Source organism: Acipenser ruthenus, chromosome 5 (genome assembly GCF_902713425.1).
Source record: "Acipenser ruthenus chromosome 5, fAciRut3.2 maternal haplotype, whole genome shotgun sequence".
Classification (NCBI taxonomy): domain Eukaryota; kingdom Metazoa; phylum Chordata; class Actinopteri; order Acipenseriformes; family Acipenseridae; genus Acipenser; species Acipenser ruthenus.
The window spans coordinates 34,356,696-34,428,784 of NC_081193.1; the positions used below are offsets into that span (position 1 = coordinate 34,356,696).

Here is a 72,089-nt window from a genome sequence, read left to right on the forward strand (position 1 = left end):
CATATGGAAGGAAACGTAAATGGATGGAGACACATATGGATCACATTAGTTTACTGTAAAGCTACGTCTTAGTTGGTGCTTATCTTGGCGAGAGCCGAGTTCAATCAGCATGAAGTTTTAACATCTACTCTCGTGTAATGGAAATCTTAACAATCCTATGATCCAAAAAGAACCTGGTATCACTTAGAATGATAAGCCTGTGAATTGTCTATTTGTTATATAAAGCCTACTTTTTAAACAGGGGCTCCTCTTTAGGTGTGGCATGGCAATCCTTCATCCCTGAATAATAAAGGTTTAGTTAATTGTGGTATACTGCAATATAAAGACTCAATTTCATGAATCTTTAATAGTTTCCCTTTAAATTTAATTCATACTAAGAATAAACAGTGCCACTGTTTAAGACATTAAAATATGCCACTTGGCATTAACTTAAGACAAATATGCACCAAAGAAACCCTGCCCTGCTAGAGGTACTGTATTGCTTTTAGTTATATAATTGGCAAAAGTAATTAAATCTGCATTGTACATGCTGCATCAAATGAATAGACTGAATTTTATAAGTGCAATATAAATTGGTTTCCAGCCATCTGAAATGCAGTATGATGATCAAAAGCAGACAAATACTAGATATAGGTCACTGCTTAAGAAAGTGTTTTCAGAAAGCTATGTTTTAGCAGCTTGTTTCCAGTGTACTGTTTTCAATTCCTCTTTCACTGGTATATCACCTCCCACAAACCAGCAGTACAGTGATTCCTAACTGCTATCAATACATGCAAGTTGCATTCTGTGCAGCAAAGGAGCATGGATAAAACATGCAGCTCAACATGCAGCTAGGCAGCATTTATGTTTATTATTATTATTATTATTATTATTATTATTATTATTATTATTATTATTATTATTACTTATGAGACTGGTATCCTAACAATCAACCCACAAAGCAGGGTCAGCACATGTTGCTACACAATCCTGTAAAATGTGAGGGGATAGTTTTACTTGAGCCTAGTGAGAAGAAGTACATGTGAAACAATAACAAAGAAAGCAACTTGTTTCATTGATTCAAGCTTCCCATTAAACAGCTTTCTCCTCCTGTTAGAATTCGGTCTCTACACAATCAAAAGAATAACTGCATCCCCCATTACTAAAAAACTATCTAGCTCTGGTGTTCTTACTAAATTAATCCATTGAGGTTTAAGTTCACAAGCCTATAGGTTTCCAGGGGTAATACATGGATTAATTAACCCATTGTGCCACCTTACCCTGTTTGGACTGTTTGGATGTGGCTGTGTTACCATCCACCACGTTACTTACTAATAACCACATGCAGTTCTCAATCTACAGTGATTGCTTATCATAACCTGTGGTCCTGTTAAAGTATATTTTACTAGGAAACTTGCAGGTAATAACATTTTCTTTTCCTCTTTTGATGTACTATTCAATCTTTAGACCTGTGCAGGTGTCATTTGGCACTCGCTGTGGTTTCCAATGAGAATATAGATCCCAGTCTATTTGCTATCTCCATGTGCTGGCAGGCAGAAGGATCAATAGCTTCTTAATAGGTACAAAGATCATTTTTCTCACTTCCATTACTGCGGAAGGAACATATTGGACTGGTAGATTTGATTGAATGGTTTTACTTGAACAAAAGACTGAAGGTGCCTATGTCTCACACGAGTATGCTGCTAGGATGATACAGCTGTCCATGGGAATGTCTTAAAAAGAGAAATATATGTCAGGATGTTAGCATCCATTTCCATTTTTGGTATTTCTGAGGAAAGTTCCTGTGCACATTAATTTAATTCTAGAATGTTTTGTTACAGATAAGAACCAAAGCTATGTACATTTGCAACCAAACTATGAAAAATAGATTCAGCCTATTATGCTGTAAGGTGTATTTGAAATTTGAGTTTGAATTTGAGCGCCTCGTTCTCAAGTTGGTGAAAAATATTTTGTTTTTGCATTTTAAAAGATTATGTAAGTCTTCTTAAACTCATAGCACACACTTCTTACAACAATCGTAATTACTACAATAAACGTGTCTTCTATATAAATTCTTGTATAATCAGTTTCACATTGTTCTCTGAGAGTGGGTATTATACCTGTATGTGTGAGTTGTTTCAACAAATCTCTATGATTAGGTTTATTTTTTTAACTTTTTAAAAATGTTAGTCAATCTGGAGGTACCACCAAAAGTTCAATGAACTGCCTTCCTTGGTTTTCTGGCTCTAACTGCTTCTACACTATACCACAAAGCAGAGTTGAACAGTGGCAGCAGTGACTGCATGACCCGCCGTGAACTCCTGGCTGTGGTGCAGGCCTTATGCCATTTCCGTCTGTACCTTCACGGCCGGAGAGTCCATCTGCGCATGGACCATGCCTCCCTGCAGTGGTTACTCAATTTCTGCGAGTCTGAAGGACAAGTGGCCGCTGGACTGAGGCCCTGCAGGGGTACGACTACTCCGTCCAACACCGAGCCGGCCACTTGCATATCAATGCGCTTCAATGGTTCACTCTATGTTCAGTCCACATGGTAAGAGAGTTAATGACTAGCGTTATTTTCTGACATTTGTTATATTTTTTAATAATATGGCATCTCTAAACAAAGGAAAATTTTTGTGCATTGCTGAAATGTTGGAAGTTTTTTTTATTATTTAGAATCAGCTAAAAAATAAGAACGTCTCGTTGTATATACACATAGGTTACTATAAAGCAGACATAGCTTGCGATTAAATTTTTTTCCACATTGACTTGGAATTTTTTTTTTTTTTTTAAGATTTTGTACCGAGCAGACTGGAATGGAATTGGTGAAAATATTAACATTGTGTTCCAACAGATTTCTTGTCAGTAGACTTCACGTTCCCCAGTCTTCCCAATACTAGGCAGATGGCTTTTTTCACTTTAAATTGTTCTGTATGATTTTGCACCTAACTGTCGTTTACGTTTAGTACAATTTGTGTTTGTATATTTGGACTACTGCACTAAAGTAAAGGACCTCTGAGACACACTTCAAACAGGTAGGCCAGGTATCTCTTTTTAACAATTGAATGTAAAGCATGTGTGAATATGTTGCGTTATTTAGTAATACCATATACAATGAACTGTAGAAGAAGGCAAACATTATATTAATTACTTAATATATTACTTGATGTTGTGTTAGCTTGGCATTTAAAAATAGGACTTGTGGCAATGTTTGGGAGGTTTATGTCAGAGTTGTAATGACTCGAGTCAGACTCGAGTCGCAATTTTCGGTGACTCAACTCGACTCATTGTCATCAAATGAGTAGACTCAACACGAGCCCCTGCAAGAAAAAACTCGACGACTCAGATCCCTGCTCAAAAGACTCGACTCAACTCTAGTCCCGCCACAAAAGTCTCCACTCGACTCGTCATAATCTTTATGGTAAAATAAATTACTTGATCAGTTTTGGACAACAAAGAGACAGGGAGAAGAGCGTCAGCAGCATGGAAGGTACCTGTGTTCGTCGTTCATGTTTAATAACTATGTGGAGTAGACAGGGAGAGAAATAAGCAGTCTGCATCCTGCCAGCACTGAGAAATTCTAAACTAGATAAACAAGGTGTCTAGAATAACTGAAATCGTTTTTGGTCTTTTTTATTATTTCTTACCAGTGTCAATAAGAAATTACTTATTGGTGGATCAATCGATTATGTAAGTGAACTTAAAACTTAAAAACAATAGAAAAAATAGGAGTTGAAGTGTTTGTTGTCTGGTTTAATGTATATTGATCTAAGGTTCTACTATGTTTTTTTTTTTTTTAAATGTTTTAGAACTGGCAAAAAAGCCATATTTTGCTAAGTGTTAGTTGTTTTTAAAATCCAAACTACCACTTGCAAATCCAAACTCATGTACAAGCTTACAAACTTTTTTTTCATGCACACACGCGTTTTATTGTAATAAGACATTGTACAAGAAATGAACAAACAACCCCCTGGAGCTTTAATAATTGTATTTATTTATTTATATTCCCGCAGCCTCTCCTTTTTACTATTTGTCTGTTGTCTGTTAAATTACTGTTAATTATTGTGTTATTGTTATGGGTTGTTGTTGGTACAGTGAGTGTTCTTATTGCAAAGTGTTGTGTGTATCAGCAGTGGTAGCGGTTGCAGGAGTGGTTCGTTCCTGCAGTTTGCAGAGCTACAGTGGATGTTCCCATTTGAGGAGCTGTTACCTGGTTGCTGGTGTCTGTTTAAAAATAAACAACAGCCAGAATCGAGTGTATCCGTCATCTCCCTGGGTATAACCTTGACAATCGTGCTTTTAAGCGCCCCACTTTGGCACAGTATCTATATAGATTAATTTGTTATATTATATAGATATATATGGATGGATGGATGGATGTGTGAAATGAGGTGAAAGTAACAAAAATGTATTTGCAATAGCCAGTGTATCAAACATCAAGGACAAAGCCCAACACTTGAAGTGAAATAACAACTGTCAAATAGCCAAAGCTCTACACTGTGATTGAATTAATGTATACCAAATAGAAAATGCACAACACACCAATTAAATTCATATACGGGCATGTCAAATCTACAAAGCTCAATGAATAAAATGGAAATTAAACACAGGTTTCTACCCCTGCCCAAAATAATCAAGGAACAGGGCTCAACTCTATAGCTTACCTACCAACCATAACCCTAACCCTAACTCTACCGACCCATGCAACCAATACAACGTGCGGCCTGATTGGATTTCATGTTATGCCGCTCTGAGTTGCACAGGATCCGCGTCTGAATATACTGTAGTGTTTGTCAGGTTTGAGGGAAGCAGGACTCCGGAGACAAGGTGGGATTGCAATAGTACTGGTTTATTTATTTCAGGAAACTGACTGAAACAACGAATCACTGTTTGGGCCAGGGTTCACATCAAAACTAAAATAACTCAAAATAACTACTGATTGACTCACTCTCTCTAGTGCCTTTCCTTTCCCTATCATTCACTCTTTCTTTCTCGTTCTCACTCTCAGACTCTTTTCAGGATTCTCTCTCATAGTGCAGGCCCCTTTTCTCTCAGCCTGTCTCTCTCTCACGGTCGCTCACTGCATCCTTCAAGGTACGACTCTTGGTGCAGAGGCTTGTTCCCCCTATATATAACCTCGGAGGGGCCCCGACCACCGCCCGGCTCCCGCCAGTTCTGGAGAGTGGCGAAGAATGATTCCCACTGATGCATCCCTCAGCAGCAGACAAATTATTATTATTATTATTATTATTATTATTATTATTATTATTATTATTATTATTATTATCATTATTATCATCCTGTGAGAATAAATGGAAATTTATATTTCACTCATAAGAAAGTAACACATTACATTTTGAACGGTAGATACATATTTTTGGATTAATTGTATTCTGGAAAGCACAGCCTGCTCTACTATAAATATTCCTCAAATATTCTATACTAGACCGTTTGTTTTCTTATCAGGTGCTGTCTTCACTGAAACAGAAGAAACATAAGTCTTATTGACATCCTTTGCCTCCCAGGAGTAAATTATAGGATTTTCAATTACTGAAGGAATGCAACTCTAAATTACACCTGCTCCTCCCCTTGACAGCAGTTCCTCTACAGTACTACCACCTGGTCTAAAAATAGCAAGCTCCTAGAAATGACCTTAGCATGACTGTAATGAAGCACAGCTGGTTAATTCTAATCATTCTGATTCTTTGACTGGTTTCAAACCTGATATTCACTGGAAATTAACGTATTATTTCAGTTTTCCTTAACTGACATCAATTAACCTATAACCCCAACCGAGCTTCCCATCCATCCCTGCGTTGATTTGGATTAGGTAATTTCCTTTGACCAAAAAAGAATGTCAATGTGTTAATATGGTATAATGTTAACAAACATGTGCTGTAAATAGTGTGTGTGTGTGGGGGGGGGATGTAAGGTTGGCAGGGATGGGGTTAAATCTGTCCCTGCCAGCAATCACTGATGTGGCCATTTCTCAATCAGTTGTGAGAGAGAGAGAGAGAGAGAGAGAGCGAGAGAGAGAGCGAGAGAGAGCGCGAGAGATAGAGCGCGAGAGAGAGAGAGAGAGAGAGAGAGAGAGAGAGAGAGAGAGAGAGAGAGATATTTATAGTGAAGGCTAATCTTTTGTTTTGGCCCTTGTGCCTTGTGCCTTTTTGTAATAAATGTGCGCTTTGCACTTTAAACTGCAGCTTCTGTCTCTGTCTCTAATTCCTGCCAGTAATATCTAGGGCCATGATGCTACCCTGTCACATGGACCAATTAATATTGGCGAAATTGTCAAATCGTGTGCTGAAACCGAAAATAAAGCCTTGTTCGTCATTCGAACTGATGCAGAGTGCAATGACCCACTTACCAGATGTTGCCCATAAAATACTGTTCTGTTCGATCCCTATGGTATGCAGTGCTTCCCAATTATATCCCAGTGGTTAGAAATGTCTCATTAGCAAGGTTCTCAGCCTAGTAAGTATAGTACTAACAGTTAGGGAATCTGGCTATGGGTGTTGATGAACAGTGACTTTAAATTATGATTAGTGGTGGTTTTGTGAACCTGTAGTTTAGTGACACATATTTTAAGTGCTAGGGGTCCCTGAAAACCTGAAATATGTAAAATGCATAAACATGCCTTTAGAAGTTGGTAGGAAATTACAAAAAATGTTGATAAACAAGCTGTTGATAAGTTGATAAACAAGCTGATAAAAGGTTACAGGGATGTTAAAACCCGAACAATCACAAGGAAAGGTAAATCCCACTGAACATGCGCTCAGAGGATAAGGAGGACCAGCTGGTACTAAATCATTCCAGGAACTGGGCTCATTAATCATATTGAAAAGTGATTAGTTTGAGCCTAAGTATAAATCTATTGTATTTTTTTCAACTCAACATGCCTTTTAGATGTAATGCAGCTTTGGTTTCAGCTGGCGCTTGACTCATTTTGTGTTCAGACAGTCATCCTTAGTGAGACATGTTTTTTTTTTTATAGCTATGGTACAAATGTATATTCTGATAGCTAGATAAACAGATTACTGACTTCAATCACTCAGTCTCAATCAATCTTTATTTTTATATAGCACCTTTCATAATAGATTGCTGCAAAGCGCTTTACAAGGATACAAACATTAATAAATATTACAAAAAGTAACAATAAGCAGTAAAAATGAACAACAGAATAAACACAAAACAATAAAACAGTAAAACAAGCAAGACAGGGCAAGAAAACAATTCAAGATATATAAAATAGATTATAAAAATGTGTTTTAAATCTATACCGAGCATCAAAAGAAACTTATCACTATTATAACACATTTATTTTTGAAAAAAAAAGGTATATAAATGACAGACATTGACAAAATGTTTTTTTTTTTTTTAATCATTCGATCATTCATTCTTGACCATGACCCGCTTGAGTGACTATGACTGAAGCATATGCACTTAATCACCTAATTAGTGAGACAGTTGTTTGGGCACTGGATATGGAGTGATTTCAGCTGTTGAATTGCAAGCTTGAATAAAAGCAATAAAGAAAATCATAGAAAAAAACCAGTATGTCACATCTGTCAAGAGAGCTGCGCCTTCGTGCAATCGGCATGTTGGAGGCTGGACTAGGGCAGCGTACTGTGGATCGCTGTCTTGGGTGCTCACAGCCACCAATTTCAAACCTGGCGAGATGGTATAACCAGACACACTCTGTCAATGACAGGCCACAAACTGGGAGACCAAGAGTCACAACACCTGCCCAAGATGGACAGATCATTTTGCAGCATCTTTATGATGTCAATTGTTAATCAGCAAAATAAAAAGTCACTGCTCTGCTCTAAAACCGAGTTTGTCATTTTTCAATCACATCTAATGAATTTTATCCAAATATAAGTGATAGGTTTCTTTTGATGCTCATATATAAGTGAAAGGTTTCTTTTGATGCTCAGTATAGTTTTAAAGGCAGCAACAGTGGGAACTTTCCTTACAGGGCTGGGCAGGTCATTCAGTAATTTAGGGGCTTTATAGCTGAATGCTCTACCATCTGTGTTTTTTCAGAATTTTGTAAATAACCTGGCATTCTGTGATTGGAGTGAGCATCTAGGAACATATGGGGTTAAAAGATCATTTAAGTAAGATGGGGCAAGGCCATTTAAAGCCTTATAGGTTAAAAGCAACACCTTAAAATCTATTCAAAATCTGACAGGAAGCCAGTGCAAAAATGTGCTAGCACAGGGGTAATGAGTTCTTGTCTTGTAGTCCCTGTTGAAACTCTAGCAGCAGCATTTTGTAGAAGTTAGACGGGAAATAACATGACTACAAGTAGCACAGAACAGGGCATTACAGTAATCAATCCTTGAAGATACAAAAGCGCGCATCAGTTTCTCAGCATCTGCTCAGGAAACAATACATTTCAATATTTCTTAGATGAAAGAAAGATTTGGGTAACATTTTTAATGTGTGCTTCAAAAGAAAGATCTGGGTCAAAGATCATTCCTAAGTTTCTCATTTTTACTCTAAATTCAGGAGAGAAGTCGTCAAATACGAAATCAGACAAATGTATATTATTTTGTTATTTCTGAGATACCCAAATCAATACCTGTTTCATCCGAGTTTAATTAAAACGTTTTTAAACATCCAATTTGATGTCAACAAGACGTATTCAACATATTCGCAGCAGAGGTGTTACCCTTTTTGAGAGATAGATATAACTGGGTATCGTCAGCGTAAATGAATTAAATTAACTCCATCTCTACAAATAATGTTGCCCACAGGTAGCATATACAAAGAAAACAGAACTGTGCCAAGAACCGAGCCCTGTGGGACCTGTGACAGAGTGGTTGCCGTGCGCAGGTGTGGTAACATCACGGACCAGGAACACAAAACCAAAACAATGAATGGCGGGTGAAAACTGAAACACTACGAGGTTCAGTTATTTTATTAAGTAATAAAACAAACAAAAGATTTAAACAAACACAAAACAAAAGGGCACGTTGGCCACACAAATACAAACAAAATAAACAAACCTCAACTACGAGTAAGTAGCAATCGTTTCTTTGTATTTTCTACAGACTTCTGTCTCTCCCCTACGCGCAGACAGCTGCAGGCCTTATTCTGGCCGAGGGGTTAACTAGCTATTAATTAATTAGCCTATACCCCTCGGCCATATTCTGCACGAGTTTAATAAGGATGCGTGACTGTCAACTCGTTGAATAAATCAGTAGCTGATCAGTCACGCATCCTCACGAGGTTTTTAAAATCAAAAATACAAAACAATAACAAATAATATTGGCAATAACAAAATAATATAAGAGAAACACACCAAATCATAACCGTGTGTGTTAATGCATAAAAATAACATTTGGAGTCATGTAAATGAAATGTTTTCTGTAAAAAAAGAACAAAAAAACCAGCAATGGTATATATTCTTTATGATATAGGGCAGGGTAGATAGAGTGCACCGGCTATTTCTGATTGCAGATTGTATTTGTACACAGTTATATTTAGTAAAATACAGAATGAAAGCACTTTTTGGGACATCTGAATTGCTGCCATTACCGTTTAAACAGCAGGGGTAAAATCCATCCCTGGTTACTGCACAACATTGAGTGGGAGCAACTTGTTCAGTAAGAAGCTTTAAACAACACAGCCCCCATTATGAGCTTGCCTAAGGATTTTAGCACACACAAGAATAGACTTGCTTTTATTCTTTATAGGTCATTGCCCTTGCATTTTCTATTTGCAACAACTGAAGCATTAGCAGCTTGAACCGTGCAGAATTGCACATCTAGTAGTCAAGCAACAGTGGGATTTTGAAATGGACTGCACTGTATAATCCATCTAAATAACAACCATACTTGCACATCACAATTAAAAAAGCAAACACTGACCTTCAATTACAATTACAGATTTCAGCAAATCTTATCCCGAAATTGCACAAAATACAATGGATCAGCGCTGGATCTAAATACTGATGTAATTTAAATGTCTTAAATATGAACATTCCTGAAATAAACTACATTGTTAACCTGTCAACCCAATTAATGTTATATATACAAATAAGACAGTTTACTATTTATTGTAAGATAATTAGCTTGATAATGACATTAAAATACTGCATGATACTGCACAAAAGGGCTGTGCTGAATTTCATTAATATTATAATTTAACTAAATAAATTATATGCTCTAGTTTGCAATTCAAATAACTATTACTTTTCTGAGTTTGATAGCAGCGTTTCATCTGAGTTTGATCAGCGACTTTTTTTTATCTGTGCTATTTAAGTTGTTTATCCACTGAAAACATTCCCCTTAATTTAATATTTAACATCCACTTTAAATATCAAATAATTTGCCTTTTTCTTTTGAAACTACCAGATTTTTAATTTCCCATGTTTATACCGCAGAATATACTGCAGAACCGCAGAGTGCTTGAAGTTACAGATGAGCTTCCAAATATAGATACGTCAAGCTTTTAAAATGTATCAAGAGTAATGAAATACCTTTGCTTTTGGTTTTCAATGTGACTTAGAAAAACACTGTTAAATTCACACACACACACACACACACACACACACACACATATATATATATATATATATATATATATATATATATATATATATATATATATATATACATACATGTTTGCAACCCATCTATATTGCAGCATTCCAGGAAATGATGTTGTTTTTGATGTTGTTGCAGTTATTATTCTGAATGGTCTTGTTTAATTATAGAAATATACAGTTTAATGTAGGATGCTTCAGTTGTAACTGCTTTTCTCGTTGGGTTCATTGTTCCTAGTACAGGGAGGAATAATGAAAGACCATGTCGAGTAGGAGCCAGTGCCATCTAGTGCACAGTGTCCCTCCTGGTGTTTGTTTCAACTGACCAATTAAGCTTATAATAAGCACAGATTAAGTAATTTAGGGTACAGTTGGAACAAAAACCAGGGAAACACCTGCCCTCCAGGACTGGACTTACAGACCCCTGCATTAAATGATGACTTAACTCACTTCCACAGGGGGCTGGGGCTTGGCCATTGAAATGTCCATCATTTACTGTTGCTAGTTATTTATGTAGGGTAACTGTGTCGTTTTATACTGACCTATTTATAAACTGAAGGTTTATTTTAATGTTGTTTTATGCATATGAATAAATGTTATGTCTGAAAATAGTTCTATTGATGGGGATGTACAATTATTTGAAAAACCCCAAGACAAATATAAATAAGTAAATAAATAAAGTCCTATATCAAATGTAGTACACAATAGATCTACTCGGATACTGAAATGGGTAATCAGTTGGTTATAATGTTACATACACTATCCTTTGTATACCGTTTTAATTTCTCGTATCTATCACATCCATTCATTTTTGCAGCAAAAGGTACAGAGGAAATGCATCACATGAGAGTTGCGTCACTGCGTGTCTGAGACGGAAATGGCACAGAGACTGTAAACAATCTGCAGGCAGCGAGCGTCCATTTTTATAGAGACTGCAAACAGAAAACAGAGATGGGGGCTGTACTCGGACTCTGCTCTATGGCTAGCTGGGTAAGAAACAACAAAAAGACAATCTAATAGCTAGATAACAAACAAAAAAAGTTGTAAGATCTAAGTAGTATGTAATTTGTCGGTACCATCTTGGAAGCATAATGCACAAATTCACTATTCAGTAGATGACATCATGTCTGAGATGAGACAAACAAAAAACAACATGGGGCTTCTAGGCTGTGACCTGTTTACAAGCGGTGGCTCGTACGCATAAATATAATAACATTAGTATAATAATGATACTGAAAATAATAGCATGTGGATATACTTGGTTTTAACGTATTAGCGGTATGGGTATTTAAGGGTACTTTGTGGAATAACGTTCTTTAAAGGAAAAAAATAGTAATGTCAGTACTTATAGTTGGTGTGTGTTTATTAAATTACAACTCCTACAAGTCAAAGCAAAATTAACCCACTTTAATTGGTTTCTTATTACCCCAAAAATTCCTTTCCACAAACGAATAAAGCCTGTTGTCCGACAGTAAGAGAAATGAGTTGTCTATTAACCTTCATGAGAGTAACAGAGCTCCACACTGCAAAGTACCATTGTACCTATTGTGAAACTCCAGGGACTGAAAATAAAACCGAGGGACTCCTGACATTATCGCTGGTTAGATGTCTTAAAAACTCTGTAAAATGCGGTTTTGCTTCTTTATATTTTTTTGGTGCAATGTACATAACCTACCAGATCACTCCTGTCAAGCCTCGCCCTAGGCTTTGGTTAACCTCGGGGATGTTATTGTTCAGAGAATCAGACGCATACACATAGAAGAATCAATAATAAACAAAGACATAGGAACATTTCGAAAAAGAACAATTAAAAGAAAAACGTAATGTATAGAAAAAAAGAACTGACAAAAACTTAGTGCTAAATAACATTAATATCCAGAAATATACAGTTGCTATCTTTTTTAATGCTTTATACCTCTGTGTTTGCTTGTTTTAAAGGCCACCGTGATTATAGTGATGTTGTTTTCAAGCTTCAAGTCTTTTTTCAATGTCCTGCAGCATCAGATGTCAATTTTGGCAGGTGATGCCCAAAAGCTTCTGCCGACACATTTCAAAAACGTGGCCTGGTGGATTTATTTTTTTAACCATACAGCCACATAGTTTTTAAGTTCTTCTTCAAATTTTTATTTTTGAGATTTAACCTGAAGGTCAAATGTCAAAAACTTTGTTAACTTTACTGCCACATTTTGACCCCTCTAACTTCATGTGTCAATTTTTTTCCAGGGAAGGGGGAGGGGGTATATATTTGTCATGGAAAACTGTAAATTATTTTTTGTTATGGTTTTGCATTTAAAATGTCATTAAAAAACAGAGTCATTCCGTAGACCAGGGGTCAATTGCAAAGTACCAAATTTAGTCCACTTGATATGTCTAAGGCTGTATACACAGGCTAAATGTGGTTGTGAGTTCACCTTTTGCTCTTAATACGGTTTGTATACACACGCAGTTCGGTTACAAAGGGCAGCAACAACCACACTAGTTAATCCTTTTCAGAGCAAGTACTGAGTGCGGTTACTAATTCAGTTTGGTTAGTTAATGCGCACTAACTGTGTGTGTGTATTACAACAGCACTAACACAACCATAGTTGGTGCTCAGTGGATTTCTGCGCAAGTAATGATGTCATTGTTTATCAGACATTTCCGTGTGATAAACATGGCTGAAAAAATATAGGTGCCTGATCAGCCAAGGTGATTTTGTAATATTGATGAAATTCATAACAATGGTAAATAGTGCATACATATAATATACTTTTTTATTTAATTGAAGTACAGTTGTATAATTTGTTGTAAGAAAAAAAATGTATTTTTGGTTTTGCAGCTTAAATAAAACAATATGGGTCAATTTGTATCCCCAAACGTAACAGTGCGACCGCAACTTGTTTTTCCAGTGCACCAGGAAATGTCTCAGTAAATGACAAAGCTGTATACGACCCCTTAGACATTTTTAATCCAGTCATTTGGCAACCACTCAAGTCGTTCCCACCAGCCTTCTGGTCAGAAGATCGCCCAAATGTTTCGATCTACCGTCATGGTACCGCAGATCCTCACCACTGTATTTAGCAGTGCAGAAAAAGCAAAACGGCGTCTCCGCTGGTTTTGCAGGAAAAAGTATAGCTGCGCTTGACGTGCTCTCAATCGATTACGTACTGTACTTTCTTCCAAAAGCATAAACAAAAACAGCCTCCATGTTGTCACACAAAACCTCATGATCGGCATGTAATGATGGCCCGAGTTCAGTGGTTTGTTTAAACAGGGAGTCACTCACTTCAGTAATGAAAGGTGTGTGTGTGTGTGTGTGTGTGTACAACAAACAACTGCACCGAGTGCCGTTTGTAAATATGGTTGTCGAGCCAACTTCAGTGTGTGTGTGTGTGTACGTAGCCTGAATTGTGGATTAAGCAGTTTAGTCCACTTGATTGGATTAAAGTTAGTACACCTTATCCTGATTGCAGTGTACCACAAGTTAATAATCGCAGGTAGATCACCTGCTAAATCAGACTAAAAAATATCCTTATTGCAGCATAGCAAATCATATTTGTGATGATCCTGTTCAAGTGTATTAACTTAGGCTATGTCCACACTATGCCTTTAAACCATATTAGTTGCCTTTAAACTGGCTTAAAAGTGCTAAATGTGGTTTGCGTCTACATTACGCAGTGTTTAATACTGGACTTGAAACCACCTCAGGGGGTAGTCTCAAGTCCGGTGCTAATTAGATTGCATCAGGTAGTGCAGTTTCTCAGAAGTGTGGATGCTGTAATACCGAACTACATTATTTGTGTATGCAAAATGCTTTATGAAATATTTGACTAGCTATCAGTGTACACTCCGCACTAGGTATTACTTTTTATACTTAAAAACAAAATCTGTCAGGACATCTCTGTTAAACTAGTGGGGAAAATAACAAAAGCAAAAATGAAATGAACAGCTTTTTCTGAGTTTAATTATGAAACAATCAGCTCAAGTTGTTTAGGGACGTCACCTGATTAAAAATAAAACCTGAAAACTTCCAAGTCCTACTTTTGTGTGTGCATTTAATTTTCCAAAAAATCTTTTTAGCAATATGGACCTCTATAAATATGGAGCATAACACGTTACTTTAAAATAAAATACAGTGCATAGTGGGATACTATCGTATCCATGTCCACTGTTCATTGCACTGCTTGGAACTGTAACCAAACTATTTTAATAGTGTGTGTCCGCATTAAGCCTGACTAAACATGAAACGGTACTTCAGTGTGGACGCTTTGAGCTGGATTAATTAGAATGGTTTTGAGTACGGTTCTCGAGATCGGTTATGTAGTGTGGACAGGGCCTTAGTACTATGACTAATTTAGTACGGTTCCTCGTCCTAAAGCATTTTCTGCCTAAAATTTTTTGTAGAGGCAGCAACATCTTTCCTCTGAAATGACTTTTGTGAAGTAGGCCAGGATGTTTTTTCTTATTAAAAACTTGTTCTTAATTGAAATACATTTTCAGCTTAAGTTTCATATTGAAGCTTGTTGTGTACTACTCATTCAATCAAACCAAGTAGAAATTTGCTTAAGATGTTTTTCAAATCAAATAAGCTTATATGTGTATAAAAAACTATAATAGAGTTGCAGTCGGTGTCATCTTACTTTAAAGGCTACTGTACCTGAAATCGTAAGGTAATTTAAAAAAATGTTGCTTATACTCTCCCAGTTGTACTGGGCACTGTTGACTCTGGTTAACAGTACTTGCTTTTCTTTGTTTGTTTAACACTCCTTTAATAAACTACAAGTTGGAATTCTAGGTGCAGCACTGTGCAGAGATGCCATTGGTACTGGTTGTGCTATTTGGTGCGACTTGCATGTATTTGTAATTAATGTGTGCTCAGTAAGTACATATTGAACATTTTACGCTGAAACACCTGCCAAATGTTGTTGTCTTGCAATTACTAAAACCTTAACTTCACAACAGCAAGGTTTGCTTGTTTTTTTAGCGCTTCTGAATTGTAAAAAAAATAATTAATAATAATACTGAAGGAATCGCACATTTTCCTAGTTGCTCCCATATATCTGCAACTTTCAGTGCAGGAAAATCCCGCAGAGATATTTTAAGACTGCAAGCTACTGTATTTTTCACCCAATTTAGAATGCCTAATTTAGAACGCTCCAACAATCTCTAAGGAAGTGGGTGTCAGTGACGAAACCACTATGAGCCGCATTCTGATTAGTGCTGTATAAAATAAATAAATAAAAGTAGTGCTGGATATTTGAAATGCCGCAAGACTTTAAGAAACTTAAGTACACTGCAGTAAGTAAACAGTTTTGAAAAATAAGTGTTGTTTTGCAAGTGGTGACTTGCTTTATAAAGAAGAAATGGACCTTCTGGTTAAAAAGAAAAGCACCTTGCACTGACGAGGCAGCTGATTCTTCTGCTGCAGGCAAAACAAGCTGGAGCTTAAGAACGGTGAAATTAGTTGTTCAGTCTGCAGTCTCTATGGAACTGTAAAGTTTGCTAGCCGCTGTTACCAAACTTCTACATGACATTCTAGTGGCAGTACACACAACGCAGCTTTAAAAAAGAAATGCAAAGTAGAAACTTCATGTCAGGCAATGGCAAAAGCAATGGAGAGTACTCGGTCTCACAGTGATGAACAGCTGTTAGGTCTCCTCAAAGCAGCTTATTTTAAAGCAACACCAGTGTAAATGATGATGCAGTAAAATATATATTTTTTGCCATTTCCACCTAAAATGTTGAAATCCCCCCCTTGGCTGCAGCATTGGGGGGAAATCCCCCCAGCACACAAAAGTGAAATTCAAGCCCTGATATATACAATTTTTTTGTGTTGCTTGAACAACCCTGAGCACCAATTTTGGTGTAAATCGGAAATGGTAGGGGATTACCTGTTGGGTGATTTGTCTCGGAATGACCAGTAAACTACTCTGATACGGCTGCTATGATTACACAATACAACCCAAAATAGGAACAACTGTTGTGCAGTGACATTTATTTATAATATTGCTGATTGAAATGAAACAGATTTGTTTTCTAATGTTATGGAATTACATAACTTGCATTTCTTTTTTAGATCCCTTGCCTGTGTGGGAGTGCACCCTGTCTGCTGTGCAGTTGCTGCCCCAGTGGAAACAACTCCACAGTTACTCGACTCATCTATGCATTCTTTCTTCTCCTGGGAGTAGGGATTGCTTGCATTATGTTGATGCCAGGAATGGAAGGACAGTTAAAAAAGGTAAGGTAAACTACAGGAAATGCTGCTTTAACTGCATTCATCTTCCAAACTAAAATATCATCTGAATTTCCTGCCATTCTTGGAGAATTTCTAGTACAGTATCCATCACTTACACCGTCCAGGGTTATTGCCGGCAGCCGTTTATATTGGGCAAATAGCGTTAGCCATTTGCCATTCCCCATTCGCATTGATTTCAATAACAAAGGCATCGTTTATACCAGGGGTGGGCAATTCCGGTCCCTGTGGGGCTGGTGTCCCTCCTTGCTTTTGTTCAAACTTTGCCCTTAGTTACTTAATTGGACCAATTATTGGTCTAATTAAGTAATTTAGAGCACAGTTGGAACAAAAGCCAGGAGGGACACTGGCCCGTCAGGACCAGAATTGTCCACCCCTGGTTTATACCGTGTTAAGCACGCCGTATATTTCGGACAAACTCAGCTGTTTGGATCTCGTTATGTACCATTCACATATATTTAAATAACAAACGCACTGCTTATACTCTAGTAATCGCTTTTACTAATCCTCCAATCAGCTGTTTTCACCTTGTTACCTTGCCATTCACATAGATTTCAATAAAAAGGTGCACTTTACTGTAGTAAAAGCTTAACAGATCAATCAATCAGCTGTTTGCACCTCGTTACCGAGTGATTACCCCTGTACTATACCTTGGCTATTTAATCCATGTATGCAGTGTCGGATTTATAGTTTGAAAAAACAGTACTGACTGCAACACAACAAGCAGTCTAAAGAGAAAAGCGATGAGCATCAGCACGAAAATTCAGTGTTTAAATAAAATGTCTCTGTTAGATGCTGTGCGCTTACTAAAGCATGCTTGGAACTCTGTCAGTCAGCAAACAATGCAACATTGCTTCAAAAAAAGCTGGGTTTTTTGTAGTTAAGAGTGCTGATGAAAATACAACCGAAACTCAAACTGACAACACCAGAGGAGATGTCAAAGGAAGAATTCTTAGCAAATGTCACCTTGGCGACCAGGACGCTCTGCCTGAAACAGACACCGATACTTTTTATTACATTCGGAGGTTTTAATACATCTTTTTTACTAATGTAATGCGTATATAAAGATTTAACCGTATACACGCGTGTTTGTTTTGATTACTGTACTGGTGATTGGGGGACATTTTGAATGTCAGGTTATTGTGTGGGAGTTTATACCATCCATCCCTTACTGGGGGCCAATCACGTTAACACAAACGCGCCCATTCTAAGTGGTGGCAACTGTACTAGAAATCTTCTACTTGTTGAAGCATTCATTTTTTTTTTTACCAAAAAATATTAGTTTATGTATGTCATTGATGCAATGGGTCAAGCATTGCCTCCTTTGTCCCCTTGAGGTTGAATGACCAAATATAAGTAACTCATATTTTTAATGGGATGTTTGTTTTTTGCTCAAGATTCCTGGATTTTGTGATGGAGGCATGGGGACATCAATTCCTGGAATTCAGGGACATGTGAACTGTGATGTCCTGGTTGGCTACAAGGCAGTGTACCGGATTTGCTTTGGCATGTCCATGTTCTTCCTGCTCTTTTCATTGCTGATGATCAAGGTGAAGAGCAGTCAGGATCCAAGAGCTTCAGTACACAATGGGTAAGAAAGAGTATTTCCACTAATGCATAAATATGTACACAAAACTGAAATGTGCTAATTTTCAGCAAAGAGATGGTATGAGTTTGTGCGTCTGGTTTTTAACCACGGTCCTTGGGGACCCCTGTGTCTTCTGGTTTTCATTCCAACTGAGCTTTCAATTACTTAACTAAACCCTTAATTGAACTAATAATTAGCTTAATTAGGCCTTTTAAATTATTGTTTGTTCTGAAACAGTTGGAGATTTCAACTTAACATAAAATGTTGTAAATAACTTGAAATATGCAACTTTAAGAGCTGAGAACAATTAAATAGATGTAATTAAGAACATTATTAGTTCAATCAAGGGCTTAGTTAAGTAATTGCTAGCTCGATTGGAATGAAAACCAGAAGACACTGGGGTCCCCGAGGATGGGTTGAAAACCACTAGACTAATCAGGTCACTAATCCTTATTTATATATTTATACAAAATGTATACTATATGCAACACTGCAGTACCACTAAGTGAAACTGTCCCAGAGTCTAAGCTTCAGTATAGGAAAGTTTTGCAAATAACAACTTTTTATTATTCATAGAAACTGACAATGAAAACACTGTTTTTAAATAAAGTCTTGCAAATAGGACCATATGCATCTTTAGTTGTGTATTTCACAAGCTCTTAAATTTTTCCCAGGTTCTGGTTCTTTAAGTTTGCATCTGCTGTAGCCATCACTGTTGGAGCTTTCTTCATCCCAGAGGGGCCTTTTACCACAGGTAATGTAGGCTTCTGTAGTCTTTTTCAGTACCAATAAAGAATAGTCTGGTTGTGAGTGGTTTCTGTTCTGAGCACTGGAAAATCAATTTTTGAAATGTCATTTGTATCTGTTCACTTACATGGTTAAGGGCTGTAACACATTTGTAGCCTATGATATTGATTCTTTTTTATGGGGTTAATTTTGGATTACCTGGAAATAAAATAGAGAATTCAGCTTTACTGCAAAAATCTTTTTATGATAGTTAACATTAAATAAAAAAACAAATGAAATGCAGTTCATTAATGTGAATGAAGTTCATTGAGGATAATGTTTCTTCAACATCAAGATTAAGAGATGATTTAGGTGATGCAGTTCTAATATTGCGAATGCTAAAAGTAGAACAACATAAAAAAAAAAAAAAATATGGTTTGATCGGTGTGATAAAGTAGCGCAATTGTCAGAATGGCCAGCCACTTACCAACACTCATTCAATGAAAGTCACTGACATTTGTTATACGTTTTGGTGTCTTTTGACACTTATTTGTGGCAGCAATAGGAAAGAAAACAGAAAATAAAACCTAGCTCCCTTGGAGCTCTGACTAAACTTAATATTGTTCCTGTAACTGTCTCGGGAAAGGATGAGCCTTTTGTACCTTAGTTCAAACAAAACAACAGTCTTTTGTTTATAATCCAAAATTGTAAACCCAGTCCAAAATACAGTTTGTAACACGGTTGGTCAATATTGTAAAGCACATTTAAATCAAACCTTCACAAACAACTTTCCGGTCCAATGTCATCATCACTAAAAAGACGCAAAAAACAGGTCTCTAGTCGTTTTTTCTCCGGAAAAAGCAGAGAAAACCATTCAATGGTCGAGTGAGATCGATAGGAGCCGAGAGAAGCCAAAAAAAAAAAAAAGGGGCATATCTCATGAATACAGATAGCCCCTGCATCACATAGATAACACAGACATAAACAAACAAGATAGCTGCTTGACTCCTATGTATCCCTCTTCCTCCCAACAACACACCCTGTCCTTTTATCCCTTCCTGGGTTAACAGTAATGGGCTCTTATAGTCTGGCTGATTGGCAGCCATCTTGACTCCAGGTGATTGTCCAGTAGTTACCTTTGAGCTAAGATGGCTGTCAGTTACACAAGCCTCCAAGGGCATAGACGCTTCGACTTTCCAGCCTGTGACTGCGTCACAATCGGTGTACAGATGGGACTTAAAGTAAAGGTCTTTTGTTTGTATCCCACAGTGTGGTTTTATGTCGGCATGGCTGGGGCTTTCTGCTTCATCCTGATTCAACTGGTCCTGCTGATTGATTTTGCCCACTCCTGGAACGAGTCCTGGGTAGAAAAAATGGAGGAAGGGAACTCCAGATGCTGGTATGCAGGTAAGTGTTTGAAAAATAAGAATCGGGGAAATACATTTCTCCAAGTGTACGCTGTAGCAATCTGTCAAAAAAGTATTTAGATACCAATATTGTTATACAATGTAGCTCATACAGCCTTATTTCAATAGAATATACCATAGATCTCTAAATACCTTTTAACCCCTTGCGGTCCTATGTCGGACCTGGTCCGACATTGCAATTTTCCCTTTCCGGTCCAATGTCATCATCACTAAAAAGACGCAAAAAACAGGTCTCTAATCATTTTTTCTCCGGAAAAAGCAGAGAAAACAATTCAATGGTCGAGTGAGATCGATAGGAGCCGAGAGAAGCCCCCCCAAAAAAAGGGGCGTATCTCATGAATACAGATAGCCCCTGCATCACATAGATAACACAGACATAAACAAACAAGATAGCTGCTTCTGCATCCAGCGCTCAAAGAGTATCACAGACATTTGCAGAGCTTTTTTTAGATGTTATAGTAATAAAATAATGACTTGGATCGCATTATTGAGGAGTTTGGTGATAAAACGAGTGATCAGGAGATGATTTATCGGTATGCACTACTATCAAGAGGTACGTCTGCTAAGAAAAGAAATAAGTATGTGAAAAAAACAGCGAACGAGGGGTGGTGCGGGGCTGGAGATGCAGTACTGAGTGTCCTGTTGATATGCAGTGCCTTTTAACTAATAAAGAATGTCCCTCTTTACAAATCAAGACATTGTAGAAAAGGTAGCTCTCTCACAGTAGCACCGTCACTGGAACAGACGTTGAAGGACAACAAACGCTATTTTACATCAGTGTTCCATATGTACTTTTTTTAATCTGTTATTTCTCCTCCTATAAAAGGGTGTCTCCAGTACTGTTTAACATTTTGTCAATTTAATTTAGGATATAACAGGTAATATAATTAATTATGGCCTGTGCATTTAATTCATTTTCATAATATTAAAAAAAAAGTTTAATTAGTACAGTACCATCAAATGAAGGAAAAAAGTCTCTCGCTAAAACATGAGTTTAATGCTAATCACAATTATTCATACATTTACAAATAAGTCACAGACCTTATGAAAAGAGACATCGAAACATATGCTCTCTCTGAAAATGTGATGCCTTCTCAAAATAACAAGAACTAAGGCAAGAGTTTGCAAAATAACTCGTAAACATTTGAGTTTACTGTCCTTCAGATTTCCTCTCCCCAGGTATTATTATAGGATATGTCCAATTAGTCCCCTGTTCTTGTTATATGTAGGCTATTATTTACACTCTCTCTGCATTAAAGTGGATATTGCAATATATATTTAAAAAAAGACTTTGGCGTTTATATTCCATGTATAATAACTGTGAATACATATTCATCATCACCAACTCCTAAATAAAGAAGCATATTTTATATTCACTGTGTGGCTATTTTCACAAATATCAGTTTAGGTAACAATAATGCCATACTGTTAGTTATGGGAGGCACAGTTTCATGGCTTTAGCTATCAGAATGTGCCTATGGAAGGCATGGTATTATAGAACACCAGGTGATCAAAGGTAAAATCGTGATCCCTTCTAGGCTAGACTAATAAAACAGAAGCAGCAAAAAGATGACCCCTCATGGATTTAGCAAGAATAACTGGTTATAAAATAATGCTTATAAAAATATTTAAAATAAAACTGCAAATTCTGAATATTTCCACATTATCTTGATTTAAAATCACTACAAGCTCAACATTTCTTTTTTTCTCATATCCTCGACAAACGCAGGATATCACAGTAAAAGAATCCCCTGGGTAAGACAAAGTATTTAGGAACGTAAAATAAATGTAGCATAAACTATAAAATGCTTAGTAAGAGTTATGTACTTTTAAGAGTTTTCCATCTTAATTGATATAAAGTACGGCTCAAGGGGAGGGGCAGAACACCCAATCTCTTGCCCAAGCCCCAAACACAAGCTAACCAATAAGGACGTTACACGGGAAAACGAAAACATTCCTTTGCCTCAGTATAAAACCACGAATTAGAGAGCCATGTTATGTCCCCGACCTGAGAAGAAAAATGATTGAGGTTAACAAAGTCGTTTGAGATAGTAAATGTGGGTTTGGTGTGATTTGGGCATGCTTTGTTGGAACGTCAGTATATACTAAGGCTGAATTAAGAATCAATTGTTGCCTAATGCCTTGGTTTTATCGAAATGTTGTTCTTGTGTAATATTGACTGTGTAATTGTTTTGTTTGATTTTCTGAATGTATTGCTGTGTGATTGCATCTTTTAAATACATTCTGTTGTTTTGAATAGATTCCTAGTAAATGATTTACTCTGTGTAACAAACACGAACTGTGAACTTTAGATCGAGTAGTTATAAGAATGTATTATAATTTGTAAATCTGGTGTTGTTTTCAGAGAGGTATCAAGGAACGGTTTAGTGATTATTCCAGTAATAATTTCAACAATAAAATACCACAATTTTGGAGCAACATTATTTACAAGTTTAGACACTGGTTATAATAAAATCTGAAAGGCAGCTTCATGATAATTTACTGTAAGAAATCCAGAGAGTTTATTGTATTTATTGATGTTAATCAGTTGGTCAGTAACCAGCCCTGGGTGAAACCCCAAGCTGGATCAATGTAGTTGAAGTTGAAGGAGGTTTTAAGATCATTGCAATAAACTCCCTTTCTTTTGTTCTGTTTCCAGCCCTCCTTTCTGCTACAACTTTGAATTACATCCTGTCCCTGATTGCCTTGGTACTATTTTACGTCTATTATACCCACTCTGACGGCTGCACTGAGAATAAAGCCTTTATCAGCGTTAACATGTTGATCTGCATTGGTGCCTCTGTGTTGTCTATCCTGCCCAAGATCCAGGTACTGAAACTTTCTAATTTCCATTCTCCTTTGAGATTGTTACTGTTTTGTGGTGCCTATATTCTTTTTTTCTTTCCATTTCACAGGAGTCCCAGCCACGATCTGGTTTGTTGCAGTCTTCCATCGTCACTTTATACACCATGTATTTGACCTGGTCAGCCATGACTAATGAACCAGGTACTGTATTCAAGACTACCTGTTGTACAATTCAGTTTTTATTTCCACAAACATAGAAATATACAGATATACTAGTTATTTGGGGGTGCTCTCATTGGGCAAATCTTTTTTTTTTTTTTTTTTTTTTTAGGAACCTTATTACAGATCAAGCTTTTAGACTTTATTTCATGGTGTACTTAAAGTTAGTGTTAGTTGTTTTAGAAAATAATAGTTTATTGTCTATTTTTATGTACATCTATAATATAAATGTGCACTCTTCATTTTACTACTCATCTCTTTTTTCCTGTAATTTAGTAATGTCTTCAACATCATATGTCAGATGTTGCCTCACTTTATTTAATATATATATATATTTTTAAAAAACCATTTGAAGAACAAACTGTTGCTTTTTGGCATACATATTCCTCTGGAATGTGTTTTTTTTTTTTTTTTTTTTTTGCCTTATGTCTTTCATGTATGTGTTTTTTTCCAGACAGAAAATGCAATCCTAGCTTGCTGAGCATAATTGGCTATAACAACACTGGCACTCCAAGCAGCCGTGGTCAAGTTCTTCAGTGGTGGGATGCTCAGGGAATTGTTGGCCTGATTCTGTTCTTGCTATGTGTTCTCTATTCCAGGTTGGTGCTTTTAGATATCTAGATTTCCTTACTCATATGTCCTCAGTGTGTTATTAATTGGTATGTTTACTAGAAGCTAATTCCTTGACATTTTTTCCCCCCAATTTTTTTAATTTTACATTTGTTTTGTCTTTACTTGTTCCTTTCATTGGTCCTTTACTAACCCAACCAAATTTCTTCTTTTTTTTCCTATGTTTATATTTTTAGTGGTGCATGTTGTGATACATATGACTTAGTGAGTCTAGAGTACTAACTTCAACATATTTTCTGGTTACAGCATTCGCAACTCCACCAACAGGCAGGTAAACAAACTGACACTGACCAGCGATGAAACCACGCTGATAGAGGAAGGAGTCAGCAGGAGCGATAGCTTTGATGAGGGAGATAATGTGAACCGCGCAGTAGATAATGAAAAGGATGGGGTTACTTACAGCTACTCCTTTTTCCATTTCATGCTGTTCTTAGCTTCACTGTACATCATGATGACACTTACTAACTGGTACAGGTATGTGGTCTTTGCTGCTTCCAGCTGATGTTTCCTTTTTCATATTACAACTATAATTTTATGTGGCACTGCTATCCTTATAGTGGCTTTTTAAAAGTACCAAATAAATAATTATAAAAGTTTATATCTTTTTGCATTGTCATTTCCTACTTTCTAAAGCTGCATTAGGATAGCACCGCCATTATTTAAATATAATCCTAGGGTATGTTATTTTTAAGGTGTGGATATTATGCAAGTGGCCTATGTTCAAGTCAAGAAAAAAAAATGGTGAGAGATGATCTCTGTAATGAAAGAATGCTTGATGCTAAACTTGCAGCTGATCCTTGAGATATTGAAGTTTAACATTTACTTTTAAAGGAAAGGTTGGTAAATGGAGATTTATCAGCATGTATCAATTATTCTTAGTATACATTAGAGATGAATTGTGATCTCTGCCAAATACACTTAACTCGGACCATTCCCATTGCCTAAAGAATGTAAAAAAAAATACATTTCACTTCTGATTTGTTTTACAGCCCTGATTCTACCTATGAAACAATGACCAGCAAATGGCCGTCCGTGTGGGTGAAGATTTCCTCCACATGGATCTGCATTACCCTGTATGTGTGGACTCTTGTTGCTCCACTGGTTCTTACAAACCGTGATTTTGACTGAATAGGAATACATTGTTACCATTTTGTGCTTGATGCTTTCCTACCCATAAAGTAGTTACAGTAAACAGGATTCAAAACTGAAACAAATTTGTAAATATGCATGATATCATTGTGGTTGATCTTGCATACTTGTTTTACTGCATGTCTGAGAATAGTTATAGATTTCACATATAGAGACTGAATAAAGGTAGTATAAAGTTAAAACCTTGATATGTTATCAAGAAACTAGTCGATTTATGAGGGATGGGTCAAGATCAATGTACTGGAATGTAGAATTTCTGGTTTGTTACGCTGATGTTTGGCAAGTCCTGTAAGTGATTAAGACGGTGAGAAGGATGGATGAATAAAAAGTGACTAGTTGTATATGAAATGCATATTTATGAGGTAGGATAATATAAAAAAATGTAATAAAGGGAATTTACATTTATTTGAAATAAGTGAAGTACTAATTATCTGTGTAGATTTTGTTTCAATGCACTTGTGAGGTGTAAGTGCATTGGCATACTAAAAAAACAACTGTCTTATAAACTATTGTATAATATCTTGACCTGTAACCTCATTAATTATCCACAGTATTAAGTTTTTACATTTGATTTGCTGTGATTTGTTTTGTTTTTGATTTGCTGTGATATGTTTTGTGTTTGATTAGTGTATTTTATGTTTCTACCATGGATTTTAACTTGGTATTGCATTATAGATGTACATGTATTTTGTTCAATAATATAATTGGAAGTGACTTGTTTATTATTAATATTATTGTCTGCAAAGCAGCTCTATTAGTATTACTGAAGGAGAATACTTTTGTAGTGATTTTTATTTATTCAGTCATTTTAAAGTGACATTTAGTGCCATCAAAAAGGACACCTTAAGACTTAACTGATATGTTAATACTATATAACTGAATTATGTGAATACAAATCTATAATTGTGTTTAAGAACAAGCTCCTGACAGTGGTGGCTTGGGTACAGTTGTCAGTTTAGGGGTCAGAGTTGAAAGAAATGGTTAAGCTACACTTTCAGAAAGATATGACATTACTGTTTCATCTGCTTGACATGTAACTGTTGTAATCCTTTTGTCATTAAATTATTTTAAAGGCAAATCATTTTTTGTAATCTGTCTTGATTTAACAGGTGGCTGCAGAATACATAAGTGACTTTCTACAGATTTAAATATAGTACACAGATAACAAATATATATTAGCAATCACATTATCGTTCACATTTTTTTTTTTAAATTTAGTGACTCCACAGGGAATTTATTAAAAACAAAAAATGAAATTGGCCATATATAGTTGATCCCTGTACTAAAAATATGGTATCTGAAGTACTGTATATAAACATACAAGGAACTCTCAAACACCAGTGTGAATTATATTCTTTAAGTCAAGCCCATACCCATAAAAACAGATGCATTTGTAGGACAGACAAAATTCAAAATGACCAGCAGTTTATTGTGGACCACGTAGCATGAAATAGCAGTGGATGTATACAGGAAGACAACATCAAAAGCAAAACATTTAATTGTTGGCCCATTATATTTCCAAATAATGAAAAACTAAGACACAGAACTTACAAAAGAGGAACTGAACTAGATACAGGCACTACCATTTCTTTTGTAATCTTACAGTATAAAATCCAGTAACAACATTTTAAACTATTCTTTCAGGAGCTTTTACAGCAAAGTAATAAATAATTAATATAAAAAAGTAATAACATGTCAACCAGCAACAGAAAAACATCAAGTCCCATTACTACACTGATAAATTGGTGATAGATAAATCCAAGCCAAATGTACAGGTTGGGGAGATTTTCGGAATTGTCATGTTAATCTAGAATGAAAAATACAGTACTCGGAGACATAACATTTTACTTTTGTCCTATGGAATTGCAGCCTTCTAGTTTAATGAATATGAAAAAGGATATATTTTTACAACCTCCTTTTTTTGCCCTTGGGATAATATCTGTAAATACAGCAATTCTGCCTAAAAATGATTTCATTGGCACCCACTGCTGGTAATAATGAACAGCAATGTACTGTACATACCAATCTGCAAAACAAAATTACTCAATTATGTAAATTGGCTTGGTTTGACATTGGTGTAGGTAGGTTACATTAGCTATGGACTGGAATTGAGTATATTTATTTGCAAAATCAAATAATGAAAAAAAGATATACTAGTCTTAGTATTTGCACAGAAAAGTACCAAAAGGTACTAGCAAATACATAGTTCATCATTTTGATGAATATTTACAAGAAGCATACCCCTCACTCTTCTTTTACATTTCCAAAATAGGTGTTTCTACGGGACTCAGTTCACATAAATTGAACAGGGTTGCTTCTGTGGCTTCAGCTTCAGTCAGGGGCTCCAGCCTAATCAGCTTGCTCCGAGTCGTTTCCTCCAATTCAAAAGTGGTGTCAAGAAAATCACTTGATTCTTTAGGGTGCAGCAACTGCGATTCACTTAATTCAGGAATGAGAGTGTTTGTTTCAGAGATTAAAGTGGAACATCCATCCTGGAAAGCCATGAGGGGACAGGATTTGTACTGGATCAGCTGTTTATCTGATGGAAGATAGTTGATACAGTAGAACATCAATCACTACTACAGTATACTCCACTTAAATATATGTCACTTACAGACACCCCCACGTCACTATATTGCACTCATCAAATAAAGACAAGGCTAGATATTTCAAAAACATTAACAGTTGCTGCTACTTCCTGGTATTAAACCACTTGCTGTAGCTCAGTTTGACAGTGTCTAGCTCCAGTCAGGCCATGTGACCAACTCACAGGAAGTAATTAGATACAAGCAAGAAACCGATTTGTTTTTAATATGTAGTGTTCGACTTGAGTTTTTGTTGTCTTGTAGATTTAAGGCAAGAAAGGGGACCAGTGTAAATGCGGCTAATCCTAATAAGAGGTAAACCCTTAGTACTCCTTTATTAAGAGCATTACTTATTTTCTCAAAGCATGTGAGCATTTCCCTGTATAAGCTATACTTAAGAATTCTACTGTTTATCTTTACTATATAATTATCAACTTACCAGCATGGGTTTCAGAATTCTTGTTTTCTTTGGACACTAAGTCATCCTTAGGAGGTTCTGTCCCCTAAAATGTGCACAGTAAACAAACATTACAGCAGACAGATTGCCTCAAGCAACATCACATTACAGAACTAACATCCCAATGAAACATGATTAGACACTGAATTTTTATTAAAACATTTAAAAAGCAAGCAGCACAGCAATACACGACACATGCACAATGTAAAATGTTGTCAGGATGTTAATGAAAAAAAAAATTACAGGTATGTTATTTAAACTGTTGTAGCAAAACGCTGGGGTGTATATTTTTTTCAGAACCCCGCTATTTAATCTTTAAGTGCTGGTATATTTTGCAGAGGCCAAATTGGGCCCTCTCACCACATTTAGGGCTCTAGAATCTGGATATACAATGTGCACCAGGACACAATAGTGTGAAAGACTGCTTATTCTAATTGCAGGAATGCTTATTCTCAACTAGATTTCACTACAAGATACAGCATAGGATACTGCCATGTTTTCTGACACATCGCAAGTTATGGATTGCAACTCACATTTGTTGTGCAGATGTTAAAATCGCTTGAGTTCATCTGGCAATTTGGATTGAATAGCTGGGTGGGAATAATTAAAAGGTTGTAAGATTGAGCAATATAAGCAATTTATAATTGTTTATTATAAGCAATACCTACACCACACCCCAAAAAATTGGATTAAAGTAAAAAAGGCAATGTCAGGACCTGTGTCATTCGTATATCAAAATAGCTGTCTTTGTAGTTCATATAATTTTGAGTTTGTGCTTAAAATGTGCTTACATCGAGCAGGAGATCAGGATCAATACTGAACTGTTTCCCGTGCAACATGGCCTGGAAATCTTCTAAGCTGCAGTCAATACTGTCCAAATAGTCCATCAGTTCAACCCTGTAGAAATAAAGACGATATCTTTACACACTTCATGATAAAAAAAGGTAATTAGGAACACACATTAGTACAGCACTGTATAAAGAACCAACCAACAAATAACTCCAAAAACAATTCACACACTTTCAACTACATGTGAAGTCTAAACAGTACAGTGGTATGCGAGCATCATGCACATGAAGCATTTCTGTAACTGGTTTTCCAAAATAAATTAGGCTACTTCTTGACCGTCACATGTGCCATTGAAATTAGTTTGGTTGCAATGGATGCCCATGTTAATTACCGGTACTACTGCTAAATTCAAACTGAAGAAACAATCAAGAGTATAGGATGCAGCAATATTAAGTAATCCCTTTACTGTAAAACCATTGCACCTTATTCTGTAGCCCCATTCTACTGCCTGCTGATTGCAGTGAACACAGCATTGTTTTAAAAGACTGAAAACACCAAACTCTACTCACTTGCCCAGAAGACTAATATTCTGTGAAAGGGCTCCATTTTCATTTAGAATTAAATCCATCATTTTCACAGGATCTTCCGAACTAAGTGCAGGCTGTTTATTTGTTTGGACAGCACTGCTGGCCAAGGGAGTGCTTTCAGGAACGGCTGAAGAAGTTTCAAGAGTCTCAGCTGTAGATAAGCTTGTTGACTTTTCACTTTTTTCACCGTCCACAATGACCATGTCATCACAACTGCCATCTACCACTTGAATGGTTTCAACCATGTTACTGAGACAAAAAGAAAAACAATTTCATTCTTTCAACGCCATGAAAACAAATTTGAGCACTTAAACCAGTTTTAAAAATCTAATTTCTACAATACTTTGACGGCGATAAACACTCATGAGGATGCATCACTAAATCTATCTGCAGCGGCTGTTCAGGGCTAATATTGCTCTTTAAAAGGTCAAGCATATCTGCAGATCCTACATAACAACAGTCAATCAGTGGGTGAGAGGAAGTATAGGTATCTGTTTCTTCATTTGAAGTTAGTCAAAAAAAAAAAAACATTTGACATTGAATTAGTACGTTTTTTTAACCCATTTTCAAGGTTGAATGCTATTGCTTTCAGTGGGGTTCATAAAATGATTGTATGAATGTAATGGAATAATATACATGATTGCAATAGCTCTTAAGGTGACTCAGTTCCTAAAGTTAGCCTCTGAGCTAGTACATTACTTTTACTGAGACCTACGTTGTATTTTTGATCTCCTGATTTCTTTGGGTAGCGCCCTCTCGCTTTTTTAAGTCTCCTGCAGCATCATCAGTAATATCGTAGATAGCAACATCATCAGAGGTTCCCTGTTTTTTCTTTAAACCATTGAGGGTGCTGGTAGAACCCTAAAAGATAACATATTGTTAGCATTTGCATAATTTTCAGCCTATTACATACATGATTGATAGATAGATAGATAGATAGATAGATAGATAGATAGATAGATTGATTGATTGATAGATAGATAGTATCTTTGATATGGCCAATGTTTAAAGCAATGCATCAGTGAAACATTTTTACTGGATACTACCTGTGGTCACGGACATTGATAAAAATGTGGCAACTCTTAAAGTATTATGTCTTTATCATTCAGAATTCAAAATGTCATAAGCCTCCATACTGGCAACAATCTTAGGCTACAAGTCAAAGCGAAGGCTACCGTTAGTGTTTCCATGACAAACAAAAACTTGCTTATGATATATTAGCAGAGGAGGAGTTGGAGGCAGCATGTTTACTATAACTATATATATATATTTTAATAGCGGTACTTTAAAAATGAATTGAAACATGAAAATCTCTCAAGTCATATTATTTATACAGTTATATCTTCACTACCATATACATCCATTCTCAAACTGTAACTAAACCACGTTTTAGCTTGTAAGAAAGAACTAGTGTAAATCTAGTGATGTGTGTTAATTGCTTCAGTGGATTCAACAAGCTCTTCATAAACCTGATGGATGAATTTTGATTTGCTTCCATTGTTGTTCATCAATAAAGGTCTGGAAAAAGCAAAGGGAAAACATTCAAAGTCACACATGTTATATTTCAATGTTGTTAAAGTGAAAGGGAAAAATCTAACAAAAATGAAGGACCTTGAAAATGTGCTACATCTTAAATAGCATGTTCTATAAAAAGTACCGGTAAACATGTTTATTGTCAAGTATCAAGAAGGCATGCAAACTACAGGGAGATAAAATTAGTCTTTATCCCAAAAGACTAGTGTTATAAATAAATCACCTAGGCTAGGCTTACCTTTTGCGCTTCAAGCTCACCACTCGGTTATTTTGAACCAATGAAATGATGAACTGTATAATCTGTAAAAAAAGGAAAGTGTCAAAACTCAACAGTTATACAGGTTGCAACGCAACATAGGTTTACTGTAAGTATGGTAAACAGCAAATTCCATAAGTTTAGCTTTATTTCTGAGAACTTCGAAAAAAAGTTACTAAACTATGAAATCAATCCAATGTTTCTAATCTAAAAAAATACTTGAACTAAAGTAAGATCCAGTTACAGATACCTTTCTTATGACTTGTTGCTGATTAGCATGCTTCTGCCTCAGATCGGACACCTCTCTCCATAGTGCTTCATTCTCCCTATATAGTACAAGATGAGAGCCAAGTTACGTTATGCAATAAAATTGACACAGCTTGGGAAATACAGAAATGTCAGTACAGTACTTCATGTTAGATTTTGAAATGTCGCATTTTTCAATTCGTCAGTTTTTCATTAAGTATATGGAAAACTACAAAGCGGTATGTAATTCAATAACATAACATTATTCAGCAGGTTTCAATCGACTTTATAAAGCAAACTTAGTTAATTCTATAAGGTGATGCAAAACGTTTGGCCATAGCTGGACATAATATCTACCATACAAATTTAGGTGTTCAGTTCTGAAGACTTATATTAGCCAATGAGACAAGAACCCATGCTTATATAGGTCTCCTGAGGTTGGGATGGTAGTCGATTATTTGATCAAATGTTTTCAATTTTTGTCTCCATTATTAACTGCAATACAAACTCAAGGTTCATTATAACAGGTTGCAATTGTTTACTTAAAAATGCTGGTTGGGATAATCCATTACCATGTTTTAAACCCACATACCAATCTTAAAAAGCATGACTTGAGAAACTATCAAATGTGCATGATGACCTATATGTGGATATCCTCAAGAATGTCCATATCATTCTTCCTCAAAATTGTGGCTCTTAAAGGGCACATAAGGACCTTTTTATTTTATTGTGTTACACGTTCCCATGTGTTGCTACAACTGTTTACGTAAGGTGTGTGTATTGTTTTCTTTTTTTTTTTTTTACATTTTGACCACTTTTTTAAACTTTTAAATTGCATTCACTGCCTCAAGATGGCTTCCCATGCATCTCAGAACTGCATTTCCCATCATCCTCCTGCTCACTGGTAAATCCATCAGGTCCTTCTGTGCCCTTTAATGCCTCACACTATTTCCTTCACTAGGTAATAACAAAAGGAGTTTTTAAGAAAGGACTGCTCCAACCTCTGTACCTTTGCAATGTTGTAAGCATCAATTCAAGACCTTCCTGTTTTGCTTGCACATTCTGGACACTGGACTGGATCTTAGTGAGGTCTTCTTGGCAAATTATGTTGTCCTCAGGTCTTGCTGAAGAAACCTACACAAAATTACCCAATATGTTTTAAAACTATTATAAGTAATACTATTTTATACTAAGAATACCCTCTAAATGCGCATATTTTAAATTGTTGTATAGTCCCATGTTATATGTCGTTAATAATTACTTTTTACTGTTTCAGGATATTTAACATGCAAAACACAATATATAATAACCTCTTTTAAACAATTAGGATATTTGTCAATGAGCTTTTGGCATGATTTTTGACCATTCTTCAACACAAAATTGTTCCAGTTCAATCCAGTTCTGAGGACTTCTCTTGTGCACAGCCATCTTCAACTCATACCAAAGATTCTCAATTGGATTTAGACTGGGACTTTGACTAGGCCATTTCAGAACCTTGATTGTATTCTTCTTTAACCATTCTGAAGTAGATTTTGATGTGTGCTTTGGGTCGTTGTCGTGTTGGAACGTCCAGTTGCGCTTTAAACCAAGTTTTGTAGCGGAGGGTTTCAGATGATTGGCCAATATTTTTTTTGTATGCTATGGAATCCATTTTACCATGTATAGGAACTAAATGTCATGTGCCATTAGAGGAAAACAGCTGCATAGAAAGTTATTACCACCTCCATGCTCGACAGTAGGTATGGTGTTCTTTTGTTTTCTTTGTATGCCTCACCAGACTTTCTCCAAACGTAACGACTATCAGCGTGACAAAATAGCTTGATTTTTGTTTCGTCACTCCACAAAACTTTTGATCAGAACTCATATCCATCATTCAAATGCAGTTTTGCAAACTTTAAGCGTTTTCCTATGAGTGGCTTTTTCCTTGGCCTGCAACCATTGAGACCTTCACCATGCAATACTCGACCTACGGTTGAAATGGAAACCACAGTCCCACATGCAGCCAATTCATTTTAAATATCTTTGACAGTCAATCTCAGATAGTTATTAACCTTCCTCAAAATTATTCTTCTTGGTGAAAGAACCTTCTTTCTTCCAGACCGAGGGAGCGTTGTGACAGTACCATGTGTCTTATACTTCTTGATAATAGAAACATAAGTTGAAATTGGGATACTCAAATGCTTGGAAATCATCTTGTTTCCTTCTCCAACTTTATGACAATTAATTTTCTGCCCAAGGTCTTCAGATAGCTCTTTACTTTTTCCCATATTGACTTATTGGTAATGACAGCAATCATCCAATGCCTAACCCTTTTATACTCTCTAAGAATGTTCACCTACAATCCAGCATTTTCTAAAATTAAGTTCTGCATTATCATATTGAAATTTCTAGCACCTTGTAGACAACACTATCATAGAATCAAAGGGTATGAATACTTTTGAATTAGCATTTTTTGAATTTTTACATTTTTTTCTCATCCACAAAAACAAAACTTTTGCTACAAAAAAGATTTTCCTATAATTATTTGTTTGAGAGAAATGTCTAGAAATTATACATTTACATTGGGGTATTTAAAAACATTTGAGGACAACTGTATCTATATAAAAGTGCACTGACACCAATAAAAATGCCAAATTGTACTTGCGTAAACCCCTGAACCAGTGTAGTTATCATCTTCTCTGCAGTTATCTAACAACAACATAAACTATACATGCAATACCAGTGTCACAAGTACTTCAAGAATAGAGCTAACAATGTGAGGTTCCTCCTAAAACACTTCCAGGTACTTCCATATGCATTATCTAAAGAATCTGAGATGGTGAGGTGGGGAAGATGCCAGAATGTACTCCATTTGGTAAAGAATGCCTGTATTATGCATCAGTGGCTATAAAGTGTTCCTTTAAAACATAAATAGAATGTGTTCTGTGAACAAAATCCAGCATCCCCCTGCGCCACAGCTGTTCATTGACAGCACATATTGGAAGAGTTTATCATCACAGATTTGGTTAGATAACCTGGTGGTTCAAATAGGTGGAGATCTTGAGTAAATTAAGCCAACATGCCTATAGCTTACCTTTCTTTTAATATTTTCCAGTAAGTCATCTTGCTCTTGCTTGAAAAATGGATGCTGAAATTCAATTGGACCATCGCGTTCCTGTTTCACAATGCCTGTGTCCATGTGTATAACTTTGCGAAAGCCATCTGCAGCATATTTCAACAAACAGAAACAAACAAGAGGTTCTTAGTCTGGATAACTGCATATTTTTATTTTATGAACTGACTGTAATAATGATATTATTATTAGTGAATAGTGAATTTCAGTGTGCTCTGTTGAAATACTTAACTTTGATTGTTGTTATTAATTGTACAGAAAACTTGTAGTTTGAAATGTTGCTCCTTTTATTTTTTATTTTTGTATGTAGTTAATTTAAGACCTGGTTAATATGTCTGTATTCCCTATTTCATCTAGCAATTTTTATTTTAATGCTGAATAGCTGAAACACTGCACACAGGTCCATTAAGATCTGCCAAGTACTTACACATGTTAAGCTGCCTGACAAAACTTGCCATGTTGTTGTGCTTAAAATATTTTGGGAGTATTTCTTTGGCAAATCGCTGCTCATCCAACACAAGAAAGCTCTGGCCGTTCTTTAAAAGAAAAATATATATCATTAGGATAGATAGAGATAGATAGATAGATAGATAGATATAGTAAAAGTACCATATTCATACATTCCTACCAAGAATATATCCCACAGTGTTCTACACAATCACAAAAAGGTTAACTATTCCATGAAAAGGGTGTGTTTGTTATATTGACAATTAATCGATCGTTTTTACTAAAGGAAAGCAAGCCCAATGTTTTTGCGCCATTGCCGTATAGCTATTTTTGTATGAATGGGCTGTTGGCTGCCGTAAAAAAAAAAAAAAAAAGCTCTTGAAATACATCACTTAACAGTTGTGGATAGCTTCTGCAGTTGTTAATCTCAGATCTATACGGTACTACGCGACGCTAAACTGAGAAGTTTAAGGCCTTATGTGTAATGGACGAACAAGTGGTTAACATATAATTAAACCTGTACTTATCTTGGACGAACGTGATCATACTCAGCTACTGGTACCTAAGCATAGATAAGATAACTGCAATGCATGGCTTCCTTTCCTGCGACTGATCAAACTCTAGTGCAATAGTACTATTAACAGTCGTAGTCCATAAATATTATATATATTTTTTTTTTTTTTTTTTTTTTACCTGGCTCCAACAGATGAATTCGTTGGTAGCACCATCCTCGACTAAACTCCACAGCTTTGTAAGGAAAGCGGGTACATTGGAATTTTGTTTCATTTTGTTTCAGAAGACAACACGCTAGTCCAAAAATAACGACAATGAAAACATGAGACAAGTTGATTCCGCATATAAATGATCACATGACCACGGTCTTCCTGCGTACTTGTCCGTATATAACCGGCGCTGATTGGCGTTCACCATCAATCACGTGTATCAACAAGCTGCTCTGTACGCACACTCACTGCAGTAAACGCGACAGTCCGTGCTGCCAACTAGCGGTTTTAGCGAAACGCTACGGGAGGTGGAGGTATTGGTTAACATAAAAATAACGGGAAGCTCTTTAAATGTGTCTGTTGTTGGAGCAAGACCATACACATTACATCCGACAGTAGCTAGACTAGTAGAGGATAGAGCTGGAGACAGTATGTTTTACTTTAAAACCACAGTTTTTTTTTGTTAGACGTATACACTTGTCTGTTGCTCCACGAACACATTTGATTTCTATCCTCGCTTTTTATTTTAACCATAGCTGCCAATCAGGGTCTGTCCAGATGTTCTCATTTGTTACTTTGAACCAATATTCAGACTTTTTTTTTAATGATAATTACAGTATTACAGTAATTATAGTTATTTTGTAGTAGCCTAGATGTGTGCCTCTTCTGCATGTGTGGACTGCACATGCGGAAAGTGTCCTAAATCCTTGGCATACATAGTCTGTAGTAGAACAGCCCGTGAACACTGGATGCACAGTGGCAGTTATATACTACTATTGTATAATTTAAAAAAATACAGTAATTTGAATAAACCTGCCTTGAGTCTTGGCTTTTAATGTGTCTTTGTCCTTTTAATTTCATATAGTCTTGATTTGAATTGATTTTGTTGTACACTTACTGAAATAGGCGATGGTTTCAGTTGCTGGCTTGATAAAAAGAAAAAACAACAAACAAAAAAAAAAAACTCCCCCACCTTTTAAAAATAGGGGACCATTTAAAACTGGAACCTTTTCTCCTCACCACATCACAGCAGACCAGTAGCTTGCTGATATTTGCTTTCGATCTCCTGGGTGTAAAGTGGCAATTAGCTTGGTCATGGAACTGGATGATGCCCACTTACCTCCAGTCCTCCTGAGCTGTTGTGGGGATTGCTGCAGTGAGGGAACATAATTGGATATTCAGAATTATGGAGAAAACACACTACATCTTTATAAAAAAAAAAAATCGTAGTGTATTTAACAACAAATATGGACTGCGAACTGAAGACCCCAGTTATCATTCCTGTATAAGTTAGTCATGAATAGTTGTGAAAATGCCCCACTAAAGTAGAGTGAGCTGATTTTAGGCTATGGAACACCAGGCAACATAGAAGCAACTTATTGCAAGTGACATTTAACAAAAAAAAAAAAAAAAAAACTAAGCTTTTTCGATTTAAGAAACTTGGTGAAAAATGCTTTAAAAGGTCACCAACGACAAGGTACATCATTTTTGTTGTTTTTGGAGTGCTTTTGAAACAATCTATAAAACGAGGTTTCCAAAAACAACAACAAAAATGATGGAACAATCTATAAATTGAGAAGGTCAAGGCTTACCACAGTTATCAGTTTGTGACACATCTTACTATGTGGGTAATGATTTACACAGCTTTCCTTGTGCATAAACACTCCTACCATGAAACACGTATCAGCTACACGTTGTTCATGTGCAATCCCACACTGCAGAAGAAGGGAAGGGACCATTTTTCTTTTTCACTGACTTATTCAGCAGAAGTGGGACTCAGAGCAGAAGCAGCACATTCCTGACATTTTATTAAAATCCAGGACCTTAAAGAAGGAAAGACAAGTGTCTCCTTCACTAGTATAAAAAAAGATTAATCTCAGATCTTATCCACTTGGAAGAGTTATTACCTCATACATTCAATGGCCTGTAATTATTGATTCATTAAATACAAACCATTTTTTTTAACGCTACACTTCAATGGTAACTGTACACTTAGATATTACAATTTGCAAAACTATTTAATATTACCTAAATATTTACAAACTCCTTGTAATACATAATCACTGCCTAAAATGTCTAACACTTAGAATGGTACTGTAGACTGGTTTTATTCAAACATAATATATCAGTGACTGGGGATGAAAGTGTACATATGGTCATATCTGACACAAACAGTACAGTACAGAAGTAATTTCCAATGAGATTTCTGGACAGCACTTGACTGCAAAAACCTTGTCATTTCACTAGCACACCAGCTGGAGGCCTGTGAACAATGTGAGCTGCCAGGAGGAATCTTTTGTCATGGCCTCGTTTGCAGAGGTTTTCTTACAGAATGATTTGTTATTCTTGTAAGTCTGTATGTTGGCTTGCACCACCACAGTTTTCATCATCCCATATGGCTTATTGATGCAAATCGGGTGGCATTTGGACAGAACATTTTTGATGTTAAAATTAAATGGTGAACAGACAGGTAAAAGGTGATTCTGGATTAATTTGGCTGGCTGGACACTTGCTGTATATAGCCACAGGATCTCGCTCTGAGCATTTGGGTACAGCATATGGTCAAGATTTTCTTTATTTTTGTGCTACAAACATTTGTGCTTATTTTAGCCTGTCATATAACTAAGCTCTGAATATTCATTGCTTTGGTCATCTTGCTTTAAAGGTACATCCTCTCCAGTTCATATCATGGTGATCCAAGATCACTGATCCTGTGCGCGTCTCATCTCAAAATGCTGCATCGACACAAATCACAGAGTATTCATTTTAGAAGAAGCGGATTAAGGGCCCGGCTGCTTTGTGTCATATTAGGCATTACTTATTTCAGCAGAAAGTCCATTGGATGCCTTTCTCTTGAGCCACTGCCTTGCAACATCAAACTTTTCTATTTAGCTTTGTGTGACTGCATGAATTCTGAATCCATTGCCAGTGACTGTGGATATCTTTTTTTGCAGAGGTGCCAGTCAATCCTGCAGAAAATGTGTCAGAGGGGGCTGGGTTCATATTTGTTCGTTTTTTGGGGGACAAAACATTTGCTAGAATGCCATTGCGTTCTAGCGGCTCAATGTTTTCTAATTTTCTGGTGTTTTTTAGTACAGTTTGAAAGAGAGCCATGTCTTGCTTTGTTTTTCTCTCTGTGTGAGCAGGCTCTTTGTAACAGCTGCCACTTGAAAACTGTCAACTTAATTATCTGTGTTCTATACAGATTCAGCAATCCGATTATTTGAACTCTGTTACAAATCAGATTTAACATTTACTATAGTGTCTCAGCACAGGCGAGTGTTGTGCTGGGAGTAGCCATGGATGCTTTCACATGACCATGTTTCAGCTTCTTTGTCCTTGCTACTGCTCATTCATTTATTTATCTGGCAGCCAGTGTAGGTCACAGGTCAGAGTAAGGATGCCTTCAGAATTTGACTGAGTAAATATTTTAGCATCCATGTAAAACATAAAGGATTACTTTACCTTTGCTATATCCTGTGTCCAATGTATCACATCAATATAGTTTTCAATTATATTATATTTCTATTCACATGAGATGGATAATAAATCAGATGTGGAATTAAACCAAAAATATTTCTCAATTTTAAGGAGCATCCAACATGAGAAAGAGGATTTGTATCCTTCTATAACAACCCTAATGCTCTGCTGCAGAGGATTAGCTACTGGGGGAATGGGAAAACAGCTGCCTTGTTGCTGGAAGGAGCATGGTCTGGATACACTATTACGTTCAGAAGACTGCTGAAAAATATTTTGCAGAGATATGTACAACACAGCATACAGCAAAGGTAAAATAGTGCATTTCTTGCAAACACTAAAGCTGCAAAAATAAAAACATTAACAAATGCTACAGGTATTTAAGCTGAATGAATTAAGGTAATTCATCACACAATGCTCACACAATGTAAAATTCCTTTAAACCTTCAACAATCTCCGTTGCTATTGGTGATTTAAAAATGCATTTTCTTTTTTGTGTATTTTACAATAATGTACCATATATGGCAAAGTATGTAATGTATATAAAACCATTATCATAAGAGGGAGTGCTTCTTTATATTTTAAAGAATTCATTATATATATATATATATATATATATATATATATATATATATATATATATATACATACATACACACAGTGCCTATAGAAAGTCTACACCCCCTTGAACTTTTTTCACATTTTGTTGTGTCAGTGCCATGCACTTAAATGAGGATTTTCTTCCACTGATCTACACACCATACTCCACACTGTTAAGGGGAAAAAAGGTTTTATTGAGAAAAAATTATATATTAAAAATACAAAACTGAAAGATCATAATTGGATAAGTCTCCACCCTTCCTGAGTTAATACTTGGTGGAAGCACCTTTGGCAGCAATTACAGCTGTGAATCTGTTGGGATAGGTCTCTACCAACTTTGCACACCTAGATTTGGCAATATTTGACCATTCTTCTTTACAACTCTGTTCAAGCTCTGTCAAGTTCCTTGGGGAGTGTTGATGGACAGCAATCTTCAAGTCATGCCACAAATTTTCGATTGGATTTAGGTCGGGGCTCTGACTGGGCTACTCAAGGACATTTACCTTTTTGTTTCTTAGCCACTCCAGCGTAGCTTTGGCTGTGTGCTTTGGGTTGTTGTCATGCTGAAAGGTGAACTTCTGTCCCAGTTTCAGCTTTCTTGTAGAGGGCAGTAGGTTTTCCTCAAGGACTTCTCGGTACTTTGCTGCATTCATTTTCCCTTCTATCCTGACAAGTGCCCCAGTCCCTGCCGATGAGAAACATCCCCATAACATGATGCTGCCACCACCATGCTTCACAGTAGGGATGGTGTTCTTTGGGTGATACGCTGTGTTGGGTTTGTGCCAAACATAATGCTTTGCATTTAGGCCAAAAAGGTAAATTTTAGTTTCATCAGACCACAAAACTTTTTGCCACACGACTACAGAATCTCCCAAGTGTTTTTTCGCATACTTTAAACGGGATTCAAGGTGGGCTTTCTTGAGTAATGGCTTCCTTCTTGCCACCCAACCATACAGGACAGATTTGCGGAGTGCATGGGCTATTGTTGTCACATGCACACTTTGACCAGTCTTGGCCATAAAAGCCTGTAGCTCTTGCAAAGTTGCCATTGGCCTCGTGGTAGTCTCTCTAATCAGTCTCCTTCTTGCTCGGTCATCCAGTTTGGAGGGACGTCCTGATCTAGGCAGGGTCTTGGTGGTGCCATATACCTTCCACTTCTTAATAATTGTCTTGACCGTGCTCCAAGGGATATTCAAGGCCTTTGATATTTTTTTTATGCCCATCACCTGATCTGTGCCTTTCAACAACTTTGTCCCAGAGTTCTTTTGAAAGTGCCTTGGTGCTCATGGGTGAGTCTTTGCTTTGAAATGCACTACCCAGCAGAGGAAACCTACAGGAACTGCTCAATTTTTCCTGAAATCATGTGAATCACTACAATTTAACACAGGTGGAGACAACTTAACTTGGTTACACCTGAGCTAATTTAGGATTGCTATTACAAGGGGGGTGGACACTTATCAAACCAAGCTGTTTCAGTTTTTATTTTTAATTAATTTTCTACAAATTTCTAGAATTTTTTTTCACTTGGAAGTTGTGGGTTAGGATGTGTAGATAAAAAAAAAAACTATTTTAATGCGTTTTAAAACCAAATATACATAATGAAAAGGATATAATGAACCAAGTTTATTATACGACAAAGCCAAGCAATTGTACAAAATTAAATAGCTGGTATCGAGCTATAATTTCATCTTTAGGGAGATAAGAAAGGGTAATGCAGACCCTAAATACGCTTCCTTCTTCTAGTACTCTCCCTCTGTTCCTGGGTTGTTTATGAACCTTATTTGTGGACCCTTTTAGGGCCGGCGCTGCTGTTCTGTCGCTTCATAAATCTCATTTTAATATCAGAGACTTCACTTACAAATGAGCCCCACCTACAATTTGCCCAGGCATATAATTAAGTCTTGACACACTTTAAAATGCATGGCTAATGAGCGATGGAGGGCATTGCAAGGCGGAGCGTATTTTGGCAGTGATAACACGGCTTTAACTTGCCAAAAGTGTCATGATACATACAGGGCAATTTTAATGCTGCGTAAATTCTGCACTATGACCTTACCGCCCCCGCAAACGCTTGATACATGTCCTCCTATATGTTTTTGAAAAAATGTATATGATCTAAATATTTATAAAATCTTACTTTAAATTAGTCCTTTCTCAATGAAAATATATTGACACCCATTTTACATCTGCACAACTGCTATTTGCAAGGAAGGTACTCAATGAAGACAAACCTTTGATCCACATGGAATTCATTCTTATAAGGCATGTTACAATAAAACAAAATTGAACATTTAAAAAAAATGGCTTTCTGCTTCTACTTTTTGAGGTCTGTGGTATCCTTGTAATTTTGCTGTCAAATAAAACCGGTTTAAAACGTGTGTGTCACTGTTCACTGGAAAAAGCAATAATCTGAATTGGCAGAGAATTTCTTCAGGCTGCTGGAACATGATGTACACCTTCTAAGTGTCAGAGCATTGATGTTTAGGTGCTGATAACTCTACCTATTACCACATCCCACTGCCAAATTTAGAAAGATGCAGCAATATCCGTAAAGGCAGTGCATCACAGAACACCTGTTACACTTGCATGCAGGCTATAGAGAGGTGCTGTATGTTCTGGGTCACCTCCCAGCTACCTAAGGGAACTGCAGAATAATTTCAGCATCTGTGCTGGCTGTTTTTAGAGAATTGTTCACTTTTTTTCTGGTAAAATATCAAAAGTAACTATAAGTAACACAAATGCACAATGCTCTGTATTAAGACTTGTCCGGTTTCATAAAATACTTAACAGCAGCAATAACAATCCCTTTTTTTTGTCACACACTGTCAAAAGCTGGGTTTCAGAAATTGAAGTCAGCTGGTAAAGAATCTTCATCAGACTTGTCCATAGGGGATGATCCCTCCTCCTCCAGGCTGAGGTCTGCCTGAAATATGCGCTGCAGAAGGGCATCAGCAGACCTGTATCCTGGAATGAGGCAAAAGAAAAGTAGCTGGGGTGCTTCCCAATGACCTAATTTGAAGAAAGTATCAACTGGAAACACATTTGCAATGATGCAGCTCAAACACACAAACCCAATTACCCTCATGTACAAAATCTTCAATATATTTGATTAAAGTTTCATTTTATAATACTTTTTCTTTTACTTGGATTACTTTCATTTGCATTACTAAATTTGCATCAAGTATCAGTAACTAAAGAAGGGATCATGCAGCTAAATCACCTGACTTGAGGAGAGGTTATAGAAGCATAAAAGGAAAATCTGTACTATTTATACAAGCTATTACTTACTTTTTGAATCTCAAACATCAGAGTAGGCTTCGCCTTTGTGTTTTCTGTATGTCCAAGGTTATCATTGGGTTTTTCCATGTCATCCACCGAGATTCCTTCCAGCTGGTCCCTGAAAGGAAGAAAATGAAAGCTTCAGTCTGTATGGTAATTTGATAATCAGTTTGCTATCGTCTGATATCTACCACCAGTGTTAAACCATTCCACATTATTAATAGCACTGTATATGTTTTTTCTACCCATAATGTAAAGCTAAGGAACATCATGCAATTCTAAGTCTAACTTGGCTGTTTTATGGAAAATAATAGAATTTCAGCTAAACACCAACTGAGATCTTACTTCCCTTTGTATTGTGTTCAATAGATGGCACTGTTGGTTACCAACTACAAAGTACTACTTCAAATACACTTACATGCTTTGTAGTTCTTTTTCTTGCTCATTTATTTTGGATTGACATTGGTCTAAAGCAGCATGCAAATACTAATTTTAAAGTTTCATTGAAAAAGTTTGATGTCAAAATTCACAATATCAAATTTAATTGTATTAATAATAGTCATCGCAATATTTTTTGTATCATATAATTATCAAGATAATGAATTGATAACATGAAAAGTATTTCTCATTATACTCACTCCTGGATCTCTAATTGAAGTTCTTGGATTTTCTTTTCAATTGTAGTCTGTACATTACTCTTTTCTACTGTATATTCCACAAAGAAAGCTTCCAGTATGAAGGCTATAAAAATACTGTATTAAAGGAAAACATACAGAACACAATATGGAAAATGATGAAAAAGAATATTGTGGTAATATTGGTTACCTTTGTAAAGCCGCTGGCCAGAAGTAAGTTTAAATTAAGGAAAATGTGATCACAAATGCTTGGTACTGCTCAAAAAAATCTGAGAATTTTGGATTTACTAGTTTTATTTTACACCCAAAAAGCACTAAAGACATTACAGGAAAGTCTTGCAATTGCTGCTATGACACTCTACACAAAAATGTCATGAAATACAAACCCTGTGCTTTGTTGGCTAGCAGTATATTTTCATGCTTCCTCTTCTCTCAGTGTTATTAAAAACATAAGAAAGTTTACAAACAAGAGGAGGCCATTCAGCCCATCTTGCTCGTTTGGTTGTTAGTAGCTTATTGATCCCAGAATCTCATCAAGCAGCTTCTTGAAGGATCCCAGGGTGTCAGCTTCAACAACATTACTGGGGAGTTGGTTCCAGACCCTCACAATTCTCTGTGTAAAAAAGTGCCTCCTATTTTCTGTTCTGAATGCCACTTTATCTAATCTCCATTTATGACCCCTGGTCCTTGTTTCTTTTTTCAGGTCAAAAAAGTCCCCTGGGTCAACATTGTCAATACCTTTTAGGATTTTGAATGTTTGAATCAGATCACTGCGTAGTCTTCTTTGTTCAAGACTGAATAGATTCAATTCTTTTAGCCTGTCTGCATACGAAATGCCTTTTAAACCTGGGATAATTCTGGTCGCTCTTCTTTGCTCTCTTTTTAGAGCAGCACTATCCTTTTTGTAACGAGGTGACCAGAACTGAACACAGTATTCTAGGTGAGGTCTTACTAATGCATTGTAAAGTTTTAACATTACTTCCCTTGATTTAAATTCAACACTTCTCACAATATATCCAAGCATCTTGTTGGCCTTTTTTTACAGCTTCCCCACATTGTCTAGATGAAGACATTTCTGAGTCAACATAAACTCCTAGGTCTTTTTCATAGTTCCCTTCTTCAATTTCAGTATCTCCCATATGATATTTATAATGCACATTTTTATTGCCTGCATGCAATACTTTACACTTTTCATTTGTCATTTGCCATGTGTCTGCCCAGTTCTGAATGCTGTCTAGATCATTTTGAATGACCTTTGCTGCTTCAACAGTGTTTGCCACTCCTCCTATTTTTCTGTCGTCTGCAAATTTAACAAGTTTGCTTACTATACCATAATCTAAGGTATTAATGTAGATCAGGAAGAGCAGAGGACCTAATACTGAACCCTGTGGTACTCCACTGGTTACCTCGCTCCATTCTGAAGTTTCTTTTATTCAGTACTTTCTGTTTTCTACATGTTAACCACTCCCTAATCCATCTGCATGCATTTCCTTGAATCCTTACTGTGTTCAGTTTGAGAATTAATCGTTTATGTGGTACTTTGTCAAAAGCTTTCTGGAAATCTAAATAAACCATGTCATATGCTTTGCAATTATTATTGTCTATATTATTGTCGATGTTGCATCCTCAAAAAAATCAAGCAGGTTAGTTAGACACGATCTCCCTTTCCTAAAACCATGTTGACTGTCTCCCAGATACTGTTACCATATAGGTACTTTTCCATTTTGGACCTTATTATAGTTTCCATAAGTTTATACATAATAAAAGTCTGGCTTATTGGTACTTGTAGTTACCTGGTTTGGGTTTGTCTCCCTTTTTGTGGATCGGTATTACGTTTGCAATTCTCCAGTCTGTCGGTACAACCCCTGTCTAAAGAGACTGTTGCATGATCTTGGTTAGAGGTTTGTAAATAACTTATTTCATTTCTTTGAGTACTATCGGGATTATCTCATCTAGCCCAGGGGATTTGTTTATTTTGGTGTCAAGACTATCATGAAGGTGGGATATCTGATACGAAACATACTGTTAAAAGTAAACTTTTTTTTAAATCTAGCAGTTGGCAATTGTTTTTATCATTTTCTCCCCAATTTGGAATAGTCCATTAGTTTTAGGCTCAGCTCACCGCTACCACACCCACGCTGACTCGGGAGCGGCGAAGACGAACACACGCTGTCCTCCGAAGCATGTGCCGTCAGCTGACCGCTTCTTTTACACACTGCAGGCTGACCATGCAGCCACCTCAGAGCTCCAGAGTCGGAGGACAACGCAGCTCTGGGCAGCTTACAGGCAAGCCTGCAGGCGCCCGGCCAGACCACAGGGGTCGCTGGTGCGCGGTGAGCCGAGGACACCCTGGCCAACCTAAGCCCCAATCTAGGACTACCGTTTTATTTAAGGTTATCTAAAGATTAGTGCTGATCGGGGTCTGTGAAACCTGACAAATAGTATTTAAACACATGAATGTATGTTAAATGGACAGTCTCAGCCTAACTATATTTAGTATGTGAGACTGAGCTCTGAGCTGGGATGTCTAAAGTGCCAAATCCAACGCAACAGCTAATAAGGCAAATCGTACTTATACAGAGGTTCACCTCCACATCACCATGTCCAGTCTGGACTATTTGCTCACACTTAACAGCCAGGCAGCAGATCTCCTTCTGGTGTGGAGCATTCTCTTAAAGCCTCATTTCCCCATACTCGTTGCAATTCACTTTCAAAGGCTATTAACAACACTCAATTAAAATGAAAGATTGAGGGCCCAATTTTGACCACAGGGCAGAGCACTAGCACTAACATTTGGGTTGTGGTCTCATGTTGACTTGTGTTTCCAACTAAACTGTTCTCAGTGAGTCAAACCACCATCGTGTACAATGCCTAGGTAATGAACGAAAATGGTTAAATTTTATTTTTTTATGTTATTAAAGCATACATGCTCTAGTACAGGGGTGGGCAATTCCGGTCCTGGAGGGCCGGTGTCCCTCCTGGCTTTGTTCCAACTTTGCCCTAAATTACTTAATTGGACTAATTATTACCAATTATTGGTCTAATTAAGTAATTTAGGGCACAGTTGGAACAAAAGCCAGGAGGGACACTGACCCTCCAGGACCGGAATTGCCCACCCCAGCTCTAGTACCTCCATAGTCAACTCCAGCACATATAAATAAAGCATCACAAAAAAAAAAAAAAATACATAGGATCACTAATGGTAAATACATCCTAAAGCATGGTAAACTGCACAAAATACTACAGACTTACTTATAATGGGTTCCACCACCTGAAAAATATTACTGCCATGCTTGCTTGTCAGTGGAATCAATAACTTTAGTGTTGTGTGGAAATGAATGCAGGCACACAGGTTTTGCATGTTCTCGAATGCAGCGGTTTATTAAGCCGGGACTCTACACTTAACAGGTAAAGTGTGCTGCTTTACCAACCAATATAAATGCTCAAAACTGTATCTTATTGAGTTAAGCCTAGTTAAAAACATTTTGTTTTTCCTTACAAGAAACATATATTAGATCTAAGGCTTTTTTGCACTAACACATGATTGAGTAATATGTATGATATGTATCCATATAAAGTCTGAAATATTCTCTAAAATAAATAAATAAATAAATAAATAAATAAATCCGTCTTAAGAGTCCTACAGTCTTATTTTGGATACAAAATAATAATGAAACAAACGCGCATCTTGGTTGTAATAGTGCCATCTAGTGTCAATTGCAGTCGTACATTATTAGTTCAGTCATTTCTTCTAGAAAGCGAAGTACCAAGTAGAACATACGTCATTGGTGTGTGAGATAGACTAGATAGGCACTGGTATTACGTATAATTTGATAGATGTGACCTATTACAGTTCAGAAACTATTTTCTAACGCTTACAAGTAATAGATGTTACGTGTATATAATACACGTTTCATTGACGGATCTGTGGTCTGTGATCCAAAAACATATTTTGAACCTTAAGAGTCCCTGTAGATGCCAGCTGTATTTTTTTATCACGTGGTGAGGAAGAGCGGACTCTCCTTCGTTTGGTTTCCAGCTCTTCTGAATTCTGAAAGGTGAAGATGGCTGAGGTATCAGACAGGACGCTGCAGGTTGCAGTGCTAGTTTCCTTTGCAACCGGTTTTCTTGCAGGATGGCAAGCCAACAGAATTAGAAGGCGGTTCCTGGATTGGAGAAAGAAAAGACTACAATCCAAACTTGCTGAAACGCAAAAGAAACTGGACCTGTCATAAAAATGAAACTTAAACTCAGTCCTCGTGCTTAGTTAAGGTAATTGTGATAACGAACAGGTGATTTCAATATAGAGTTAGTAATAACGATGTATTGTGTTTACATGTCAGCGACTGGTTGATCGTTTTTATTTTTATTTTATTTTGCATGGAGCTGACTTAAGCCTGGTCAACCTACACTTAACAGTGTGTGTTTAGTAATAAAAAAAAAAATACCGGTAAGGTTGGGTTCAACAAACGTCATTCAGTCCTTTGGTTGTGAATCAGTTGAATTGCTTATACTAAACTAACACGGGGTGACAGTTAGAAACGTACTTAACCTTGAAAAGCCAGACTCCGATGATGTCATTTGTCAGTTTCTTGAGTGATAGGAGGAGTGGTATTATTATTTATTTATTTATTTATTTATTTATTTATTTCCAGACGCCCTTATCCAGGGCGACTTACACAATCGCAAGCAAATACAAATACATTCAAGTGTTACGATACAAGTAATACAATAAGAGCAAGAAATACAATAATTTTTTTTTTTTTTTTTAAGTTTGGTAAAACCCTTGAACCGTGGTTTCAGTGTTACTCTTTGGGTGAGGTGGAGCTATTTCACCTCCTTTGAAATGTCAATCGTAAGTGTTTATACGTTTGGTATAAAAAATGTCACTGAAATGACCAAAACGTCAAACTACAAGACAGGTATCTTATTCTAGTATTTATTATTTGGTATGAATTATTTTGGCTGCTAGTACACACCTTTACAAAGCCTTAAGACGCGCTGTTTTCACACTGCCCTTGGCAGAGCTGCTGGTTCAACTGCTCAAACTGCTTTTAGCAACTCCCAGTTGAGGGGAAGAACTGAAATCACATTAATTGTCATTCATGAGAATTGACAAAGTAATTTCCTTTACGTGATTGTAAACCTTAAAATCTGACACGATATAGATAGATAGATAACATGGAATTGTCATGTTTGGATATTCGTTCAAGATTTAGATATTCGTTCGAATATTCGTTATCAAAGCCAGAAGTAAGATAGTGTGTACTTTACCCTCGTGAATTTACTACAAGACAAAGAAAGCAATATAGTAATTAAGTGGTGTGTGTATTTCAAGTAAAAACAAATTAGACAACATATTTAAAAAAAAAATATATATAATCCCTTCCATTGTTGTGTCTTCGTAATAAACCAAGTGGCCATACGTTTTCATAAAGTAATAACATTAGTTTTAAACTTGAATAAACACTTCAAATAAAATAAAACGTGAAAAATGGGGCGTTATACAATAATAATAATAAAAACTATAGTCACTGTTTTATTTATCTATTTTCCACCGAAAATGAAAACACTGATTACTATACCAGTCATTTATTTTGCAAGAATGACCTGTATCATACTGCAGACAGAATAAGGAAATAGAACGTCTGTACAGCAGTGAAACACTACGTTTAAAAAAAACAAACTGTACTGTTGAACCTCGTCTTCTTTAATATTATCATCACAAGGGTATCCATGTATTATAATTAAAAAAAGGATGGTCCGCTTCAGCCCATCTTGGGTTTCTGTGACAGTTTATAAATTACTCCTCCAGTCTCGGAATTTATGACGTCACAGAAACCCTAGATGGAATTGTTTTCCTGCAACTCAGTGAAGAGGCCCATCTATTTATATAACAGCTTAAACAGTTCCTTTTTATTTGCCCTTTTCTATACAGGTTATACAGGTGTGTAAGCTGGTTTTATTTTCTTTTCCAACTTGTTCTGAGTGGAAATAGAATTAACACTACCACAGTGGCAGTGATTTTGACAAAAGGTGTGGCATGACTTGCTATGTTAAAAATGTATTCCTCATCTGCAATGTACACAAAGTTCTAATGTGTTTAAGACCATAGGTATGTCTATGGGAACACTAATCACTACTGTGACCTAAACCATGCTCAACCTTATAGTTTCCCCTTTTTTTTTCTTTTAAGGTCATACAAGCTTTGTGAACAAACTAAAAACAACTGAAAACAACTGAAAATGGACGAAAACATGCAACCTTTAAACAGTATTCACAGAGAATCTACAACATGGAACAATTCAACCTTTTTACACAATAATGTTTATGAAAAAGGAAAATGTTGGAGCCATAGACTTCACCAAGTCCTAATAAAAATATGTTTTTGTAAAGTACAAAAGAAAATGCTGTTTTTGAAACTGAAATGGTATGTTTTGTGTAATTATTGAAAAACATGAAATATTTTGTTAGATTGCCTATTGTTTCATAAATGTGCCTCGGAATGAAATTATATTCAAACCAAAAAAAAAAAAGAGAAATTGTTTCTTTTTTTATTTGTATACTATTTTTGTGAATTGACCATTTTTACATAACAGTTGTATATGGATATATAAATAAATATACATCTTTCAGGTGAGCCCACGTATAAGTATAATATTACAGTAAACTTCAAGCTAAATATTTTATAATGTTGTATCAACATAGCTGTCTCCAGATGGTTCCACAGCATCGACTAATTGAATGACGTGTTAAAAGTTTTATCTTGGGGAAACTTGGGCCAAATGTGTTAAAACTATGCATGGCAATAAACATATTGTGACACATGATTAGCTGAGCTCTTAATGCTATAAATTGGGAACCACTGTCTGATTTCGATGAAACTATGCATGCAGGTATTGATACAAAATGCTTTTCTATGATACTGACATCAGTACTGTGTTTACTGAAACACGTTTTAAGTAGGTGTTTTGCTCAAAGTTGATTATATAAGGTATATGTAACATAGGTTAGATCAAAGTGTTTTTTTTTTATAGAATTAAGCCCCATCTAGTGATATGACATAGTAGAAAAGAAAATATATGTGCAAGCTTCTTACTCATGAATGTATTTCTGTGGATGTACATGGGCTGTTATGTGCGTTTTAAATGTGCAGGGGTGTAACAAATGATTGTCATAAGCTGCACACATTTAAATGGGATGCACCATGCATGGCTGATTAGGGTTTCCTTCACATTCAACAAAATAGAAAAGCTCCACCTCCACAATGGGCCACACAGCATATCTCATGTACTTTGATAGGGTATTATAATGTTAGTTGACAGGCGTGTCCTATCCACCACTATAATTATTGATGTTAAATGAGGAGCAGACTAAACGAAAGCACATACTGTATTTGCAACCTTCTACAGTAGACAGGACATCTTAAACATCTCTCCAGTGCTTCTTAATGACCGGATGTTACTCTCACGCTATAGTGTGACCATTTTATATAAATATATAAAAAGTGCCCAAAGAATGGTAGTCTAGATATACCAAACATGAAATGGTTTCATCTTGCTTATCAGAGTAGATTTTCAAAACAGTGGTTTTCACCTATTTCTAATAATGACCCATGTTGGAAAATCTAAGAGCAAAATCTGATTTCACCCATGAACTTAAAGGGCGTGGCTTTGCATGGCCCACCCAACATCTATAAATATAACCATATATCTTATAATTCACATCTTTAAAAAAGATATATATTTGAATCTTAGCAAAGTCTTGGAATAACCTTTAATTCATCTGGATTGTGGAATAATCCATTAATCTGCTTCAATAAAAACCCTCTATGATACAGAATAGGACACATTAGGTATTAGAACAGTTGGTGACTTGTATCTCAATGGTTCCTTCCCCTCTCAGAGCAATGAAAGATAAATAAAATATCCCAGTACAAATGTATAGAACTTGCAATCACATTAACTAAATTAATAGGCATAACATTGAACTGTCCTACAGGACAAAAGATCCAAAATGGAAAATTACCTATATGGTAACAAGTATCCTGGGAGACAGCCAGCATGGTTTTAGGAAAGGGAGATCATGTCTAACTAACCTGCTTGATTTTTTTGAGGATGCAACATCGACAATGGATAATTGCAAAGCATATGATATGGTTTATTTAGATTTCCAGAAAGCTTTTGACAAAGTCCCGCATAAAAGATTAATTCTCAAACTGAACACAGTAGGGATTCAAGGAAATGCATGCACATGGATTAGGGAGTGGTTAACATATAGAAAACAGAAAGTACTGATTACAAGAGAAACCTCAAAATGGAGTGAGGTAACGTGGAGTACCACAGGGATCAGTATTAGGTCCTCTGGTATTCCTAATCTACATTAATAACTTAGATTCTGGTATGGTAAGCAAACTTGTTAAATTTGCAGATGACATAAAAATAGGAGGAGTGGCAAACACTGCTGCAGCAGCAAAGGTATTTCAAAATGATCTAGACAGCATTCAGAACTGGGCAGACACATGGCAAATGACATTTAATAGAGAAAAGTGTAAAGTACTGCACGCAAGTAATACAAATGTGCATTATAAATATCATATGGGAGATAGTGAAATTGAAGAAGGGAACTATGAAAAAGACCTAGGAGTTTATGTTGACTCAGAAATGTCTTCATTTAGACAATGTGGGGAAGCTATAAAAAAGGCTAACAAGATGCTCGGATATATTGTGAGAAGTGTTGAATTTAAATCAAGGGAAGTAATGTTAAAACTTTACAATGTATTAGTAAGACCTCATCTAGAATATTGTGTCCAGTTCTGGTCACCTTGCTACAAAAAGGATATTGCTGATCTAGAAAGAGTGCAAATAAGAGCAACCAGAATTATCCCGGGTTTAAAAGGCATGTCATATGCAGACAGGCTAAAAGAATTGAATCTGTTCAGTCTTGAACAAAGAAGACTATGCGTTGATCTGATTCAAACATTCAAAATTCTAAAAGTTATTGACAATGTCAGCCCAAGGGACTTTTTCAACTTGAAAAAAGACACAAGGACCAGGGGTCACAAATGGAGATTAGATAAAGGGGCATTCAGAATAGAAAATAGGAGGTACTTTTTTTTTTACACAGAGAATTGTGGGAGTCTGAACCAACTCCCCAATAATGTTGTTGAAGCTGATACCCTGGGATCCTTCAAGAAGCTGCTTGATGAGATTCTGGGATCAATAAGCTACTAACAACCAAACTAGCAAGATGTGCCAAATGGTTTGTAAACTTTAGTATTCCCTATTACCTATGAATCCAACTCCTTTGTCTTGACAATCATCTGCTCTGTTGCCAAAACATTCTTCAACAGATGTTGGAAATTTTTCTGGCTATTGGCTTTATAAGGCAGCTCAGTTACTGTGTAAAGGTTTTCAATCAATGTATACATATTTTAAATAGCTATATATATATATATATATATATATATATATATATATATATATATATATATATATATATATATATATAGTTTTTACAGACTTAATGTAAAGGTGACAATACTTTGGTCATGAACAAATATTTGAAATTGCTTAAATCCATTAAAAAAAAAATAGAATAATCGTTTCTTAAAACTACCTTTGTCATATTAAATTAGTGGCTGTTGTCACTGTGCAATAAACACACATACATATAAACCTGCTCGTTCACGGCTACTGGATTAAAAATGTAATAGCGTGCCGCTGCCACCACCTTTGTTTAACCGGAGGGTCCGGCAATTAGGTATATTTGGATAAAATCACGTCACAAAGACACCAGGAACAGCAACTCAGGGCAAACAATTTATTAATATAGTTAATTAAAACAGGACAGTTAGCAATCTTAAACCATACCAATAAATTAGACCAACTGAGCTAGATTAATTACACTATGTAACACAATTTTTGTTCCTGGGTAGTAAGTGTTATTTCCTAATTGCTTATGCCTCAAAAGTATAGAAAATGGCTATTATTCCCCACAAACTTTGCTTTTGTGACCAGGACAGTGATATTTTGAAATTTACCTATTTCCAATGAGAAAACAGGCAAATTTGTGTCTTTTCGTTCACATAAAGTCAGAAAAAAACAACATATGAATCCAAATTAACATGTATTTATACTAAAGTAATACAAAAATGACTACAAAAGATTTAGAAGTGAGTAGTTTTTCGAGATTTACGATTATACTGCAAATCACTTTCACGAATCAGCCCCCAAATGTAGTCTCCCATCATGTTCTCGTTATACTGTCCTTGGTAGCGGCATTCAAAGTCCAGTATATCCTGGTGGAAGCGCTCGCCTTGCTCCTCCGAGTACGCTCCCATGTTCTCCTTGAATTTATCAAGATGAGCATCAAGGATATGGGCTTTGAGGGACATCCTACAGCCCATTGTGCCGTAGTTCTTCACCAGAGTCTCAACCAGCTCCACATAGTTTTCGGCCTTGTGATTGCCCAGGAAGCCCCGAACCACTGCGACAAAGCTGTTTCAAGCCGCTTTCTCCTGACTAGTGAGCTTCTTGGGGAATTCATTGCACTCCAGGATCTTCTTTATCTGTGGTCCGACGAAGACACCGGCTTTGACCTTTGCCTCAGACAGCTTAGGGAAGAAGTCTTGAAGGTACTTGAAGGCTGCCGACTCCTTATCTAGAGCTCTGACAAATTGTTTCATAAGGCCCAATTTGATGTGCAGTGGTGGCATCAGCACCTTCCGGGGGTCCACCAGTGGCTCCCACTTGACGTTGTTCCTCCCCACAGAGAACTCGGTCCGCTGTGGCCAGTCCCGCCTGTGGCAGTGCGCCTTGGTGTCCCTGCTGTCCCAAAGGCATAGCAGGGAAACTTCGTAAAACTGCCTTGGAGACCCATCAGGAATTCCACCATTTTGAAGTCTCCTATGACCTCCCAGCCATACTCATCATACTTCAAGGCGTCCAGCAAGGTCTTGATGCTGTTGTAATCCTCTTTGAGGTGCACCGAGTGAGCCAGGGGAAGAGACGGGTACTTGTTACCAAAATAAACAATAACCATAACACAGTAAACTCAAATACACAAAATAAACCTCCACCAAGGATTGGAGTGAGCGTGTCTGTCCCCTGCAGATCCACACAGTGTTTAAATACAGCGTAACAGTTTGGAAATCTAAATGTGGTTAAGATCAATAAAACACCCAGATTACAAAATAGAAATACAACGATAATACAGCAATTTAAAAGAGTTCCATCCATCCATCCATCCAGCCAGCCAGCCAGCCAGCCAGCCATCCATCCATCCATCCATCCATCCCAGTGCTCACACCGAGCACTCTATCCCGGTCCCCTTTTTAAAGTTCAGGCAATCAAATCGTGATCGCCGCACCTGCCGACCGACTGCTTTACCTTAACAAAACTCAGGTGTGCAATGATAGTCCTAATGGGCAATCAGCAAGGTCCACACACACACACATATATATATATATATATATATATATATATATATATATATATATATATATATATATATATATATATATATATATATATATATATATATATATATATATACATATACATATATTTAATCCTCTTTTGTACGTGTAGACTGACAATATTTTTATCTGCGACTGGCCGGTGTACAGAACTTCATATGCTGGGTACGGATTGTCAATGAAATGAAACTTAAAAGCAGTAAAATGAAACTTAAAAACTGTAAAATGAAACTTAAGAAACACCTATAACAGAAAAGCTGATGTCATTTAGCAGGAGGAGTTACTTGTCTTTATAAAAGGCACTGTTAATCGTATATCATGTTTTAAGTTAAAGTAGATATTACAGATGGATTGTGATACAGATAAAGTAATTTTCTCCGTCGTCTTCGCGTTCGTGCTTGGCTGGGTGCTCGGCAAATTACACAGCTGGTGTAAAAACTCTTGTTTGGGGAAGATTACAAGTTGCTGTCTTTGCTGCTGTGAGACCATTACTTCCAATTCAGGTATGGTTATACATTCGATTAATATTTAATACAGGAATTAATGTTGTATATCACAGTATAAATAATACATTCGTAAAAATGGTCTACTGTTTAAAATTACTGTATAACAATATACATTACATTAAACAAATAGATTATTTTCAAGTTTGTTCATACTTATCCGCAATTTAGACATATTCTTTTTGATAGTCACCGTTGTCTTTTTTTTCAAGTATGTACAATTTTGATGAAAAAACAAACATTAATGGCTCTGAGACGGAGAAGCGTCCCTCAAAAGTAGTGACACCCTACACTTAATATAAGGGATTTCAAGAAAACCTGCATTTAGTGAACATTAGCCACTAATTAATATGACAAAGACCGAAATACACAATTTCTGGTAGTTAAAATAAAAACAAACAAACAAAAAAGAAAACACTTAAGCAATATCAAATATTTGTTCATGACAAATGTATTGCCACATTTACATTAACCCATTACTGCATAGCGTTTCAGAATTGAAACACGCATATTTTATAACCTTGCTTTCATATTTCAGAAGAAATATATGTATTGCCCCTTTAATATATTAGCTGACCCCTGTTGCTACCAGATGACATAGCTGGTTACCATAGCAACAGCGTCATACTTCCTGTTTCACTGTGTATATCTGAAGGATCAGCTAAAACATGAATTCCATAAAAAGGTAAGATTTTTTCCATAAATTAAAAAAAAAAAAAACATATTTATTTGATGTAGAATTTTAGTTTTACTTCTCTAGAACTCAAAATAGTACATTTTTTATATTTATCATAATAACTGTTAAAGTTAGAAAACGTAGTTTATGTGTTTCAATTTTGAAACGCTATGCGCCACAAGGTACAGGTTTTCTGAAACTGTATGAGGTGCACTACTTTACGTTTATTTTCTCGTAAAAAAACATGTAACTTCATGATATTGTCATTTTTATCTACTGGCCTTTCTCTTGGAAGTCAGAGTTAATTAGGCTAATTAGTCAAAGGCTAAGCTACGAGATACTGATGTGTTTGTGTCTGCTCTGTTTTGTGCTTGGTTGTTGTGTTGCAATTTGGTACAATACATGTTAGCTCTATGTCAAGGCTGCTTATTTTATTATGGCAGGGCTCTGTACTTTTGACTCTGCTCCTCGCCCCACCTCCCACCCCTACCATAGAGATGAATTTTGGTAAGTTTGAGTGAATACTGTGAGCCAGCATGCTGGATATATTATGCATTGCACGTGCTGTATACTAATCTTTGTATTTTTTCATAGAAATTACACTGCTCATGAAGTATTGAATATTTTGGAAGATGATGTTTTTTTTTTTTTTTTTTTAATCACGCTGATGTCTTTATTACGCTTCCTGAAAATCACAACCACTCAGATGAAGACAGTGGTGAGGAGGATGGTGGAGGTTCCATAAATAACTTAAGTCGCAATCAGCTTCTTGCCACAGCAGTTGCCACTGTTACACATCATGGGGGGGAGATAGTTGCCATAGGTGGAATAGTCAAGTGGACCTGACACTATTAGACTACCTTGTAATGACACAAGCAACACGGATTGCATCAGTGTACACAATGACAGCCTGCCTCAAAAGAAGGCAAATCGTGTTTGGGTGAAAAGGGATAGACCAAAATCTAAACCAGCTCCTGAATGGAATGGAGAGACACCCAAACATTTGACTGAAGAGCTCTCCCCAGTGGAACTGTTTGAACTTTTCTTTGACGATGAAGTCATTGAGATGATTGTGGAGATGTCAAACCTTTATGCATTGCAAAAAGGAAAAGCCAACTTCAGTGTCACAAAACCAGAGATGCAGGTTTTTCTTGCCATTCTGTTCATTTCTGGTTATGTCCCACTGCCAAAGCGAAGGATGTTCTAGGAAAATGAAAATGATGTGATAAATCAAGCTGTTACCCAAGGGATGTCCATTAATCGATTCGAAGAAATCATGTCTAACATTCACTGCGCTGACAACACCAACCTGCCTCAAGGTGACAAGTTGGGAAAGATGCGCCCAGTATTCGACCTGTTAAACAAACGTTTTCTCAAATTCTGGCCAGTTGAGCAGAACTTAGATATCGATGAAGCCATGCTACCTTACTATGGCAGACATTCCGCCAAGCAGTTTCTCAGAGGGAAACCAATCCACTGGGGATACAAGATCTGGTGCCTAAACATGCATCTCGGCTAGTTGCTGCAGTTTGATCCTTACTGTGGAGCATCACCAAAATACCATCCTGAGCTTGGCCTTTGGGGATCAGTGGTGATGTCATTGATTAAATCTATGCCAAAGGACCTAAATTATCGGTTATATTTCGACAACTTTTTTTCCTCACTCTATCTTTTTGATGTGCTGTACAGTCAACATATTCTTGCCACAGGTACAATCAGAGCCAACAGGATTGAACAGTGTCCACTGAAGGCTGTTGATGCTGTGAAAAAAGAAGAAAGAGGAAGCTTTGACTTCAGGAGGGAAGTGTCTGATTCTGGTCTTGTTATCTGTAGATGGAATGACAACAGCGTTGTAACAATTGCCAGTACAGCCTTTGGAGTGAACACATTACAGACAGCCAGAAGATGGTCACGGTCACAAAAACAGCATATTGAAATTGTTCAGCCGCAATTGGTGTCCAACTACAACACGTACATGGGAGGAACTGATCGCATGGATCAGAATATTGGCAGCTATCGAATTGGCATCAGAAGTAAGAAGTGGTGGTGGCCCTTTTTTGCATTTTTGCCTGATGTTGCCATGCAGAATGCTTGGCTACTTTATCGCTGTTCACCTGCTCACAAGACCAAAGCACTGTCACTTTTGGATTTTCGACGGGAGGTAGTGAAAACCTACATTTTGTCCTATGCCTCTCGACCAGCTATTGGACGTCAAATGGGTAAACCACAGCTCCTTGACAAACGAGTACCACTGAGTGTGCGCAGGTATGGAAAGGAACACCTTGTTGATGGAATTGAGAAGCCAAGAAGATGTGCTACTTGCAACAAAACACAATGTATAAATGCATCAAATGCGGAGTTGGGCTTCACCCACGATTCTGCTTCAGATTATTTCACCGTTAAACTGGCTGGAGAATGTCAAAGATAACAATGGGAAAATAAGTGTTTTTTTTTCACATGGTTTGGCAGAAATGTTCTTGTAGTCTGTTACTAACTGGTTGAGATCTTGTATTCATATTTAGAAACAACAACATTTTTAGTACAAGTTATTAATATTATATTTGAATTCAAATCCAATTGTAGTTATGTAATGAAATATAAAATACAATAGAAATAATACTGATCAGAATAAAAACTTCAAAAGACAGTTTTAAAGTAAGCTATTATGTGTATTTATTGATGAAATATCTACAGAGCTGTTTTAACCTTGAATTTATTGAATGGTTAGATGTTCAAATAATTGTTTTTAAAATAAGTTGCACTGATTTTAGAATTTTGAAATGTACAGTGTTTACCTATGTGTGCGTTTTATTTATTGTATTAATGTATATATTTTATTTAGTTTTAATTGAGAAGAAATTTACAATTTAGTTTGTTTGTACTTTTGCACTTTTACAAAGTTTTTGCTGTTTTGTAAAGTAAAAGCAATCAATAAAAGAGGTTTATACATTTCTATATTTAAGTTTTTGCTGCTGTAAATTAAATCTATACTGTAAGTGATAAGAAAATTAATGCATATTCACTACAATCTACAGGAATCTTAGCATTTTGATCTTTGACCAAAATCAACCATGTATTACATTAAATTGCTTTTTTATGACAATAAGTCAATAAGTAATAACTTAAAATATAAACAAAACATGTACCCTGTGGTGCATAGCGTTTCAAAATTGAAACGCAAGGTTTTTGCTATATAACTCAGCAACCAAAAGGTAATTAAAAAAAATATTAATATACATACTCCTAACTTGCCAAATGAAACTTGCAAACAAAATTTTACAAAAAACAAAAAGGTCATGCAGTAATGGGTTAAAAGTCTGTAAAAAATTTAATAGAACTAATTACAAAATATATTCATTGATTGAAAACCATTAAGAATTATCATACAGGTCAGAAACCCATAATAAAAGGAAAAGTAGGACACACACAATACTAAAGCTGGAGTGTCAATACTTTTTTTAAAATAAGGATTGTTTGTGTTTTGGTCTTTGTCATGTTAATTAGTGGCCAATGTTCACCAAATGTGTTATTGTTGCTGTTATATCGAGTGTTCTTATTGCAAAAGTGTTGTGTGTTGTCCAGTGTTGTTCCTGTATTTGAGTATATGTCACCCTGGGAGTCGTGTAGTGCTCCGGGGTAGGTATGGGCGCTCTGCATGTGGGAGTGTGTGGGGGTGGTGCCAGCAGCTGCTTGGCTGCCTAGCTGCCTAATAAACCGCTTGTACCTGCAAAAAGTGGTGTATGTCCATTGATTACTGTGCTAGCTACAATACTTTCATATTACAGTACTTTACAATAGCTTCTTGAGGTCTGTGCAAGTGATTTACAGTTGGTAAATACATTATATCCTTATGCCATTTCAGTTTAGTCTTTTACAAAACAATCCATTGTTAATTATTATTTTCAAAGAGCATACAAAGTATTTGGACCATAAGGTGTATCTTTTGACACTCCCTTACTCAAGTCCATATTGATTAATTAAATATTTTTTTTATAGTTCATAAATCCTTTTTACAACTGTTTTAGAAAGGGTTTGTATTGTAATAAATATTGTATTAATGCAATTTTAGCACATGTTGTAAATGTACGGTTCAGAATACAGAATTCAGGTTTTTGGATTCAACAACGTCTCGTTTCACAGACCTTGATGAGCACTCATTTTGTTCAACCTAATCTTATTGTACCTTAGGTAAAATGATACAAAATAGTGTTAATTAAGGTCTGTGAAACCAGCCCTTAAGTTGATCATTAGGCAGGAAGAGATACTTTTCTTTCTAAAGTCATTTTTTACATTCCAGATGATGAACATGGCTGGTGACTCAGATCAGTACTCCTCATCTTCTTCGTGGGATATGGATTAGGGTTAGGCTGGCTGCTCAAGACTCCAAATCATGTATAATAAGATAAGTAATTCTCCATTGGAGAAGCTTGAAGGATGTTGCTGCAGTGTTATTTACAATGCAGGTATGCTTATTATAGTCATGCTGGGTTAATACATACATGAATAGAACATTTATTTTATGGTTTCATATTGGAAAGGGATAAATAATGTATCTCTGCTTAATCACATTTAAACAAATGAAAGAAGGATGATCTTTTTTTCATAATTCTGTATTGTTTTACTGGTCGCATTTTACAATAATCTCCCAATTTTTTACATACTTTTATTCATACTTACTATTTAAAAAAAAAGATAAGTACAGTGTGACATCTTCTACAATGCTGGTGACCTAATGTGCTTTTTGTTCTCAATCCAGGGTGCAGACTTGACTGCTTATTAGACACACTGCTCTTAATGCAGTGGATGACAGGAAGATCTGTTTTGGATGATCTACGTATCGTCCCTTACCTGCTAATAGGGCGAAACTGCTAAAATGCTACTTTTGGAAAACTGAAGAAAAAAAAAACTGGGATTTTTTTTTTTTTTTTTTTACACATTTTAAAGAGCATTGTGATGCAATGCAAGTAAGAAGAGTTTTTTATTTTTTATTATAATCCATACACCATTTTTTCAGTTTTGTGAAACTGTAATGTTCTTTTTTTTTAAAAAGAGACTTTTGCTTGAGGTACATGATCACAATGGAGTTTCAGTTTCCTGGTCTGTAAAGGAGTGTTTCTATGCAGCTGAAAACAAACTTGCTACAGCATTCTTCTGCTTACGATATCTTTGTAATGTTAAAAAAAAAAAAAAAAAAAACAATTAACAGAATGCTCCTGATTAAGGCTGCCAGGCTGTTGTAAGGATTGTGTTAACAGGAAGTACCACTTTCGCCTTTTTTGCTTTACAAGTGTTACTGTTTCTAACACATGTTAATGCAAGAAAGGTGATAGCGCCCATTAGCCTCTTCATATCTCACTGATTATCAGAGATTCAGGTTTGCTCTTTAGCATGTTACGTATTTCCCTTTGGGCATTCATTTTTTTCCACTTAATCTCAGAATATCCAAAAAGTTTCACCCAATATTTACCAGTAAGGAACGATATGTATTATGTGATGGCTTCTATAAATGGTAACTTTGAAATACACATTACAGCAGAAGAGCTGTCATGTTACAGACAATGGAAACTTACCAACGGAACCCTAATGTGTATGAAAAAAAATCAAAATAAATGAATGATATTAAATAAGAGGATTAGAAAATGAATGAATTTAAAAATTAACATATAAAATGTATATATATATTAACAAACAAAAAGACAATTCACAGACTTACAATTAAACAAGAAACACTATTGTACATTGTTACAAGAAGAGGGAAGGAAAGGTAACACACAAAAAAAATGACGAATCACAATAAGGATAAAATGTATTGTCCAAATATTCAACATTGCAGAGATATCATATTAGGTATATATTGAGTTTGATAATGAGGTCATATAAGCTTGACTACAATAAGAGTCACTAAATCCCATTGTATACATTTTATGTATAGCACAGTGTACTCTATGTAATACTTTATATTGAATTAACTGAATTTGAGTTACAGGAAATTGAGAAAATGTTACCACAGGCTGTTTTCCAGAAAAATATATCTTTACTGTGTGTTAGAAAAACTCAGATTAATTGTAGTAATTTAGACTAATCGTCAGTGTAAACGAGCCTTGTGGCTCGGGTTCGTTTTGCCCTTTAAAATACCGACCAGACACAGAGATGGAGGGTTTGAAAGCGCTTTTGCGCTAATTTTTAATAAAGAACCAATGAACAAAACAAACCACGAACACAAAACACCCACAAACAAAATAAACATCTAGCTCTGTACGAGCACTAACTAACACACAGGAACACCCTGACTACACGTGGGACAGCTAGGCTGTTTCCCCACTAAAAATACACAAAAACCACACAGGTTGAATACAGCACTTTTTTTTTTTCTCTCACGACTGCCAGGACGCAGAGTACCACTTTCTGCTCCCTTCTTCTCAGCAGTCCTGAGCAAACTAACTGCTCTCTTTTTATACCCTGCACCTGGTTCCAATTTAATAATACTCACCGGGTGTAGGGGATAACTAAGCAATAAAATAATTAACAAAACCAATTAAACAATAAAGCAATACAATCAAACCATTAAACAAATGTGCCTTGAAACGAAACCACACATTTAACTGCGGGGATGATTCCAATCCCATCCCCACTGTGTTACACATCCTCCCCCCCCAAGTGTGCAACACTGACTGGCCATTCCAAGGCCACCCCCTCCCCTAAAGCATAACCACCCACCCTCGAGTCCACATAGTCCCATCTTCACCCGATCCTTCGGGTGGGCTTGAGGATGGGTGGATTCCTCCGGCGCTTCAGGGTAGGGACCATGATCTGGCGAGGAGGGACCCAAACGGCTTGCCAGGGGTGACCGACGCGTAGGCCGGTACCCTGGACAGTGCAGAGACAGGCAGAGGTGTGAGCCACGGGACCGGCGCAGCGACCTCTGTGACTCCAGGGGGAACACAGCGGGAGGAAGGGGGAACGCCAGTGACGTCACACGACCGCGTCGTGACGTCTGAGGTTTCAGGGGGAGCGGAGCAAGGGACCAGGTGGGCAACTGTGCCTGGTGGTGCCCCGACCTGGGCACTAGGTCGAGCACAGGGAGGTCCATGCATTCCGGCAGGGTGTCCACGAGCACGGGGCAAGGGACCGTACCCACCAGCGCCGGACTGCTTTGCTGGGGTGGAGGTCGGGGCTGTGGTGGAGCTGGGCACTTTAGCGCCTCTTCCTCATACAGCTGCAGCTCCTGCTGCAGCTCAGGCAGCTCCTCCCCCTCTGGCTCGGGCGGCGGCAGCTCCTCTTCCTCAGACAGCTGCAGCTCCTCCCCCTCTGGCTCGGGCACTGCCGGTTTTCTCTCTGGAGCAGGCAGCTCCAGTTCCAGAGCTTGCACCTCTGGCTCTGGTACATGTGACTCTTGCTGGGGTGCCAGCCACACCAACTTCTGTAGCACTAGCTCCAGCTGTGACACGGGGAACTCCTGTTCCCATGTGGGCAACCCCCACTCTTGCCTCAACTGCTGGGTGCTCTCGTTCTGCCTGCGGGTTGCCTCCTGCATCTCCGCCGTGGACTTTTCTAAAGTCCTGATGAGCTCTGCAATGTCCATGATTCTTAACTGTGCTGGTCTGTAGGGCTGAGTACCGCTGCCACCATATGTAAACGAGCCTTGCGGCTCGGGTTCGTTTTGCCCTTTAAAATACTGACCAGACACAGAGATGGAGGGTTTGAAAGCGCTTTTGCGCTAATTTTTAATAAAGAACCAATGAACAAAACAAAACAAACCACGAACACAAAACACCCACAAACAAAATAAACACCTAGCTCTGTACGAGCACTAACTAACACACAGGAACACCCTGACTACACGTGGGACAGCTAGGCTGTTTCTCCACTAAAAATACACAAAAACCACACTAATATTCTTGTATTAGGGGAATCAACTTTGTGGGACCTGATAGACACTCTCTCCCTAGCAACTAGAAAAATCAACCAATCAGAAAAGTCGGTAGACAACAGTATCAAGAATACCACAAGGTTGGTTTGAGCTGACTAAGGAAAATAAGAATTACCACAAGTCATGAACTCTGTGCAAAAACTGATTATATAAGGAACTGTTTGACTTAGTGTTTTTTGAGCTTTCTTTGCGGTTGCTTGCAGAGTCTGTGACACTCTGTTGAATGCTCCAGTTTGCAAACTAATAAAGTGTGAGTTGCTCCAACTTGTCTCTGCTCTATTGTTTTCAGTACAGGACCGGTGTCTGCAGCATTGTATGCAGAAGATTCCACCACAACTGTTATCAAAATCACTTTACCATTTTCCTATAGGAATGCAGATGCTATCATCCCAGGAGGTTAGAAGGCTATACATTTTAGAAAGAGTATTTTTTGTATGTGAAATTATCTGTAAGGGGGGAAGGATGTAATTTTGGGGATTTAATAGTTATTTTGTTTTTTAAAGCATCCTTTAACTGTAAATATTGATCAAAACAGTGACCAGGGAGATAAAATTTCTCTTTTAATTGATCAAAAGTTAATAATGAGTCATTTTCAAATATATGGTATAAGTGGGTGATACCTTTTAGTTTACATGATTTGAACAGGAACGGTTCCTTATTGAATAAAATATCAGGGTTGAACCAAATGGGGGAGAGTTTACAGGGCAAGATATTGTATTTCCCAATTCTGTTAGACTTCCACCAAGCTTTTTAAGTTGTAGAGATTCCCATATTATTTTAACAGACATTTTTTTTAAGGGTTTCACCTAAATGTGGTAAGTCTCCAATACAGAGTTCACCACATTCGGATTGCTCTATATCTAACCATGAGTAATGCTGTTGTGTTGGGTCAATCCACTTCATAAGGTATTGCATTTGTGTGGCCAGAAAATAATGAAGGAAGTTTGGTGCTGCTAACCCACCCAGATTTTTGCACTTTTGAAGGGTTGTTAATTTAATTCTAGGCTTTTTGTTTTTCCAATAGAATCTATTAACTATTTTGTCTAGTGTAGAAAACCAGGGTAAACAGGAGTCATAGAGAATAAACAATTAATTATAGGCAGTACATTCAAATTAGGTGATATCTGAATTCCTTAGTATTTAAAACCAGTTTATGACCATTTGAAAGGTAGATCCTGGACCAAAGCATCCTAGTCAAACATCCTCAGAGGCTGAACTTCAGATTTGGACCAATTGATGGAATATCCTGAAATTTTTCTAAAACGATATAAGGTTATAAACTATTGGGAGTGAAACTAAAGGGTCTTGTATATATAACAATAGCAAATAATAAAGGAGATAATGGACACCCTTGTCTAGTTCAGTTGAAAAGTTTAAATGGTTGTGATTTAAGACCATCACAACCATTTAAAAATTATATAAAATTTTTATCCATGTGATAAATGTCTCTCCTATTCCAAAATGTTGTAGGATTAAAAACAGAAAGGGCCAGCTCACTCTATCAAATGCTTTTTCAGCATCCAAGGAAACTATTACTGTCGGTGTGTAATTTTTTTTTGAAAAATTGATTAAATTAAACAAGTGTCTCATATTATCAGATGAATGTCTACCTAATAAACCCAGTTTGGTCTGGATGAATTAAGAACATGAGAACATAAGAAAGTTTACAAACGAGAGGAGTCCATTCAGCCCATTTTGCTTGTTTGGTTGTTAGTAGCTTATTGATCCCAGAATCTCATCAAGCAGCTTCTTGAAGGATTCCAGGGCGTCAGCTTCAGCAACATTACTGGGGAGTTGGTTCCAGACCCTCACAATTCTCTGTGTAAAAAAGTGCCTCCTATTTTCTGTTCTGAATGCCCCTTTATCTAATCTCCATTTGTGACCCCTGGTCCTTGTTTCTTTTTTCAGGTCAAAAAAGTCCCCTGGGTCGACATTGTCAATACCTTTTAGAATTTTGAATGCTTGAATCAGATCACCGCGTAGTCTTTTTTGTTCAAGACTGAATAGATTCAATTCTTTTAGCCTTACGACATGCCTTTTAAACCCGGGATAATTCTGGTTGCTCTTCTTTGCACTCTTTCTAGAGCAGCAATATCCTTTTTGTAACGAGATGACCAGAACTGAACACAATATTTAATTAAAGACGAGATAACTGATTCTAGTATATTTATCATTTTTTTAATGAACCTAAGATTTTTAAAAAGTACACTATTCGGTTTGGGTTTGTACAAACAGCAGTGGATATAGGGGTTCAGGCTGGAAGGTGCAGCATACGATTTTAGCTATGTGTCACATTTGTAAACAAGATAAACTTTTTCATTTATCTGCAACTATCATTAATAGCTCTGTCATATGCGGGGCTGTGGTAGAATTGGTCTCTTCAACTCCTCCCCCTTTGGCTCTGGAGACAGTAGCGCCTTCTCCCCCTTTGGCTCTGGAGACGGCAGCAGCTCCTCACCCTTTTTGTCTCTGGAGATGGCAGCGGCTTCTCCACTTTTAGCTCCGGAGATGACAGCTGCTCCTCCCATTTTAGCTCTGTAGCAAATAGCGGCTCCTCCCCTTCTGAATCTGTAGATGGAAGTGGCACCTCAAGTTCTGGTGCAGGCAACTTTGGTTCCAACGTGGGCAACTTCAGATCCGGGCGTGTGCAACAGTGGCTCCGGTGGCTCTGCAGAAGGTATTGGAACTGCTGCCCCTGCTGCACTGACTGCTGGTGTATTTGCAGCTGCACCTCAATCAGCCTCTTTAAAAGCACTTCCATTATTCTCTTTTTTTCTTCTTCCTGCAGTTCTGTGCTGGGTTAGTAGGAAGCGGTATGCCACTCCGAGGAGGGAAGCAGCACCAAAACACGATCCCTTTTATTAAATTGCCAATGCCATGCACCTTTATTACAATGCAGCTGCTGGTTTACTTGAGCCTGCTTCATGCTGTCTTTTACTAGGCGAGCCACTCACTCCATTCTTCACTCTATCACATACGTAACTAGGTTGGTCTTTCTAGCAGGCCGCTCCTCCCAACTTTCCCTTACAACATCTAAAATGCCCCTTGGTATATTCTCGTATAGCAAAAGTACGTATGGTGTATATATATATATACTACCACAATGTTGCATTCAATTGCATGCAGCATATATCCATAACATACTATTCTCATGTTAAAATATGACTTTGGTTTTACTATTTTATTGATATATTTAGCTATTTTGTCAATAAATTTGCATTTACAAGCACTACGGGCTGGAGGAGGAGAACAAACAGCAGAAGTTATTCTTGCTGTAAAGGTGCTTTTCTGGTTCCGGTGTGACATCTCTATGGTGTCCTCCGCTCCACGGTTTGTCGCACTCTTATAACATTTTATATTTGTCACAGCTTTCACATCCTAGTGACCAAATGGGCAGTGTCCTGCAGGAATCCCAAAGAAACCAAATGCTTTTGCATGTAACAAAAAAAATATTTAAAATGTCAATACAATAAAATACCTTGTTTTAATTAAATTATTTTTTTTTTTACAAAGATTAGCTGGCACTGAACAATAGAAAACATTTCTTTCATTAATTTTCAGGCTTGTAAAATTTTACACATTGTGTAATAATGCCACTATCGAAGAGATCAGGGCGGCTGCAAACTACAAAACACAGATGGCTTTAAAAGCAGGTAAGCTAAAAGTGCAGGCAAAATACGCCATATTACTCGATAGCTAGCAACACCATCAAGATTTGATGTAGTATCAGATGCGTCTTGATTGTGGCATCTGAAAAGTAACCCAGACTCGTACACTCATTTCAGAAAGTTAAGGATTGCCATAAAGCATAGGACCCGACTACGGTACAGGCAAAACTGAAGTGTCTTAAAAACGCAACACATTATAAACATGGTTATTTAAAAACTAAAAAAACACATTTGGATATGTTTATGGTTAATAGCTAACTGCTTAATTTAGTTTTTATATCATATAAAAGCTGCAGGTTCATTAAACAAAAACAAGCATTCAAAAAAAACAAACAAAAGCATATGGAGTAATTTAATACCACTTAGCTTTTAATGGAAATTACATAAATTACACAAACACTCTCCTACATCCAGATGCTGCCCAGCCTGCAAAAAGAACTGAAGCTTTTCAAAGGTGAAATATTTCTACTAAATACCTAGAACAATTTCAATCAGGATTGCATCACAGATCAATATACCTTTCATGTCAGTAAGTACAAAGTAGGCCAAATAAAATGATGGACATAATGTTTAAAGACCTTTCTACTTACTTTTGGGTATCCGAATATCAATCAATATTAATTGTATTAGCCGTTTATCTCTGGTATAGTCTATTACTGCATTATTTTGCCGAGTTCTTGGCGTTTAGCCTAATTAAGCAATACAACTGCACTACCCATTTGCCCTTTAACATGGATGGTATAATTTGTTTAAGAGTTGGGGCAGACACCTGTTTCTTTATTGTGCTCTGCATCTGTTTTCTCAAATGCAAGTTGCAGAAATCTGTTGAATGAACTTTGACTACTTTACAGAAGTTAAAGAATGTATGACCTATGATTGTTTCATACAGTAATTGAAACAGCCTGTGACAAATTGGTATGCCAACAACGAGAGCATTGGCAGTTATTGCGTTTTCTTGATAAATTTGATTAAAGATCTTTGATCCTTGAAGCCATCTTAAATTGTGATAATATTGCCTGATTCACATCAGGGGATCATTTATGTAAAATAGGATTTTTAAAAGCTGAGAAAGTACACGTTTTGTGTGGTGAAAATGTACATTTGTATTTGTATAAAATTTCAGAAAGTTGCCTTAAATTACTTTTGTTTTAACCTGAGAATATAAGAGGTATATTTGGTTGGACCATTGCATAGGAGGTATTTTTAGCTTTGAGGCCATAAAGAACAGGGCATTGCTACACTAATGTTTTACTGATTGGTTTGTATATGTTTTAATATAAAGACGCAGACAAGCCTGCACCGGTGGGCAATTATGATCAAGGAAAAGAGATTGCTAAAAATGCTACAACAGCTGCAAACCGTGGCAGAACTATCGAATGCAGATAAAGTAGTAATGAGCATATATATATATATTGTAGGCTTGCTGAATGCAGGCACCACTTTTTAATGTGGAATTAATCACAGGCGAACACAGGTTTGGTGGATCCGTGTGCTTTTATTTTGGGTCGAAGGGCATCAAAAACGGGAAACAAACAAAAAAAACAAACCTATATCTTGCACAGGAGTAGTTTAAAAAAAAAAACTATTTTCAAAACAACAAGTTCCAACACGGCTCAGTCCTTCTCTCCTCAGTCACGATCCCCTGTCTAGTGACTGCTCAGCCTTTTTATATCACTGGGCTGGAGGAGATGCTTGTTAACTGCATCGGCTACAGGTGCTGGCCAATTGAGGCAATCACTACTCTATTCATTTTAATTAACGTCCCTAAATATGAGCACCTGTAGCCCATAGCCCACTTATCTCCTCCTGATCATTGCAGGCTGGTTCCAGAGCTGCCAGTGATCCCTCCTGTGCTGTTTGCTGGGTCCGGTCAGCCTCTCTCCGGCCCACCATATGCACCCCCTGCGGGTTGGCCTGTGAGATGGCTCACATACCTTCCCCCTTTGCTTCGGCATAATCCTAGAGCAGGAAGAAGAAGTCAATTCAGGGATTCTTGACAACACGTCAGCATTCATATGATCCTTACCTGCCCGGTGCTTAACCTCAAAACAGTAGGGCTGTAGAGCCAGAAACCATCGAGTGAGACGAGGGTTTGAATCCTTCTCCTTATACATCCAGCGCAGCGGGGCATGATCTGTATAAAGGGTGAAGCGGCGTCCCCACAAATAATATTTTAAGCTTTCTACAGCCCACTTGATTGCTAGACATTCCTTTTCTATCGTTGCATACCGTTGTTCTCGAGGTAACAGTTTTCGGCTTAGAAACATGATGGGATGTTCTTCCCCATCAAAGTCCTGAGCTAATACTGCCCCTAAGCCCACCCCTGAGGCATCTGTCTGCAAGATAAAATCTTTTCTAAAATCAGGGTTCTTTAAGACTGGTCTGGACAACAAGGCATGTCTCAAGTCCTGAAACGCCGCCTCACACTCTTTGGACCACTGGATGGGCCGATTTTTATGGCCTTTGGTCAAATCTGTAAGGGGTGTAGCTCTAGTGGCGAAGTGCGAAATAAATCTCCGGTAATAACCGGCTAGCCCCAAGAAAGCCCGAACCTGCCTTTGGGTAGTGGGACGAGGATAATTCCTCAGGGCATTAACTTTAGTTTCTTGAGGTTTTACCAACCCCTGCCCCATTGTGTACCCTAAATATTGGGTTTCCGAAAAGGCTAATTTGCATTTTTTTGGATTTGCTGTGAGCCCTGCCTGCCTAATGGAATTTAATACCGCCTGTAGCCTTTGTAGATGTGTCGGCCAGTCATGGCTAAAGACTACCACATCATCTAAGTAGGCTCCAGCATACTCAGCATGAGGACGGAGGACCCGATCCATCAACCGTTGAAAAGTAGCAGGCGCTCCGTGCAAGCCAAAGGGGAGAACCACAAATTCAAAGAGACCCTGAGGAGTGGAGAAGGCAGTTTTTTCGCAGGAGTCCGGTGATAAGGGTACCTGCCAGTAACCTTTGGTTAGATCTAGAGTGGAGATATACCGGGCATTTCCCACACGCTCCAGCAGTTCATCCACTCTAGGCATCGGGTATGCATCAAACTTGGAAACTGCATTTAATTTTCTGAAATCAATACAAAACCGTATTGAACCATCAGGCTTGGTAACCATTACCACCGGGCTGCACCAATCACTAAACGATTCTCTAATAACACCCAACTCCAGCATTTTTCTCACCTCCTCCTTCATGGTCACCCGTTTGGCTGCCGGGACCCGTGTATGCCGCTGACACACTTTCACTCCTGGCTCCGTTGTGATTTGGTGCTGCCCCAGGTGTGTGATCCCAGGTTCCTCAGAAAATACATCAGAGTTATCGGACAACAATTTATTAAGTTCTTTTTGTTGCTGGTTATTCAAGTGTTCCCCTTTGCATATGCTATGTCTTTGTGGTACTTTGGGCTCCCCTTGGGTTTCATCCTCCCCCTCTAACTCAGCATTTCTAAAAAACAAGCACTCTCGTTCTTTCCAAGGCTTTAGTAAGTTAACGTGGTATATCTGGTGGGTTTTTCTTTTACCTGGTTGATGAACTTTATAATTCACGGGTCCTACCTTCTCCACTATTTCCACTGGCCCCTGCCATTTTGCTACAAACTTATGGGGGTCAGATGGGACCAGCACCAATACCCGGTCCCCCTCTTTAAACTCCCGGGCCCTCGCCCCCTGATTGTACTGTCGCTCCTGTTGGGACTGCTCTTTTCTTAAATGTTCCTGCACTAGTTGGGACATTTTTCCCAACCTGTCACGGAGTTGAGTTACATACTCTGCAACACTGTCCCCTCTAGCTGGTTCTGCCTCC

General features: G+C 37.1%; 3 protein-coding genes across 4 annotated transcripts; 2 read left to right on the top strand and 1 right to left on the bottom strand.

The window, feature by feature from the left end:
- Nucleotides 1–11,380: 11,380 nt before the first annotated feature.
- Nucleotides 11,381–26,391, top strand: LOC117403358 (serine incorporator 1-like). The gene is made up of 10 exons (XM_034005447.3): nt 11,381–11,524; nt 16,590–16,751; nt 18,164–18,357; nt 19,029–19,108; nt 20,350–20,487; nt 23,167–23,336; nt 23,423–23,513; nt 23,986–24,130; nt 24,408–24,635; nt 25,151–26,391. The coding sequence occupies exons 1-10, from the start codon at nt 11,486–11,488 to the stop codon at nt 25,287–25,289; spliced, it is 1,386 nt and encodes a 461-aa protein (XP_033861338.1). The 5' UTR covers nt 11,381–11,485; the 3' UTR covers nt 25,290–26,391.
- A 327-nt stretch (nt 26,392–26,718) lies between these two features.
- Nucleotides 26,719–36,213, bottom strand: hsf2 (heat shock transcription factor 2). 2 transcript variants are annotated; one of them, XM_034003340.3, is made up of 13 exons: nt 36,016–36,213; nt 35,303–35,411; nt 34,837–34,964; nt 32,773–32,897; nt 31,768–31,843; nt 31,500–31,561; nt 31,198–31,246; nt 30,444–30,589; nt 29,711–29,977; nt 29,144–29,249; nt 28,886–28,942; nt 28,335–28,398; nt 26,719–27,849 (listed from the first exon to the last, which is right to left on the bottom strand). In XM_034003340.3, the coding sequence occupies exons 1-13, from the start codon at nt 36,106–36,108 to the stop codon at nt 27,566–27,568; spliced, it is 1,566 nt and encodes a 521-aa protein (XP_033859231.3). In that variant the 5' UTR covers nt 36,109–36,213; the 3' UTR covers nt 26,719–27,565. The 2 variants fall into 2 exon arrangements, with proteins under 2 accessions (XP_033859231.3, XP_033859232.3); XM_034003341.3 differs by lacking the exon at nt 28,886–28,942.
- An 11,716-nt stretch (nt 36,214–47,929) lies between these two features.
- LOC131737122 (mitoregulin-like) lies at nt 47,930–50,998 on the top strand. The gene is made up of 2 exons (XM_059024081.1): nt 47,930–48,307; nt 50,232–50,998. The coding sequence occupies exon 1, from the start codon at nt 48,100–48,102 to the stop codon at nt 48,268–48,270; it is 171 nt and encodes a 56-aa protein (XP_058880064.1). The 5' UTR covers nt 47,930–48,099; the 3' UTR covers nt 48,271–48,307; nt 50,232–50,998.
- The last annotated feature ends 21,091 nt before the right edge of the window (nt 50,999–72,089 follow it).

Bases quoted from the DNA above. Each gene is read 5' to 3' on its own strand.
- LOC117403358 (XM_034005447.3), top strand. From the start codon at position 11,486: ATGGGGGCTGTACTCGGACTCTGCTCTATGGCTAGCTGG. The intron at 18,358-19,028 runs GTAAGAAAGAGT...AATTTTTCCCAG, and splicing joins AGAGCTTCAGTACACAATGG to GTTCTGGTTCTTTAAGTTTG. The intron at 24,131-24,407 runs GTTGGTGCTTTT...TTCTGGTTACAG, and splicing joins CTATGTGTTCTCTATTCCAG to CATTCGCAACTCCACCAACA.
- hsf2 (XM_034003340.3), bottom strand. From the start codon at position 36,108: ATGAAACAAAATTCCAATGTACCCGCTTTCCTTACAAAGCTGTGGAGT. The intron at 28,399-28,885 runs GTGAGTTGCAAT...TGCACATTTTAG, and splicing joins TTAACATCTGCACAACAAAT to GGGACAGAACCTCCTAAGGA. The intron at 27,850-28,334 runs GTAAGTTGATAA...ATCTTCCATCAG, and splicing joins GAATTCTGAAACCCATGCTG to ATAAACAGCTGATCCAGTAC.
- LOC131737122 (XM_059024081.1), top strand. From the start codon at position 48,100: ATGGCTGAGGTATCAGACAGGACGCTGCAGGTTGCAGTGCTAGTTTCC.